Here is a 72089-nt window from a genome sequence, read left to right as displayed (position 1 = left end):
AGAGAATTTTGACAAAGAGATCTCTGCTCGTTTTCAGGATAGCATCAAGGTATTCTCTTGCAACTCAATAGCATGATATTTTCTTCTCCAAATGCAGGATCTAGACTGTTTAATAAGGGGCTCATTTACTTATTTTGTGGGTGTTCTTTTCTACGCTTCCTTAATCCTTAGGCCAATTTATAATTATAACAATCATCTATTTCACCAAAATCAACGGAAGAAGACTTGTTCTCATTTCTTACAAAATTGTCTGAATGGATGGGAATAATCATTCATTTGGTTGATTTTGTGGAAACTAATTCACCCAAGTGTCTACTTTTAAAAGTGGTTCTTTCAGGGGTAATTAGTTAACAATGAATTACTGACCACCAAAGCTATTGTCTGCTGCAGAGATTTGTCGATGATGAGATGGAAAAGGTTAAAGGATTTGCAAAGGAGTCTACAGTTCCTTTCAGAGAAAGACTAAAAATTATGGCTGGATTAGTAAATCCAGAGGACCTACAATTAAGTTCTGGTGAAAGGAAGCTTATACAAGCTTATAATGATAAGCCAGTGCTTTCACGCCCACAACATGATTTCTACAGGGTAAAGAAACATCTTTTTTTTTTTTAAATTTAAGTTTAAGTGTTTGTTGAAGCAAACTTCCATACTTAAATTAACATAAAAATCCAAATTCACAATGCAAGCAAGAGAGCATTTGTTTATAGAATAATCTTTGAGCTTAATAGTAACCAAGTTAGCCTTATCCAGGGTGCCAATTACTTTGAGATCGACCTTGACATACACCGGTTCAGCTACATTTCTAGGAAAGGACTTGAATCATTCCGGGACCGGCTAGAGCACGGTATACTTGATCTGGGTTTAACTATCCAGGTAAATTGTCTTCTTGAAAGCACTTACATTCTACTTTTGCTTTTGCCAACGAGAGTTTAGTAAGTCAAGATTAATACAAAAATAGGCAAGTACTAATATACCTTGTTAACAGGCACAAAAGCCCGAGGAACTGCCAGAGCAAGTACTGTGCTGTGTTCGGTTGAGTAAGATTGATTTTGTGAACCATGGCCAAATTCCTACAATTGTAGGATGATTACAGGTTTGCCAACAACTTCTGGCAAAAGAGAGAGATGCCATGCCATGTAAACTTATAGAACAGAGTCCCGAGAAAATATCCAACAGAGAAATGAAGAGAAATTCATTTATTGTTTATAAAAGTTACGAAAAACAAAAAGAAAATTTGCCATCGGATTCTATCAAATAATGGTTTAGAGGATTTCTTTAGCATCCTTTTTTTACCATTTACTTTTTCATTTTTCTCTTCTGCCCTATCTTCCTATGCCATTCTTTTTTTCTTTTGGGGTTGGGTTGAGTTCCCAGAAAGAAACTGAATCAGGTGGTGATTTCAGATTTGAGTCTTTTGGGGTTTTCATGGTATTCTTCCTAAGAATTAGTCAATTCCCACCTTTTAAATCTCGATTGATAATCAACGAAAGTATTATACAAGTCAACAAGCCGAAGTAAACAATAATTTAGGATATTAATAACTAAGAATGTGGCAAAACATGGTTTGTAGACAAGTCAATTTCTTGTCAGCTATAAATATTTTGTTTAATTCTTTTGAGCAATTTATTTTATAAAAATAATTTTTACGGTGCTGTAAACAAATTGATAAAATTTTTTATAATAAGATAAGATATTAGTTTAGTATCATATCGACAGCTTTAAATTAATCTAAAATAGACAGCTTTAACCTAAACTTACTAATGGTTCAAAATTTGGACCTACAACTCCATTTAATAAGATTGAATGTGAAAACATAGAATACATGTCGTTATTAACTCCATATACATGGTTTGAAATCCCATCTTGAGCACGATATTTCAAGAAAGAAGCATCATACCATATTATAAGTCCTACTCATCTAATTTAAGTGTTCTACTAGTTTTCTTTAATTTTATATAATCTAACAGCTTAATCTATTAGGAACAAAAGGAAATTGAGCAGGAAAGATGATGTAGGAAAGAAAGAGCTACAACCAATTTGTAATGGATATGTAACTATTTTCATAATCACGTTATATAAACCTAGCCAAAAATCACTTGAGAATTTGAGCTGTTTGACTTTAGGAATGAGCATGATAAAAGTATAATCCAGATATTTTGCTTATCCTCTGTAACTAAGAATATGAAAAACAGAATGAACTACCTGGTTATTAATAACGGTGACGAAAGTAGGAAAAAAATAAGCGAAGATTACCTTTATTGAACGCATATGCTTCTGAAAGGTCAAACTAAGCTTCTTCTTCTTTCTTCCATCATAGTTTGTATCATCACAATCCGAGATCAGCTCTTATATTTCTTAAACTATCTGCAAGCATGCCAAATTGATCACTATTCCAATCCCCTTTTTACTCCTTTTAACCAAGAAATGTGATTTCTTGTTCTTCTTGCAGTAGCTCTTATATTTGTTGTTCTTGCAAATTAATTTTAACAAATGAAAAGATTATGGTTGCCAAATAAAATTAGCAACTACGTAAATTTGTTGATAATTACATAACACAATGAAAAACAGATTTGAAACCAGGTTTGAAGACAATATCATCATAATCACAAAATAAAGTTGATAATGATATAATTTTACTGTGTTCCATATGCTCAATGTTATTGTATTGAATCTTTTCTTTTTTGAGACTATGGACAACAATTAAAAAGTCACCGACAAAAACATGAACATTAAAGAACACGTTTTTGTAATGATTTTTGATGCTGCAACATGTAAATTTGCTTGTAATAATTCATCAAATTTCCAAAGAATATTTATTAATTTGTATTTCAACTAATCTTATTGAAATGAATGAGCCGGTAAGCAAACCCAAATTCAATATAAAACTACTTGAACAGTTCATAAACGAATCCAACTTGATATAAGGCTCAAGAAAACAAAATAAACTTGAGGATGAAACTTGACAACAACCAAAAAGCAAAAGACAAAAAATACCAGAATATCTGAAAAAATTTACATCACTTACGAAAACATTTTCTTGAAACAATATTACTTTGTATTTCTCCATGTACAAAAAGAATGCACAACAGATAGAATTTCAACACAACGTTTTGCTGGCTAAATTAGTTTTACATACAACATCATCTCCTTCTATACCTCCATCCAAGCAAGGTTCCTTTGATCTCTCTTTTATCTTTACTTCTGTCTATCAACAATTTAGTAGATGGCCTTGATCAAAACAGCAGCCTCAAGTGTGAAAACAGAGAGATATATACCAAAAAAATGGAGATACATAGCAAAGATAACTTATACATCTGATCTAATTTTCATAAAATAATGTCATGTATATAATCATGCTCTGACCCTGATTCCAAGTTCCAGAAACTATGTTATCTGCTCTTCCTTCAGTCGTAAACGTGCTACAGGCTGTTGATTACTGTTAGTTAAGGCAAGCTTCTCACCTACTACATTCAGGGGTTTTAATTGTGATGCATTACTACTAGCTGTGTTATGGCTGCTAGATTTAGCAGTAGGTACTTCATGATTATGTTTGCCCTCATATGTTGTTATGACAGCTCTGGCGTCTGTCGAAGCTCTTTCCACATGCTTGCGAACATTGCAGCCTGGGGTTGTGCATTTATAGTAGCTCCTAGAGATCATAAACATATGAAGCATGAGTGTTTAGAAATGGCCCTTGGATCAGATATACCATAACAAGATTGTGCTGGCAATAAGGAAAACATGAAAATAACCTATAAAGATCAATGACTGACTGTTGGTGCCATAAGAATCATGAACCAACATGATTACTTCAAAAATACAAGTATAATGGCTATGGAGCTGGTAAAAGATCCTGATGTTATCTATCAGGGAATATGATCTGATTTCAAGCCCCAATAGAGCTAAAATGGCTGTGGAGCTGGTCTTTGCCAAAGGGAGAGGGCCAGGGCCGTAACATGGGGGCCTTATTTTAAAATTACTTAATCCAAGAAACAAATTAGTAATGGATGTGATGAAGTGGGGAAAGAATAAATAAACCTTCAAGTCCGTATTTAGGTAGTCCTGCCCTCTATAGTTTCATTTAATACATGTAAATTATCTTTTTCTACAATCCCATGTTTCAGTTACAGTTGAGTAGCTCATGGATCAATAGGTTGGTAGCTTATGCAACAATCTCAAAACACAAAAAAAGAAGAAGCACATATAGCCTAAAAAGATAATATCCGCATATAATTCATACTAAAACATCTAACATTTATCAGGCTCAAATGTGATTTCAGTTGCCCTTTCTGGTCAAATTTTTATAAGCTATCTACAGGATAATATTTATTAGAAAGCAATCTATCTTTGTCTTGTTTGATTTCTTTATCTCCTTTTTACCTTAAGAAAATCAGCTAGAGATTCCCAAAAGCTGGAACTAGGATAATAATCGACGAGCTTAAATTCAATTATGTAACAATATATAAAGATTACACAATCCTATAAAGTGGTAACCAAAACTGAATCACTGATAACTATAGTATACCATATCGAACTGCTATTCTAATAAACAAGGTATAAGATGCATCACCTTGGGTATGGATTGCCTTTGACAACTTTCTGGCCATACTTACGCCATTTATAGCCATCATCTAAAAGGTCGACTTCACTGGTTGTCTGCACAATGATCCGAGGCTCTGTGACAGTCCTATGTGAAGATGCTGGTTCTATAACCCTGCTCTCCATACTTCTGCATGAAAGAAGTAGATTTTGTTATAAATGGACCAGATGCAAATAAAAAGATCACTTAATATAAAGAGAGATAAATTCTCAAATGAAAATCTACCGTCTCTTTGGGTCAGGCTCATCTTCATCTTTTACATCTGTACCAGCTTCAGCATCACCCACATCCTCACTGTCACTTGTACAAGATACATGTTCAGGTGTAGGATGGGTCAATTCTTGGTCCTTTTGAGACATTGAATAAACAGATGCCCCTTCTTTTGGTTTGTTGAAATTGTCACTTTGAGATCGAGATGAAAATTCAGAATTCCCTTGATTATGGGAGCTAGAATTATCCTTTGCTCGCTTATTCGATTGAGGAGGTTGATGATTGTGCTGTCCCTTGTAGATAATTTCCGTTATTTGACCATCAAGAGAACGTTCGACCTTTTTCTTGACAGGACAACTGGGATGTGTGCATTTATAATAACTTCGAGGAAACTCACTGCCCTTCACCTGCTTCTGCCCATATTTTCGCCAGTTGTAACCATCATCAGCAGGCTTATCAATGCTGAATGAAGGAGGTTGTGGTCGGTGTTCAGGAAGAGATAAATCTGATGATTCCTTTGTTGCGAGTCTAGTATCTATAATAGAGAGTGCCATCTGTTGGTTTACATCTGTCTTGACGGTGGTAGATGGAAGATGCTCCGAAGTTGCTGCAGGCACTGATGATGAATGTTCAGCTTGAACATGCATATTGGAATTGGCTTGTGCTGCCTGGGCAGTTACCTGCATTAGGGCCTGTTGGTGGGTCATTCCAAAAGGTCCCTATGGACATTGCATAACAAAAGTTAGTGGATGTTAGGGGAGAAAATGCAAAAGAGCATACTCTCTAGGCATTTTCAAGAAAATAAAACATGAAGTAATCTAACATATAAGTGAAAAATGACAATGTAAGGATTCAAATTAATCAAAATATAAGCCGAATTAACTATATAATTTAGTAATAAAAAGGTAGTGCATAGATTTAGTTTTTTTCTTTAAAAAAAACAAAAAGAGGAAAAGATTTAGATCTAAAACTAAGAAAATGCAAGTGCGAAAATAAAGAATGAGGGGATTAAAAAAACTCAATTCCCATTTTTGGTTACAACAATCAATCATAGGATCAAGAGCATCCTGTGTCAAAAAGTTACACCTTCCCCAAATTGTGATTAATTTTTAGGAAAATAAAAGGTATTATTTTGGCCATTTGATATTCAACAGGTAGTTGTGCCTCTTCAGCAATGTTGAGAAAGTCCCCCACACAATAATGATCATTTATAAGTCATGTACAAATAAAATTGGCTTTTCAAGTTTCATTGGATATTCAAGAACCTCCTTTTGCCTTTGCTTGAAAGAAATGGTGGAACATTGGAACTTTCATTGACCAAACATAAAATGGAATTATGAAGCGGACAAAGTAAATAAAAGAGGATGACTTTTGGCAACAAAAAATTGTATACATGAAGTAAAGATTTCCTGTTTTCTGATTAAAGACCCATCTGGCATCTAATTTTCCAAAGCTTGGCATAGCATTCAAGAATAATTCATACCGGAAGCATAGCTCAAATCCTTGCAGATAATTACTAAGGTAGGAGTATTCTGACTGGAAAAGAAATGTTCTAGTATGTATTCATTTCTCATAATCCCAGCATCTGAATCATTCCATCCAAGGCATCTTGTCAACCAGATAAAAATATGGGTTGTCATAACAGCATATCTTCACTTTAAACCTTGATGTCAGTTTATGTCAAATTCCCAAACCCTAATTTTATATTGCTTTCCTTTTCTCCAACTCAATCAAAGCAAACCAATTCAGTGCTGATAGGCCAAGTCACGAAAAGATCATAACACTCAGTTTCCAGTCCTGAGTTACCAGTTTCGGTCAATAAATAGCTCTTGGATTAAAAGTTTCATTCCCTCGGAATAAGCATCATGAGAATTCACCTCTAACCAAGTTCCAGCATTTATCATAACACTCAGCATCTTAGTTTTTGATCAATGAGAATCCACTCAGCAACTTAGTTGGTTTCATATATTCTCCAACTTTTCTCAGCAATCAAAGATACAAAAGCCAATATAAACAGGAACACCGTCATGAATAAAAAATCTTAAAAGCTAAATTTTCCTTGCAAAAAGCTTATTAAAAATGAAGATTACCGGAGAAAACAAACTGAAGCCTTGAGAATCCAGAAGAGTCGCGGGGTTCAACCCCGGCGGCTCCGTGAAAATTGATGGTGGCTGCGTGATGACCAAACCGGTCGGTCTATTCTGCCTCAACCGACCCTCGAAGTCACCACTACTCCCGGCTCCATCTCCTGCACTGGCGCTGATGTTAGTTTCCCCGGAGCCCTTGTCATCCGGCGGGTGAGGAGGGAAGCCGGGCCTCTGTTGGGCAGCCGGAGACGCCATGGCTCCGGCGAGGAGCTGAGAGAAGGACTTGCAGTCATCAGAATCGGAGAAGAAGCTGGAGACCAGAGTCATGGGTCCGGGGCTGAAGCCCATGCCGAGTCCCGCACCGCTCCCTGGCCAACCACCGTTGAAGAAAACATCGGCAAAAGGGCGCGGCGGAAGGGAGATTGTTGGGCGCGGTGGAGCCCCTGGAGACGCCTTGCTTTTAGACGTCGATGATGAATGATGGTCTTGGTTGTTAGCCATTGATTTAAACTTCCAAGAACGCAGAGAAAAAGTTTATAGCCGTACTCTTCTGGATGTATATATTAGTTTTCTGATTATTGTCGCGGTGTTCTTGCCTTTTCCACTTTTTGGGTTTTCTTCGATTTTCGGTGTTATGGATCTGCAAATGTTTTTTCAGTAGAAAGTCCACGCCGCAGATACAAAAAGCTTTTTCCTTTTTATTTTTATTTATTTTTTGTCTTTATAACAGACGTTGATGAGGTCAGATGCTGCAATCTGATTGGCTGCTGGACTGAGAAATCGATAGCAATTTACCCTTTTGTCCCCGACGACTCTTGTAATGACTAGGTGCAGAGCACTGCAGTCAATGGATGGAGGTTGGGGTGGGTCGAATGACAGTTTCGTTTTTCGTTGTTTCCTCTTTAGAAATGGAAACTAAAAAGCTGTAGTGCTCGGCAGCCATTTTGCCTCGTATTGCTACGTTACGCCACCAGGATTTTGACAGGTGTCGGGATATTATTGGACAAGTATAATAATCACATTTATCACATTATACACATACCATTTCATTCTAGAATTATAATAAAAATATAACTGAATAAAATTTAAATGTTTCTGAAATATTTACAAAAAAAAAACAAAAGAAAAATCAATTTAAAACAATAAAAATTGTTTATTAGTAGTGGAAAACATGATCTCTTCCCTGCAAGCACGCTTTTCTCACGTCCGGGGATCCAAAACTCGAAACAGAAACCTTGACCCGACGAGGAGATCCAGATACTGCATATCGGGTCGGGATGAGGCAAAAGGATGGAGTTGCCTCTGACAGAAAAGGTGTAAATGGCGGCGACGTTTTGGAAAAATGAAAGAAGTATTTTTCTGTCCTGCAGTTCGTCGGGGATAGCTTCTTTGAGAGAGGAGAGAGAATGAAGAGAGGTGGAGGAGGAGAAGGTCATTGGAAGTTGGTAATTTCAACATTTTGAAGAAAAATAATTAGCCATTTGTTTTAACACTGATATTTTTATAAGATCAGTTTTAATTTGTGAATACAATTAATATGAATGTCATGTTCTTTTTTAATAATATACTAAGCTTCAGTAAGTTTTTTCTTGCCTTAAAAAATTCTGCAAATGATATTATTCATAAAAACTCAATTGCAATTTAACCAAACCAATATATAAATTATATTTGTAACACCCAAGTGTTTTTTCTTATTTTATCTTATTATTTTTATTTTTATTTATTTGAATTTTTAAGATTTTAATTTAATTTAATTTAATGAAAATAAAAATAATAATAATGATAAAATTGAGTAAAAATATTATTTAGATTTAATTAAAATTAATTTTAGAAAAAAAAGGTGAAATTTTGGATTATGGAGGTATTTTTGAAAAGAAAATCAGAAACCGGGGGTTAAAACGCAATTTAGAAAAGTTGTACCACGTCAGTAGCCACGTCAGCGGCCCGGTCAGCAGCCCCAGCCAACCAGGACACGCCGCGTGGCAAGGAAATGCTGACACGAGACGAGCCACGTGGGCGATTCGCGTGCGCGCGATCGGACGGCCTAGATCTGTTCCCGCGCGCACAGACAGCCCAGATTGCATCGCGATGGACGGCCTAGATTTAATCCCAATTAAATCGCGATCGGACGGTCAAGATTTAATCTTGATGGATGGTTGAGATTAGAAGGCAAATGGTATAAATAACCCCACCCACACCTGACCACAAAACCCTAGCCGCCAGTGCTTCGCCGGAGAAGAAGAACCAGACGCCGGAGGAGCCGGCCGCCTCCAACCCCCCGCCGCACCAGAGAGGTTTCTGATCGCCAATCGAGGTAAATTTTCTCTCCCTAGCTCGTTTTTCGATGCTGAGTCCGCCTATGGCCAAACCGGAGCCAAACCACCGGCCAAACGGTTGAAAAACCCAGCCGAAGTCCAGCGGCACCGTAGTGACCCCCCTCTGTTTTTGCCTTCGATGAGGCCCTTCCCGGTCTCTGTTCGATGCAAATTTTATACCACTGTGATCACCGTTCTTTTCTCTACTGGTTGATCGGAGCCAAACATCAAAACGCGACTCACGCCGGAGGAGCCGCCGCACCCGAAAGCACTGCCGCCGGTAAGTCTCGGTTTTTCGTGATTTTTTGGCCCACCGAGGGCCCTAGGGTTGTTTTATCGCAGGGACTAATGCAAGTGTGGCCGAATTCGATCGAAAGCAGCCGAAAACGACCAACCCAAGGCGGATCGCCGCCACAAGCAGCGACGCCGTCGTCGGAGCACGGCGGAGCCGCCATGTCGGAATTTCGATATTGCCCGAAAGGGGCCCTAGGTCTGATTTGAGATTTTTTGGGACACGTGCAGGTACCGGTAGTGCGTTTCAGTTTTTCGAAAAAAATTCAGAGAAATTAGGGACAGCCTGTAGGCGCACTGTAGAGTCGAATTCAGACCCCGAAACAAGTAAGGACTCCTCACCCTATTTTCTATCACGGTATTAAAGGTAAATAAATAATTAAATTGTACTGTGTGACTTTATAGATGTATAATTGATTAAGGTTACCAATGGAGCCTGAGTCTGATACAGTATTGGTCTGTTATTGTTTGATCTAATTTTCAGTATTAAATGCAGCATCATGTTTGATGTAATTATGTTATGATCTCGTATGCATGAATCATGGTTTCTTTTATTATGGTTTGTATTATGGTGAACCCGATACTGTGTTGTCTTGTTTGGTGTCAATTACTGGTTTACATATTGTGTATGATTGGATAATTGAGATTAAGAAAAAAGGCAAAAAGGTTATGTGAATTGATAAGTGGAAAATATGGACAGCCTGACTAGATATCCTGGGAGATGGTGGACGGACTGGGTCCGTAGGGAACCCTATCAGGAACGTGGTCTCTCATACCGGACGTGGTAAGTGTTATGTTATAAAGTCTATATGATTTCATGATGATGATAATGTTATTACTTTCATATGTTGTTTTCATGGATCTCACCGAGGTAAGTGGACAGTAAAGGTTTTTATGTTAATAAATGAGTTTGTTATAAATTATGCTCCATTGGTCATTTTTGTGTTTTCTACCCACCTTTACTTCCGTGGCGGTGAGATAGTGTGATGTTTTTACTGAGCTGGTGTAGCTCATTCCTTATTTAACAATTTCAGATCAGGAAGACGTTGTTCCCGAGCCCATTCCGCAGGAAGACGGCGAAGGGGACGCCTAAAGACTTCATAATTATATTTATAGTTCTTATTTCGAGTATCTCTTTTAGTTAGTTTGTTCCTTCATGTTTTGAGTACGTTTTGGTTATTGTGTAAGGGATGTTAATCAAAATTTTTATTACGCTTCCGCATTTGAGATTTTTAATACATACATTTCATTTAAATTTCTGGGGCCGTTACAGTTGGTATCAGAGTCGCGTTCCTCGGACCCATCCCTTACACAATAATGCTTAGAGAAATATTCACCAATAAGTCGTTACTCAACCATTCCTTATGAAATGCAGGTGCAAAGAAATGAGGAGAGGAAGACCCCCATTAAATCGAGCGGCCCGGGATAATTCACTTCTGGTGGATGTAGACAGATTATTTAAAATGATGGAAGGGTTCATAGCTGCCCAGCAAGGGCGAGAGGAGAGAAGGGAGTTACCCGACCCTCCTCCACTACAGCAGGTTGAGCCTTCGCTACAGCATGCTGATCCCGAGCCACTCCGACACGAGCTTGCTCCTCCACAGTACCACCCGGCACCACTGCCGCAGTACAACCCGGTGCCCCAGCCACGGTACTACTCGGCACCGCCACAGCACAACCCAGTGCCCCCATCATATCAGCAGGTGCCACCACAGGACCCCCCAGTCTATCCCCAGCCGGGTCCAGTCCCTCTCCCATGGGACCCCGCTCATTCCTTGATCGACCCAGACTACATAGAGAGGTACAGGATACTGAACCCCTCCATCTTTGCAGGGGGATCCTCTTTTAAAGAGGCCCAGTACTGGCTGGCGGAGACTGAGAGAGCTTTCAGGACCTTGGGAGTAGTTCCTGAGCAGAGAGCTGCCATTACTTCCTACATGCTGGTAGGGGAAGCATGACGTTGGTCGGAGCTCAAGTAGACCACCCTGCCTACACCAGTCACTTGGGAGCAGTTCTTAGCGGCCTTCCATGCGGAGTATCTCCCTGAGCACATCCAACACCTAAAGGAAACAGAGTTTGTTCAACTGGTTCAGGGAAACATGACAGTATCAGAATATGCTCATAAGTTCCTAGAGCTGGGCCGATACTCCTCAGAGACATTGACGGATGAGGGATGAAAGGCCAGGAGGTGTCAGTGGGGTCTCCGCCGGGAGATCAGGCAACACTTGTTAGTACTGGAGCTCAAGACATATTCAGCAGTCCTAGCAAAGACACAGATCGTGGAAAGAAGCTTCAACACCCATCCTCAGCCAGGAGGGAGTTCCCGACCCTCAGCTCCGTTCTGCAGGCCAGCACCTACTGCGCCTGCCCAACTAAATAAGAGGCCCAGACCAGCCATCCAGGCCCCTCCTTAGGCTCCAGGGGCAGCACGTGGGAAGATCTGTCAGCACTGCGGCAGAGATCACGGGGACCGACTCTGCTACCGCCTCAACAACACTTGTCGCATTTGTGACAGTGCCCAACATTATGTAAGAGAATGCCTGAGGAACCAGAATCAAGGAAGGCCTCCTATCCAGGGCAGAGCTTACAACCTTACCCAGCAGGATGCCCACGCTGACCCGGATGTGGTACAGGGTATGTATACTATCTGTGAACATATTGCTCATGTTTTATTTGACACTGGTGCATCGCATTCCTTTGTTTCACATGTTTTTGCTTCCAAAATTAATGTATCACCTAATAAACTTGATTCATTGTTATTTGTGTTTACTGCCGGAGGTGAAACACTACTAGGGGAAGTTATCTACAGGGCTTGTGCCATGGAGATAGCAAATAGGAAACTAAGTGTAGACCTGATAGGATTAGACATGAGAGATTTTGATGTAATCTTAGGAATGGATTAGCTAGCGGTGTATCACGCCACCATAGATTGTTTTAACAAGAAAGTTGTATTTAATCCTCCTAACGAAGAGCCATTTACAAATTAATAAAATCATTTAGTATTTATTCCTTGATGGTAAGTTTTCTTAACTTCTAGTGCCTTAATTTTGCTGTTTTCTCTAACTAGGCAAGCCAAAGAAGGAAATTTGTATTCTAGAGATTCTGGTAGTCCGAGACTTTCCAGATGTGTTTCCGGATGAACTGCCCAGTCTGCCAGTGGACAGAGAAGTCGAGTTCACTATACACCTACAGTCAGGTACCCAGCCCATTTCAGTCGCTCATTACTGCATGAGTCGCATTGAGATGGAAGAGCTGAGGAAACAAATCACTGAATTACAAGAAAGTAGTTTTATTAGACACAGTGTGTCCCATTGGGGTGCCGGAGTCACTTTTGCAAGGAAGGGATATGGAACGTTGAGACTGTGCATTGATTACAGAGGGTTGAACAAGGTTACAATAAAAAACAAGTATCCCATTCCCCGGATTGATGACCTCTTTGATCAGCTGCAGGATGCACAGGTCTTCTCTAAAATAGACCTACGATCAGGTTATCATAAGGTGAAGATAAGAACAGAAGACATTCCCAAGACGACCTTCTGAACCAGGTACGGACACTATGAGTTCCTGGTCATGTCATTTGGGCTAACTAATGCCCCGACAATCTTTATGGATCTGATGAACAGGGTCTTCAGAGAGTTCTTGGATCAATTTGTCATCGTATTCATCGATGATATCTTAGTCTACTCAAAAAGCAGAGAAGAACATGCTCACCATCTTACCCAAGTTTTGCAGGTCCTTAGAAACAAGAGGTTATATGTGAAGTTGAGTAAGTATGGATTCTGTCTTGAGCAGACCGCCTTCCTAAGACACATCATATCGAAGGAAGGGGCATCAGTGAATCCCGAAAAGGTTGAAGCGGTACTTGGTTGGGAGAAGCTAACATCAGTTAAGAAAATTTATAGCTTCCTAGGAATGACAGGTTATTGCCGCAGGTTCGTTGAAGGATTCTCCAGTCTAGCAGCTCCTTTAACCCGACTCACAAAGAAGAATGCCAAGTTTGTGTGGAATGAGGACTGCGAAAAAAGTTTTTCAGAATTAAAGAAGCGGCCGACCACTGCACCCGTACTGGCTTTACCGAGTGGATCGGGAGGATATACAGTTTATAGTGATGCCTCCTATCTAGGCCTGGGTTGTGTCCTGATGCAGCATGAAAAGATTATAGCATATGGGTCCAGACAGTTAAAGAATCATGAGAAGAACTATCCCACCCATGACTTGGAGCTTGCCGCAATCATTCACGCCTTGAAAATCTGGCGCCATTATTTGTACGGAGAGACCTTTCATATCTATACCGATCATAAGAGTTTAAAGCACATATTCACTCAGAAGGACCTCAACATGCATCAGAGAAGGTGGATGGAACTCCTTAAGGACTATGATTGTGATATCTTATACCATATGGGTAAGGGCAACGTGGTAGCAGATGCTCTCAGCAGGAAAAGTGCAGGTATCTTAGCCCATTTGATGGTTTCAGAATGCAGACCAATTGGGGCCACGCAACAGGTTCGACTTCAGGATCTGAAGAGAGTCACATGTTTGGGCCGCCTGGCAGTCCAGCCCAAGTTAATCTAGAGAATAAGGAAAGCCCAGACAGTTGACCCCACCCTGGTAGCCCGCAAGAAGGATGCAGAACAGGGAGGGAGCTCAGAATTCCGAATATCTGCCGATGGATTACTTCGTTTCCAAGACAGGGTGTGTGTCCCAGATGACAGTGAGTTAAAAAGAGACATCATGACGGAGTCCCATAGCTCGAAGTTTGCCATGCATCCAGGAAGCACCAAAATGTACCAAAGCATGCGACCCCAGTTTTGGTGGCATGGGATGAAGAGAGACATAACCGACTTTGTATCTAAATGCTTGGTATGTCAGTAGGTCAAGGCAGAGCATCAGTGCCCAGGTAGGTTACTTCAGCCTTTACCTATCCCGGAGTGGAAGTGGGAACATATCACCATAGACTTCGTATCGGGGCTATCCAAGGCATGTTCAGGACATGATGCCATATGGGTAATCGTTGACCGACTTACCAAGTCTTCCCACTTTCTAGCCATCAGGATGACCGATTCATTGGACAAGTTGGCAATGATGTATAGCCGGGAGATAGTCAGATTGCATGGGGTTTCAGTGACAGTAGTATCCGATAGGGATCCGAGGTTCACTTCTCGGTTTTGGAGTAGCTTCCAGCAAGCTATGGGAACAAAGCTGTCTCTTAGTACTGCCTTCCATCCCCAGACTGATGGACAATCAGAAAGGACAATTCGTACGCTTGAGGATATGCTCTGAGCTTGTGTCCTGGACTCTGGGGGCCATTGGGATGACCATCTACCCCTGATAGAGTTTACCTACAATAACAGCTACCAAGCAAGCATCGGCATAGCTCCATATGAGGCGTTATATGGGCGTCCGTGCAGATCACCGATTTGTTGGGAGGAAGTGGCCGATAGAAGATTATTCGGCCCGGAGTTGGTAGAGGAGACCGCGTCTAAAATAGTTAAAATCAGAAAGAATATTCAGACAGCTCAAAGTAGGCAGAAGAGTTATGCAGATACCCGGAGGAGAGACCTAGCGTTTGAGAAAGGCGACTGAGTATTTCTTAATGTCACTTCTTTCAAGAGAATTAGTAGGTTCGGTAGGAGGAAAAAATTAAACCCCCGATATATTGGACCCTTTGAAATATTAGACAGGATTGGTACTGCTGCCTACAGACTAGCACTACCTCCAGAGCTCTCTAGAGTCCACAACGTGTTCCACGTATCCATGCTACGTAAGTACAACCCGAACCCTTCTCATGTCTTGGCTCATGAATTGCTTCCACTCCAAGAGGACATGTCTTATGAAGAAGTACCAGTCGGTATCACGGACCGAAAGAGCAGAATACTCCGCAACCGGGAAACGTGTGGCAGAACCACACGCCCAGGGAGGTTACCTGGGAGCCAGAATCAGAATTTAGAGCCCAGTATCCCCATTTGTTCATCCAAGACTAAGAGGCAAATTTGGGGGACCAAATTTCTTTAAGGGGGGAGAGTTGTAATACCCAAGTGTTTTTTCTTATTTTATCTTATTATTTTTATTTTTATTTATTTGAATTTTTTAGATTTTTATTTAATTTAATTTAATTTAGTGAAAATAAAAATAATAATAATGATAAAATTGGGTAAAAATATTATTTGGATTTAATTGAAATTGATTTTGGGAAAAAGGGGTGAAAATTTAGATTCTAGGGGTGTTTTTAAAAAGAAAATCAGAAACTGGGGGTCAAAACGCAGTTTAAAAAAGTTGTGCCACGTCAGCAGCCACTTCAGCGGCCTGGTCAGCAGCCCCGGCCAACCAGGACACGCCGCGTGGCAAGGCAATGCTGACACGGGATGGGCCACGTGGGCGATTCGCGTGCGCGCGATCGGACGGCCCAGATCCATTCCCGCGCGCATGGACGGCCCAGATCAAACGTGCGCACGGACGGCCCAGATTCATGCATACGGACGACCCAGATTCAATCAGGCACGGACGGCCCAGATTGCATCGCGATGGACAATCCAGATTTAATCCCAATTAAATCACGATCGGACGGTCAAGATTTAATCTTGATGGACGATTGAGATTAAAAGGCAAAGGGTATAAATAACCCCACCCACACCTGACCACAAAACCCTAGCTGCCAGTGCCTCGCCGGAGAAGAAGAACCAGACGCCAGAGGAGCCGGCCGTCGCCACCCGCCGCCGCACCAGAGAGGTTTCCGACCGCCAATCGAGGTAAATTTTCTCTCCCTGGCTCGTTTTTCGATGCTGAGTCCGTCTATGGCCAAACCAGAGCCAAACCATCGGCCAAATGACTGGAAAACCCAGCCGAAGTCCGGCGCCGCCGCCGCGACCCCCCTCTTTTTTTTGCCTCCGATGAGGCCCTTCCCGGCCTCCGTTCGATGCAAATTTTATACCACTGTGATAACCGTTCTTTTCTCTATAGATTGATCAGAGCCAAACATCAAAACGCGACTCACGCTGGAGGAGCCGTCGCACCCGAAAGCACTGCCGCCGGTAAGTTTCGGTTTTTTATGATTTTTTGGCCCACCAATGGCCTTAGGGTTGTTTTATCACAGGGACCGATGCAAGTGTGGCTGAATTCGGCCGAAAACGGCCAACCCGAGGCGGATCACCGCCGCAAGCGGCGGTGCAGTCGCCGGAGCATGGCGGAGCCGCTGTTCCAAAATTCTGATATTGCCCGAAAGGGGCCCTAGGTCTGATTTTGGATTTTTTGGGACACGTGTAGGTACCGGTAATGCGTTTCAGTTTTTCAGAAAAAATTCAGGAAAATTAAGGACAGCCTGTAGGCGCACTGTAGAGTCGAATTCAGATCCCGAAACAAGTAAGGACCCCTCACCCTATTTCCTATCACGGTATTAAAGGTAAATAAATAATTAAACTGTACTGTGTGACTTTATATATGTATAATTGATTAAGGTTACCAATGGAGCTCGAGTCTGATACAGTGTTGGTCTGTTATTGTTTGATCTAATTTTCAGTATTAAATGCAGCATGATATTTGATGTAATTATGTTATGGTCTCGTATGTATGAATCATGGTTTCTTTTATTATGGTTTGTATTATGGTGAACCCGATACTGTATTGTCTTGTTTGGTGTCAATTACTGGTTTACATGTTGTGTATGATTGGATGATTGAGATTAAGAAAAAAGACAAAAAGGTTATGTGAATTGATAAGTGGAAAATGTGGATAGCCTGATTAGATATCCTGGGAGATGGTGGACGGACCGGGTCCGTAGGGAACCCTACCAGGAACGTGGTCTCTCATACCGGACGGGGTATGGAGACCTTATGTGTTTTGGCGCCCATACCAGACGGGGTATGGGGACGGCTCTGGAATCAGATTGTAATGTTAATGGTTCACGGGTAGCGGGGACCACCTATGGATTCCCATGGATACTAGTAGGCTGGTAAAAGAGAAAAATATGTTATTTAATGATTGAAATGCAAAGGCGTGGTAAGTGTTATGTTATAAAGTCTATATAATTTCATGATGATGATAATTTTATTGCTTTCATATGTTGTTTTCATGGATCTCACCGAGGTAAGTGGACAGTAAAGGTTTTTATGTTAATAAATGAGTTTGTTATAAATTATGCTCAATTGGTCATTTTTGTGTTTTCTACCCATCTTTACTTCCGTGGCGGTGAGATAGTGTGATGTCTTTACTAGGCTGGTGTAACTCATTCCTTATTTAACAATTTCAGATCAGGAAGACGTTGTTCCCGAGCCCGTTCTGCAGGAAGACGGCGAAGGAGATGCCTAAAGACTTCATAGTTTTATTTATAGTTCTTATTTCGAGTATCTCTTTTAGGTAGTTTGTTCCTTCATATTTTGAGTACGTTTTGGTTATTGTGTAAGGGATGTTAATCAAAAATTTTATTACGCTTCCGCATTTGAGATTTTTAATACATACATTTCATTTAAATTTCTGGGGCCGTTACAATATTAGTATATGAAAAAGGTTGAATGTGTAAGTTACTTATTTGAGTTTCAGAGTTTGTTTGGATTTATGGGTTAATGCGTTGGGGTTTTAGGGTTTGGATTTTTTTGGGTTTAATGGTTTCAAGGATTTTAGATTTTTTGGTTTAAGAGGTTTAAAGGGTGTGGGCTTTTGTGTTTGTTTGGGTTTAAAAGTCAATGGATTTGGGTCATATGACCTTTTTTTTTTCTCTGCCTCGTTTCTTTTTTCTTATGTTTTTTTTTAACCTTCTTTTTCATCTGTTTCCTAAAGTAAGAGAACAATAAGCAAATGAGTAATGTATGTAATATTATTTTTTAGAATTAGATAAAAAACTTTTTGTTTAATATCCCAATTCTATTCCACTACTTTTTTTTTTACTTCTTGATGAAAGAAAATATGAGCATGAAATTGACCCACACCAATTACTAAGCATCTTCAACATGCTTCTTTGCATTCTTAGAGGGATAGGTGGGGGTTCCTTCATGCTCGGAAGAGAAGCTTTTGCTCCCTCAGAAAGAAAAAAAGCTAGAATAAGATTTCTCAACAAAACAATATCTCACTATTCAATATTTACAAGAAATCAGTATTTCATTGTTTAATCTTCCTAGCAAGTAAATTCTATCAATAAAACAAGGAAAGAAAGCAAGAAAATACCTCAATTCCTTCTAAAAGGCACAATCTAAAACTACCATGAGAGAGAGAAACTCTGTTAGAGTTTAATGTTTACCAGCCGAATGAGAATTTCTGAGGAAAGTAAGGTACTTATACCTCAAACAACTTAGGCGCACATACAATATTCATCTACTATATCATTGTTCCTACAGGTTAAGTGAAACGGTACATATTGGATTTGAACTTCATCTAGGTTTTGGGCGCACAACCCACTTTTCTTTGGCCCAATGTCCATTAACATCTCCCCTTAAGATGGAGAAATAGATGTTCTCTACTCCTATTTTAATTATGTGTCATTTAAACAACCAATTGGATATAGCCTTTATGAAGATATCTACTAGTTGTTTGTTGTTCACATGTCTGGTTACTACACTTCCATTCTAAATTTTTTCTCTAATCATGTGAAAATCTAATTTAATGTGCTTCATTCACTCATGAAACACATGATTAATAAATATACTTATAATTATTTTGTTATCACAATGCAATATTATTGCCTCTAGATGATTGATTGCAAAATTGTCTAAAAGATACATGATCCAAGTTAACTCACAACAAATATTGGTCATAACCTTATACTTCATCTCCACTGGTGACATGAAAACGGTATGTTGTTTTTCTGACTTCCAAGACACAAATGAATTCCCAAATAGAATGTAGTAGCCTGTGATGGACCTCCTTGTGTTAGGGCATCCTGTCCAATCACTATCGGTATAAGCATTTAACTTTAAATTAGACAAACTTTAGTAAAACAAAGCTTATCATGGAGTTCTTTAAATGTACTTCAAAACTTTGTAAGTTGCATGTAAATGTTGATTCCTCAGACTCTCTACAAACTTTTTGAATTCCCTGTAGAAAGAGATTTTGCCAATGAAAAAGCTTTCAACGCTGCCCAATATCCCTTCTTAAGAACCTGCCCTTGGGAGGGGAACAATAGCTGGAAACAGCTGCTAATACCCCATATGCTGAGCCGGATTCAATGGATTTCATTTTTTATACCCGAAAGAAGCTGCCAGAAAAGTGAAGCTGAAAAAAAAAGAAGAATCCCTCTAGGTCGAGGAGTAGATGAGGTCATCAGTTCGTGGGATTGGATCCTATGGATGTCGAACTTTGCTGGTATCCAGAAACTTCTCCTTCGCGGTCTATCTCGAAGCGTCTATAGTCTCGGACCTCGCAAAGAGAGAACGTGTTTTTTCCTCTGACTTTCTCTTTCATTCGTGGAGCGAAGAAAGCGGGCTTTGCCCCAGCTACCGCTATCCTTGGGAAATCAAAAGAGCTAGCGAAGGAAAGGGGTAAAAAAGCCTTTGTAACTAATCGTGTAGGGGATTTTGGTTTATTATTAGGAATCTTAGGTCTTTATTGGATAACGGGTAGTTTTGAATTTCAGGATTTGTTCGAAATATTCAATAACTTGATTTATAATAATCAGGTTCATTTTTTATTCGTTACTTTGTGTGCTTTTCTATTATTTGCGGGGTCAAATCTTTGATGATTCCATCATACATGATTGAGTTGCGAAAACTTCTGGATAGGTATCCTACATCTGAACTGAATTCTTTCTAGTTAAAGAATCTCTTTCTAGTTGCTCTGGAACAATTAGGAGATTCTCTAGAAGAAATACGGGGTTCTGGCGGCAACATGCTATGGGGTAGTGATCCCCATAGCATTCAGACCGAATGACTCTATGAAATTACAATTGACTTAAGACTTGCACTGAATATGTCAGGTATGATTTGGAGAGTGTCGGGTACATGAGCTTGCTAATTATTTTCCAATATATTATTGGATCTTGAATTGGTTCTCCTGTATCCTTTGACAACTTGCTATTATACTTTAATGGTATTGCTGAAATTCTACCCAAGACACCTTCTTCATTCAATAAGTCAAGCGCATACTTTCTTTGGCATATGTATATTTTCTTTGGAGATCTAACATCTTTAATTAGAAAGAAGTACTTTAAAATTAATTCAAGTTAGATTTAATCTCGACAAGTCTATTACGTTTGCAAGTGAAGAGAACATTTCAAGACAGTTAAGTTATCTTAGTTAGGATAATCACAATGAGTTAACATACAACTTAATTTTTTATTCAAAAATAGGAAGATTATATTGTGTGTGAAAGATTTGTAATTGAAGTAAGAGAGGATAAGAATAAAAGATATCAGATATTGAAGATTACTAATTATATTTCTTTCCTTGTAGGTAATTTTAAAAATTAATTCAAAAGATTTTTTTATTAATTATGATTTTTAAAAAAGCTTCAAATTGAAATTTAAAAAGTCTTGAAAGGTTTTCAAAATAATCATTAAATGTATTTATTTTAATATAGTTTAGTTAGAAAAAAGAATTATTGAAACAAAAAATAGAAAGAGATGGCAACTTATTCTACCATGTTTCTTGATAATCATTAAATGTATTTCCTAACATTTTAAACAAATATATCACAAGTTATATTGCATAACCACAAATCACATTCAAAAAAACTATATGCATACTTTTTGTTTAGTAATTTTTAATATCAAAATGTATTAAATGAAAAGATCAGCTTCTCCCCTGTTAACAACAATTATAACAGTGAAGACATTTTAAAAATCAATCATTTGCTTGTATATGAAATAAATTTATTTAACAATGAGGAGTTTATAGAATCAATCTACTTATTAAACTATATTTGAATCCTTAAGTGTTTTATTTTAGAATATTTATTTTTGGAACTTTCTTTTTAAATATAATTGATTCTGTTGATTGATACTAAAACAACTGTATAAGTACTCGAGTTTAATGCACTAACTCAAAAAAAAAAAACAATTACCAATATAAAAGTTAAATTGTTGAACATAAGATATCTATTATTGTAGTGACGTCGATGACTGAGTTAACTATTATGATTTCATGAGTGTTTTAAAATATTTTACTTTGATATATTTTTTTAAATCTTAAAAAAATTAAATTGAGTTTTTAACTTTTTGTATCTATTTCATTATAAAAATAATACATTCATTGAAATTTAACACATCTTAATTGTAAAGTTTTACTAATAGATTAGTGAGTTAAATTTTTAATTTTCCTTTACTTTAATATTACTGAAAGGTCATTTATTCCGCTATATTGGAGATGGTTAGAATTTCAAAAAGCTTTTAAGGACCAATAAAAGATTCATTCCTTCCAAATAAAAGATTTCATATGTAATCCAATGCCTCTCTGTATAAAAAACTAGATACCCAGTTGCATGTCAAAAAAAAATTTCAGTGACTTTGGTAAAGCACGTTGCATGAGTTCTTACCGCACCTAAAGGTAGGTGAAGTACCCTTTAGTTATTGGAAATAGGAAATTCAAATCATAGAGGTTGTGTTTAGAACAAATAAGAAATTGGCAAAGCACACTGCTGAGTCCTTGATTACATATTTCTACTGAAGAGAGGAATTACCAACCCATAACCCATAAACAGAAATCGAGGATAGAAACCAAACAAAGGTCAAAAGCAAATTGGTTCGATGCATAGTAAAATTGGGTTTGTTCTCTTATTTCAATTTTATCTATTTCCTTTATGATTTTCCCCCCCCCCCCCATATGCTGAAAAACTTACACATATATATTTTTGTTTGATTCATGCCCTCTGCCTTCTTCATTAACTTACTTTTTGCATCACTAGTCATTTTGTCAGATTCATAAGTGTTCGACATAAGGATTTCAATTAAAATAGAAATCTACTCGAAATAAAAGAGAAGTAGCAGAATGCATAAAGAACACTGACATGCGGTTTATGATTACGCTAAATTTTGGTTTTAAAGTTTGTTTTTATTTAGAATTTGAATTATGTTTTTTAGTAGGACTCTAATTTAATTTTGTGTATAAATATCACTTCAAATCAATCAATAAATAATTTAGTTCTTTCTTCTCAAAACTCTTTAAGTTTAAGAGAAGCTAGAAAATAGAGGAGCATGCATAAACATACTCTGTTTTCTTGCCCTCTCTATCTCTAAACTCTCTCTCTTAAATTATAGCAAAAATTATGATCGGTTTTGATTTAAAATCTACAAGTGGTATAAGAGCTGTATGATCTTAAGGGATCTGTGAGAAGAAATTAACAAAACAAAATATAGAATGACAATAAACTCGACTGGCACACTAAATCCATCTCTATTTACGAGAGAAAATTATCACGTATGGGCAATAAAGATGGAGACGTACCTGCGAGCCCACAACCTGTGGAAGGTCCTGAAAGATGATGCAGAACCAACATCATTGAAAGATGATGCAACAATAAACCAACTAAAGAGGTATGAAGAAGATGTCTCTAAGAAACCTCGGGCTCTGTCTTGTTTGCATGCGACAATATCAGATTTGGTCTTCTCCATAATAATGAACTTGAGAAACCCAACGCAAGTATGGAATAAGTTGAAGGAGGAGTTTGAAGGTGATGAAAGAATCAAGATGGTGCAAATTCTGAACCTGAGAAAGCAATTTGAAACATTGAAGATGGCAGAGGCAGAAACCATAGAAGGAATATGCCTCAAAACTTCTTGATACTGTAAATAAGATCAGATTGCTTGGAGAAGACTTCAAAGATAGAAGAGTAGTTGAAAAAATATTGGTGAGTCTCCCTACTAAATTCGAGACTAAAATCTCAGCGATAGAAGAAATGTACAATCTCAGAACCCTCTCGGTTGCAGAATTATTGCGCAAGCTGCAAACATTGGAGCACAGGATAGCCTTAAGAGAAACAAACTCCATCGAAGGAGCACTAGTAGCTACATAAAACAGAAGCAAGAATCAAGCTAAAGGAAGAGGAGGAAGAAGAAATCAAGATGGTCAAATCACATGATCAACACAAAATTCAAACAAGCACAACAATAAGCAGCAAAAGGGATTACTAAACTGCAGAATATGTGCTCGCAATAACCACCTAGAATAAGACTGCTGGTATAAAAGGAAGAACCTGATCAAGTGTAATTACTGCAAGAAGGGCGGACACGTCGAAAAGGTGTGCCGATGGAAAAAAAAAGAAGGGAACACAACTGCTTCTTCTACTTAAAATCAGTCTCAACAAAAAGTAAATTATATCAAAGAGACCGAAGGAGAGGAGCAGATGTTTATGGCACTCAGCGAGCAATCAGAGAAAGCTTACACTCACTGGATAATTGACAGTGGTTGTATAAGACATATGTGTAAAAATGAAAGAATGTTTTTTGATCTTAACAAGGATACAAAACTCAATATGACTCTAGGTGATGGAAAGGCATTACGAGCAAAAGAAAAAGAAAATATCGCAGTAACCACGAACCAAGGAAAAAGGGTCATACCTGACATCTTATATGTGCATGGCCTGAGGCAAAATCTGTTAAGTGTGATCCAAATAATCAGAAGGAGATACACTGCGGTTTTTAAGGAAAATTCATGCTCCATAAAAGACTCACATGGGTATGAAATTACAAACATTCCAATGATCAACAGAAGCTTCACCTTGAAGCTATAAGGAGCTGAAGAAAAACTAATGTACGCTACTCAAAACGATACCATTTTATGGCATCGAAGATTTGGACATGTGCATCTTGAAGCCCTCAAGAATATGAACTCATTAAAATTGAGTTCAGATCTCTCTGAAATCATAGAAAAAAAACTGGATTTGCCAAATCTACTAACTTGGGAAGATGCACAGACAACCCTTCCCTTCAAAGTCTTCCTGGAGAGCAAATACAAAGCTTGAATTAATCCACACAGACATCTGTGGTCCTATGAGCACAAAGTCACTAAGCAACAACAAGTACTTCATCCTGTTTATTGATGATCACTCCAGAATGACATGGATCTACTTCCTAAAAATAAAGAATGAAGTTTTGCAAAAGTTCAAGGTTCAAAGCTGAAACAGAAGCAGAAAGTGGAATGAAACTAAAGTGTTTGAGGTCAGATAATGGTCTGGAGTACACTTCAACGAAGTTCAAGGATTTCTGTATTAAAGAAGGCATAAAACGACAGCTACCAGCCCCTTACTCTCCACAACAAAATGGAGTATCAGAAAGAAAGAACAGAACTATGGTTAAGATGGTAAGAAGCTTACTCAAGGATAAACAGCTGCCTCTACAATTTTGGTGTGAAGCCGTGAACACCTCTGTATACCTGTTCAACCGACTTCCTTCTCGGGCTATTGAGGGAAAGACCTCATATGAATGTTAGAGTGGAATGAAGCCTACTACAAGGCATCTACAGGTGTTTGGTTCCATCTGCTACTGTTATGTAGCAGAAGAGAAAAGGAAGAAGCTGGACGACAAAGTAGAAATTTGTATTTTTTTGGGTTATAGTATAGAAACAAAAAGATACGGGGTCTCCAATCTTAAGACAAAAAAAGTTATGATCAGAAGGGATATGGTAATTGAAAATAATCAAGAGTCACAAAAATCACTAAATAAAAGGATAAGAAGCTTATCTGTCATCTATGCTCAATGCAACAATAAATATAAAACACGCCTGGTAGTAAAAGGTTATGCTCAATTGTCGGGAGTGGATTTTGGGGAGACATTTGCCCTAGTAGCAAGACATGAAACGATAAGGTTTCTGCTTGCTGTGGCAACACAAAGAGGTTGACATGTCTTGCACCTTGATGTAAAATCTGCTTTTTTAAATGGTGAAATGGAAGAGGACATATTTGTCAAGCAACCGATGGGATTTGAAGTAGATGAGAAGGTTGATCATGTGTATAAATTACATAAAAGCAATGTATGGCTTGAAGCAAGCTCCCAGAGCATGGTATGGCAGAATTGATGCATACCTACTCCACTGTGGGTTTAAGAGAAGCAAGAACGAAGCAACCCTATATGTCAAACACCTAAAGAATGAAAAAATGGTCATCATCTCACTATATGTTGATGATATTCTCATCACTAGAAATGATGAACAAAGAATGCAGGAACTCAGAACACAATTGGAGCAGGAATTTAAGATGTCAAACCTTGGGAGAGCAACCTATTTTCTGGGAATAGAGATCACATAATATGAGAAAGGGATCTTTATATCACAAAAGAAGTATGCGAGGGAATCGCATAAAAAATTCAAACTTGAAAATTGGAAAGTTGTTTCTACCCTTCTCATACCACATATTAAACTGTCAATAACTGAAGAAGAAGAAATGGTGAATGAGAAAGAGTTCAGGAGTATAATTGGCAGCTTACTCTACCTAATTGCCACTCGACCAGATCTAACTTATGCAACCAGCCTGTTATCTCGGTTTATGAATTCACCAAGACAATCACATATGACAACATATCCTAAGATATGTAAGAGGAACCACTGATCTGGGAATCCATTTTCAAGCTCACACAAAAGGAGAGCTTCTACGATACGCGGACAGTGATTGGGCAAGAAGTGTGGAGGATGCTAAAAGCACATCGGGGTATGTTTTTTCACTTAGTTCTGGTGCATTTTCATAGTCGTCAAAGAAGTAAGAAATTATTGCACAGTCATCTGCGAAGCTGAATACATAGCAGCAGTAGGAGCAGTAAATCAAGCTCAATGGTTAAGGAAAATACTAGATAATTTACAGATGCTTTCCACTGAACCTATGGACCTCTACATCGACAATAAATCAGCAATCGCCATTGCAAAGAATCCAGTGTTGCATGGAAAGATTAAGCATATAAAGGTTAAGTTCCACACTATAAGGGAAGCGGAAAAAGAGAAAGAAGTAAGCCTAGTACACTGTGCAACAGAAGATCAAGTAGCAGACATTTTTACCAAGACCTTGTCGAAAGGTAAATTTGAAGAACTAAAGAAAATGTTGGGGATGACTAAAATCCTTAATGAGGAGTGTTCGACGCAAGAATTTCAGTTAAAATAGAAATCTACTCGAAATAAAAGAGAGGTGGCAGAATGCATAAAGAACACTGACATGCGGTTTAGGATTATGCTAAATTTTGGGTTTAAAGTTTGTTTTTGGTTATAATTTGAATTATGTTTTTGAGTAGAACTCTAATTTAATTTTGTGTATAAATATCACTTTAAATCAATCAATAAATAATTTAGTTCTTTCTTCTCAAAACTCTTTAAGTTTAAGAGAAGCTAGAAAACAGAGGAGCATGCATAAACATACTCTGTTTTCTTGCCCTATATCTCTCTCTAAAATTACAGCAAAAATTGTGATCGGTTTTGATTCAAAATCTAAAATAAGCTTTAGCAATCAAGTGTACTTTCCATATGGATAAATAAATAGTGGGCAACTGTTAAAAGTTCGTTTTTTAAAACAAATATTTTGGCTTGCTTTAATGAGAAACATCAGTAGGGAACCCAAAACAGGAAGATAAATTCATATTTATCTTCTTCCTTAATATCTATATGTATTCTTTGCATCAATGAAGCATTGGTGCGCCTCATTTAGCCCTAGGCATAAGAAAAGAAAGAGGCTCTGCATTCGATGCCTCTAGGTTTTTTACCCTTTTGCTCTCTTTGATATTTCCCTCCAATGAGATTTTTTGTTCTCCCTCGTTTTTTTTTTCAAGTTGCTTTAAAGTGAACCTGGTTTAGATTCATAAAAAACTTTACAGTCCAGGTCTCACCGCCACTGCAACCATTGTGAGTGGGTCCAATCTATGTAGGCATCTGTATAATCTAAGCTGAAGGCATTGCCGCTTTATTCTCTGACGTCTCCGCTATTATGGTTCGACATATGCTCAATTCCACTACCACTAGCTTGTTATTCAAACGATGTCATTTCCCTTTCTCTTCTTAAAACAATGAGTTTTTTTAATTATTATTATTATTTTCATTATTATTATTATTATTATTATTATTATTATTATTAATTTTACTTGAGTGGAGCCCACCCAAACTTATCTTTATAAAGGCGAGAAAAAGAAGTCAAGAGAAAATCAAAGAAAGATGCAGGCATACAAAAAACAGAATTCAAGAAAAATTCCAAGAAACTATAAGCACCCATAATCTTCCCGACCTCATTAGCAACAACAACAACGATGTATAAACTACATTTCGGAAATAGACATTCAATAATTAATAGATTATCCAAAGGGAACAAATGTGCATTGTCAAATAAGTGTGCCTTTGAGTTCTCTATCCTCCAAGGTGTAAATAGAGATCTAGAAAGCTTTTTTTCCTGCAACGAAATTCCAACTTTAACTCGATAATACAGAATAAAGACATTTTCGTTCAATATCATTTCTCAAGATTTTTCAGAAATATATGAATCCATTAAAGCGTACCTCATCAATCATATTGAAACGTAAATAGATTTTTTTGGTCATTTCAAGACTGTTGATAGAATTGACATATCTTTAAAACTCGAGGGTAAGCTTGGAGATTAGCTGTATAACATTGACTTCATTAACACTCTCATGGATCTTTTCGATACTTACTTAAAAATTCTAATATTATAGTTCTAGCCTACCGATTCCATTGTTGGTTGTTCAGCTCACGTGTTAAATTAAATTAAATAAAAAAAAGTGTTGGCATTTTTTGAGAACCAATATAAAAAAAAGGGGTTTCTAATTTTTTTCTCTGCACGAAATTTGAAAAAGCAAAACAATATCATAATTTTCTTGTTCTCTCTCACTCTCGTGCACACATATCAAAAAGGGAAGAAAAGTTTTATCTTTAGAAAAGAAAAAGAAAAGTAAAACAATTTTAGATTTCTTATTCTTTTTCCCTGCGTACAGGTACTGAGGAAAACATAAAAGGAAGGGTTTATTTTTGTCCATATAAATCAAAGACAAAATATGGCTGATTTTGTGCTTCTTACTTTAGATACGGGAACCGAAAAAAATATTTAATTTTGCTAATTTTTCTCTTGGTTTATGAATCAATTTTAGATTATTATTTTTTAGGTTTCTTGATGTGATCATTCAAGAGAAATTGAGTTTGTCTAGAGAAACATTGATGTATTTTCTCTGTTATTGGTGATTTCAAGTGTAAATTACTTGAGAGTATCTTATAATTGGTTATTTGATAGTGGATTTGACTCAAAAATTGGTCCATGATTTTTCTCTCTACACTAGAGAGTTTTTCATATAAATCCCATGTATCGTTATTTTTGTAATTGATTTTTTATTTATATTGATTTTGATTTACGTTATTGACTGGCTTAGAATTGTGAATTAGATCCAACAAATTAATTTTGTGATTACTTTAGTTTACACAAGTTATTAGATTTTTGGAAGACACATCGAATGGTATCAGAGCCAACTTCAATAGTTTATGAATTTATTTGTGGTCTAAGATTAATTATGAAAATTAGGACAAAAGAATTTACTGGTATAGCGATTAAATTGTCGTTTTCAAATCATTCAATTTGAAAGTCAAAGATAGAGGACATTCTTTATTGTAAGGATTTGTTTGATCATATTAAGTTAAGAACTGCTAAGCCAATAGAAAAATCAGATGATAATTGAGAGAAAATGTATAGAAAGACTATAGGAACTGACATAAAGTGAGTGGATAATAGTGTCTATCATCATATAAATAAAGAAGTGAATGCATAAATTTTATGAAATAATTTGGAAAACATGTGTGCACCCATCATCTTCCCGAGCTCATCAGCAATAAGGATGGCGACCTACAAAATAAATTTTAGAAACAGACACTCAGTGGTTAACAGATTATCCAAAGGCTATAAATGTGCATTGTCAAATAAGTGCGTTTTTTAGTTCTCTATCCTCCAAGGCGTAAGTAGAGATCTAGAGAGCTTTTTTTGCCCGCAACGAGGTCCTAATTTTAACCCGATGATACATAATAGAGATATTGTCGTTCAATATCACTTCTCAAGGTTCTTCAAGAATATATGAATCCATTAAAGTGTACCTCATCAACCATCTTGAAACGCAAATAGACTTTTTTGGGCATTTTAAGATCATTGACAAAACTCGACGGTAAGCTTGGAGATCAACAGTTTAATGTTGAGTCCATCAACACTCTCATGGATCTTCTCGATACTTACTTAAAAATTCTAATATTGTAGTTCCACTCTACCAATTCCTATTGTTGGTTGTCCAACCCACGTGTTAAATTAAATTAAATAAAAAACAAGTGTTGGAAGTTTTCGAGAACAACATAAAAGAAAGGTGTTTCCAATTTTTTTTTCTCTGCATGGAATTTGAAAAAGCAAAACAATATCATAGTTTTTTATGTTCTCTCTCACTCTTATGCACTCAAATCGAAAAGGGAAGAAAGGTTTTATCTTTAGAAAAGAAAAAGAAAAGTAAAACCGTTTCAAATTTGTTATTTTTTCCCCTACGCACAGGGACTAAGGAAAACATAAAAGGAAGGGTTTATTTTTGTCCACATAAATCAAAGATAAAATATGGCTAATTTTATGCTTATTCTTTTAGTCACGGGAACCGAAAAGAAAGTTTGGTTTTACTAATTTTCCCTTGGTTTATGAATCAATTTTAGATGATTATCTTTTAGATTTCTTGATGTGATTATTCAAGATAAATTGAGTTTATCTAGGAAAACATTGATGTATTTTCTCTATTATTGGTGATCTCAAGTGTGAATTACTGGAGAATAGTACTTAGTTCTTTCATAGTGGATTTGACTCAAAATTTGGTCCGTGATTTTTTCCTCTACACTAGAGGGTTTTCCATGTAAATCCTGTGTCTTGTTATTTTTATAATTGATTTTTTGTTTATATTGATTTCGATTTACGTTATTGATTAGCTTGGAATTATGAATTGGATATGGTGAATTAATTTTGTGACTACTTTAGTTTACACAAGTTATTAGATTTTTGGAAGACACATTGAGTGGTATCAGAGCCAGGTTCATTAGTTTATGAATTAATTTGTGGTCTCAGATTAATTGTGAGAATTAAGATAAAAGAATTTACTAGTATAATGATTAAATTGTCGTCTTCAAATTATTCAATTTGAAAGTCGAAGATAGAAGATATTCTTTATTGTAATAATTTGTTTGATCTTATTAAGTTAGGAACTGCTAAACCAATGGAAAAATCAGATGATAATTGAGAAAAAATGTATAGAAAGACTATAGGAACTAACATAAAGTGGGTGGATAATAGTGTCTATTATCATATAAATAAAGAAGTGAATGCATGGGTTTTATAAAATAAATTGAAAAATAGGTATGCACTCATCATTTTCCCGAGCTCATCAGCAACAACAATGGTGACCTACAAAATACATTTTAAAAATAGAAATTCAGTGATTAACAAATTATCTAAAGGGCAGAAATGTGCATTGTCAAATATGTGCGTCTTTGAGTTATCAATCCTCCAAGGCATAAGTAGAGATCAAGAGAGCTTTTTTGCCTGCAATGAGGTTCTAACTTTAACTCGATGATACATAATAGAGATATTGTCATTTAATATCATTTCTTAGGGCTCTTCAGGAATATATAAATCCATTAAAACGTACTTAGTTAACTATCTTGAAACTTAAATAGGCTTTTTTGAGCATTTCAAGACCGTTGACAAAATCGACGTATCTTTAAAGCTCGAGGGTAAGCTTAGAGATCAACAGTTTAACGTTGACTCCATCAACACTCTTATGGATCTTCTCAATATTTACTTTAAAATTCTAATATTGCAGTTCCAGTCTACCAATTCCTATTATTTGTTGTCCAGCCCATGTGTTAAATTAAATTAAATAAAAAAAGGAGTTGATAGTTTCTGAGAACTAACATAAAAGAAAGGTGTTTCTAGTTTTTTTTCTCTAAACGGAATTTTAAATAGCAAAAAAAAATATAATAATTTTTGTTGTTCTCTCTCACTCTCACGCGTGCAGATCGAAAAGGGAAGAAATGTTTTATCTTTAGAAAAGAAAAAGAAAAGTAAAACAGTTTCAGATTTGTTAGTCTTTTTTCCTGCACACAGATACTATGGAAAAGATAAAGGAAGGGTTTATTTTTGGCCACAGAAATCAAAGATAAAATACAACTGATTTTGTGTTTATTCTTTTAGTCATGAGAACCAAAAAGAATGTTTGATTTGGCTAATTTTTTCCTTGGTTTATGAATCAATTTTAGATGATTATTTTCTAGGTTTCTTGATGTGATCATTCAAAAAAAATTGAGTTTGTCTAGGGAAACATCGATGTATTTTCTCCACTATTAGTGATCTCAAGTGTGAATTACTTGAGAATATCTTGTAATTGATTCTTTGATAGTGGATTTAACTTAGAATTTGGTCCGTGATTTTCCCTCTACATTAGAGGGTTTTCCACATATATCGTTATTTTTGTAATTGGTTATTTGTTTCTATTTTTTTTTATTTACGTTATTGATTGGCTTGGAATTATGAATTGGATCTGGTGAATTAATTTTGTGACTACTTTAGTTTACAAAAGTAATTAGATTTTTGGAAGACACATTGAGTGATATCAGAGCCAGGTTCATTATTTTACGAATTTATTTATGGTCTCGAATTAATTATGAGAATTAGGACAAAAGAATTTACCAGTGTAACGATTAAATTGTCATCTTTAAATCATTTGATTTAGAAGTTAAAGATAGAAGACATTCTCTATTTTAAGGATTTATTTGAACCTATTAAGTTAGAAACTGCTAAGCCAATGGAAAAATCAGATAATAATTGAGAAAAAATGTATACAACTATAGGAACTAACATAAAATGGGTGGATAATAGTGTCTATGATCATATAAATAAAGAAGTGAATATATAGGTTTTATGAAATAAATTAGAAAATAGGTGTGCACCCATCATCTTCCCGAGCTCATCAGCAACAACAATGGCGACCTACAAAATACATTTTAGAAATAGACACTCAGTGGTTAATAGATTATCCAAAAGGCAGAAATATGCATTATCAAATAAGTGCATCTTTGAGTTCTTTATCCTCCAAGGCATAAGTAGAGATCCAAAGAGCTTTTTTGCTCGCAATGAGATCCTAATTTAACCTGATTCTACAGAATAGAGATATTGTCATTCAATATCAATTCTCTCAAGGCTCTTTAGGAATATATGAATCCATTAAAGCGTACCTCATCAGCCATCTTGAAATGCAAATAGTCTTTTTTGGGTATTTCAAGACCGTTGACAGAATTGACGTATATTTAAAGCTTGAGGGTAAGCTTAGAGATCAATAGTTTAACATTGACTCCATTAACACTCTCATGGATCTTTTTAATACTTACTTAAAAATTCTATTATTGCAATTCCAGTCTACCAATTCATATTGTTGGTTGTCCAGCCCACGTGTTAAATTAAATTAAATAAAAAAAGGGTGTTGGAAGTTTTCGAGAACAACATAAAAGAAAGGGGTTTCCAGTTTTTTTTCTTTGCACAGAAGTCGAAAAGCAAAAAATATGATAATGTTTTCTCTTCTCTCTCACTCTTATGCACGTAAATCGAAAAGGGAAGAAAAGTTTTATCTTTAGAAAAGAAAAAGAAAAATAAAATAGTTTCAAATTTATTATTCTTTTCCTTTGCGCACAGGTACTGAGGAAAACATAAAAGTAAGGGTTTATTTTTGTCCACATAAATCAAACACAAAATATGGCTAATTTTGTGCTTATTGTTTTAGTCATAGGAACCGAAAAGAATGTTTAATTTTGCTAATTTTTCCCTTGGTTTATGAACCAATTTTAGATGATTATTTCTAGGTTTCTTGATATGATTATTCAAGAGAAATTAAGTTTGTCTAGGAAAAAATTGATGTATTCTCTTCATTATTGGTGATCTCAAGTGTGAATTACTTGAGAATATCTTGTAATTAGTTTTTTAATGGTGGATTGGACTCAAAATTTGGCATGTGATTTTTTCCTCTACACTAGAAGATTTTTTTTTATGTAAATCCTGTATCTCATTATTTTTGTAATTGGTTCTTCGTTTATATTGATTTTGATTTACGTTGTTGATTGGCTTGGAATTGTGAATTGGATCTATTGAATTAATTTTTTGACTACTTTAGTTTACATAAGTTATTAGATTTTTTGAAGACATATCGAGTGGCATCAAAGTCATGTTCATTAGTTTACAAATTTATTTGTGGTCTTGGATTAATTGTGAAAATTAAGATGAAAGAACTTACTGGTATAGAAATTAAATTTTCGTCTTCAAATCATTGAACTTGGAAGTCTAAGATAGAAAATATTTTTTATTATAAGGATTTATTTGATCTTATTAAGTTATAAACTACTAAACTAATGAAAAAATTAGACAATAATTGAGATAAAATGTATAGAAAGACTATAGGAACTAACATAAATTGGATAGATAATGGTGTCATCATCATATAAATAAAGAAGTGAATGCACATGTTTTATGAAATAAATTGAAAAATAGGTATGCACCCATCATCTTCCCGAGCTCATCAGAAACAACAATGGCGACCTATAAAATACATTTTAGAAACAGACAGTTAGTGGTTAATAGTTTATCCAAAGGGCAGAAATGTGCATTGTCAAATAAGTGCGTCTTTGAGTTCTCTATCCTCCAAGGCATAAGTAGAGATCCAAAGAGCTTTTTTGCCCACAACGAGGTTCTAAATTTAACATGATGATACAAACCAAAGACATTGTCCTTCAATATTATTTCTCAAGGTTTTTCAGGAATACATGAATCCATTAAAGCGTACTTGTCAACCATCTTGAAACGCAAATAAACTTTTTCGGGCATTTCAAAATTGTTGACAGAATCGATATATCCTTAAAACTCGAGGGTAAGCTTGGAGATCAATAATTTAACATTGACTCCATCAACACTCTCATGGATCTTTTCGATAGTTATTTAAAAATTCTAATATTGCAGTTCCAGTTTACCAATTCTTATTGTTGGTTGTCCAGCCAAAGTGTTAAATTAAATTAAATAAAAAAAATTTATTAGTGGTTTTTGAAAACCAACATAAACGAAACGTTTTTCCATTTTTTCTTCTCTTCATGGTATTTGAAAAAGCAAAAGAAAATCATAATTTATGTTTTGTTCTCTCTTACTCTAACACATGCAAATCAAAAAGGGAATAAAGGTTTTATCTTAAAAAAAAGAAAGAAAAGTAAAAAAATTTTAGATTTGTTTTTCTTTTCTCTTGCACACGGGTACCAAGAAAAACAAAAAAGGAATGGCTTGTTTTTGTACGCAGAAATCAAGACAGAATATGGCTTATTCTGTGCTTCTTCTTTCAGTCATGGGAATTGATAAGAATGTTTGATGTTGGGAACTTTTCTTTTGGTTTATGAATCAATTTTTGATTATTATTCTCTAGGTTTGTTGATGTGATCTTTTAAGAAAAATTGAGTTTGTCTAGGAAAACATTGATGTACTTTCCCCATTATTGATGATCTCAAGTGTAAATTACTTGATAAATGTCTTGTACTTGCTTATTTGATAGAGGATTTAACTTAGAATTTGGCCAGTAATTTTTTAATTTACACTGGAGGATTTTCCACATAAATTCCATGTCTCATTATTTTTATGATTGGTTTTTTATTTACATTGATTTTGATTTATGTAATTGATTGGTCTGGAATTGTAAATTGGATCCAAATGAATTAATTTTGTGACTACTTAGTTTACATAAGTAATTAGATTTTTGGAAGACACATCGCCTGGTATTAGAGCCAGGTTCATTAGTTTGTAAATTAATTTTTGGTATAGGATTAATTGTGTGAATTAGAATGGAAGAACTTACTAGTACAATAATTAAATTATCATCTTCAAATTATTCAATTTAGAAGTCGAAGACAGATGATTTTCTTTATTGTAAGGATTTATATGATCTTATTAAGTTAGGAATTGCTAAATTAATTAGAAAATCAGATGATGATTGGGAGAAAATGCATTGAAAGACTATAGGAACTATCTAAAAGCAGTCTATACTCATATAAACAAATAAGTGAATACACAAGTTTTATGGAATAAATTGGAACACATGTATGCACCCATCATTTCCCGAGCTCATCAGCAACAATAATGGCTATTTAAACTGCATTTCAGAAACGAACACTCAATAGTTAATAGATTATCCAAATGGCAGAAATGTGCATTGGCAAATAAATGCGTCCTTGAGTTCTCTATACTCATAGGCGTAAGTAGAGATCCATAGAGCTTTTTTGCACGTAATAATGTCATAATTTTAACCCAAAAATATAGAATAAAGATATTGTCGTTAAATATTGTCGTTAAATATCATTTCTCAAGATTTTTCAGAAATATATGAATCTATTAAATTGTACATCATCAACCATTTTGAAATACTACTTGATTCTTATGGGCATTTCAAGACCGTCAACAGTGTCGTCATTTTTTTAAAACTCGAGAATCAACTTGGAGATCACCAGTTCAACATTGACTCCATCAACACTCTCATGGATCTTTTTTATACTTATTTAAAAATTCTAATCTTGCAGTTCTAGTATACAGATTCATTATGTTGGTTGTCTAGCCCACGTGACAAATTAAATTAAAAAAAAAGTTGTTGGTAGTTTTCGGGAACCAACATAAAAGAATGCAATTTCTAGTTTTTCTTTTCTGCACAGAAATAAAAAAAGCAAAATAGCATCACAATTTTTTTTCTCTCTCATTCTCACGCACGCAGACTGAGAGGGAGAGAAGGATTTTATATTCAGAAAAGAAGGGTTTTATATTCAGAAAAGAAAAATAAAAATAAAACAGTTTCAGATTTGTTATTCTATTTCTCTGTGCACGAGTATCGAGAAAAACAGGAAAGGAAGGGCTTGTTTTTATGCACATAAATAAAAGACACAATAGGGCTGATTTTACGATTCTTCTTTCAGTCATGGTAACTGAGAAAAATGTTTGATTTTAGTAGTTTTTCTCTTGGTTTATGAATCAATTTTGAATGATTATTCTCTAGGTTGTTTCTTGATGTGATTCTTTAAGAATAATTGAGTTTGTCTAGAAAAATATTGATGTTTTTTTTTCTATTATTGGTGATTTCAAGTGTGAATAACTTGAGGATATCATGTACTTAGTTATTTGATAGTGGATTTGACTCAAAATTTACCCCGTAATTTTTCTCTATGCACTGGCGGGTTTTCGACATAAATCTCATGTCTCATTACTATTGTGATTGGTCCTTTGTTTACATTATTGATTGGCTATGAATTATAAATTGGATTTAGTGAATTAATTTTATGATTATTTTAACTTACACAAGTTATTAGACTTTTGGAAGACACATCAAGTGGTATCAGAGGTAGATTCATTGGTTTGTGGATTGATTTGTGGTCTAAGATTAATTGTGTGAATTAAGATAGAAGCATTTACTGGTACAACGACTAAATTATCGTATTCAAATAATTCGATTTGGAAGCCAAAGATTGAGGACATTCTTTATTGTAAGGATATGTATAATTCTATTAAGTTAAGAACTTTTAAGCCAATAGGAAAATCATATGATAATTGAGAGAAAATGCATTGAAAGACAATAGGAACTATCCGAAAGTAGTCTACCATCATATAAATAAATAAATGAATACACAAGTTTTATGGAATAAATTGGAAAACATGTATACACCCATCATCTTCCTGAACTCATCAACAACAACAATAGCTATGTATAAACTACATTTTATAAACGAACACTCAATTGTTAATAGATTATCCAAATGGCATAAATGTGTGTTGGCCAATAAGTGCATCCTTGAGTTCTCTATCCTCATAGGTGTAAACAGAGATCCAAAGAGCTTTTTTGCCCGCAACAAGGTCATAACTTTAACCCAGAAATATAGAATAGAGACAATATTGTTCAACATCATTTCTCAATGTTCTTTAAAAATATATGAATCCATAAAATCGTACCTCATCAACCATTTTGAAATCCAAATAGACTCTTTGGGCATTTCAAGACCGCCGACAGCGTCGACATTTCTTTAAAACTCGAGGATTAACTTGGAGATCACCAATTCAACATTGACTCAATCAATACTCTCATGGATCTTTTTTATACTTATTTAAAAATTCTAAACTTGTAGTTTCAGTCTATGGATTCATAACGTTGATTGTCTAGTTCACGTAACAAATTAAATTAAAAAAAAAGTGTCGGCAGTTTTTGGTAACTAATATAAAAGAAAGCAGTTTCCAATTTTTCTTCTTTACAAAAAAATTGAAAAAGAAAAATAGTATCATAATTTTTTTTTGTTCTATCTCACTCTCACGGACGCAGACAGAGAAGGGGAGAATTTTATATTCAAAAAATAAAAATAAAAGTAAAACAATTTCAAGTTTGCTATTCTTTTTCTCTATACATGGGTACCGAAGAAAGTAGAAAGGGAAGGGCTTATTTTTGTCCATAAAAATAAAGACATAATAAGGCTAATTTTATGTTTCTTCTTTTAGTCATGATAACCTGGAAGAATGTTTGATTTTAGTAATTTTTTTTTTGTTTATGAATCAAATTTGGATAATTATTCTCTAGATTTCTTGATGTGACCAGTCAAGATAAATTGAGTTTATATAGGGAAATATTGATATACTTTTTCTATTATTGGTGATCTCAAGTGTAAATTACTAGAGGATATCATGTACTTGGTTCTTTGATAGTGCATTTGACTCAGAATTTACCCTGTGATTTTTCTTTTTACACATGAGGGTTTTCTACGTACATCTTATGTCTCGTTATTATTGTAATTGGTTCTTTGTTTACATTGATTTTGATTTATGTTGTTGATTGGCTATGAATTATGAATTGGGTCTAGTGAATTAATTTTGTGACTACTTTACCTTGCACAAGTGATTAAATTTTTGAAAGACACATCAAGTTGTATCAAAGGCAGGTTCATTGGTTTGTGGATTGATTTGTGCTATGGGATTAATTATGTGCATTAGGACGGAAGAATTTACTGGTACAACGATTAAATTATCATATTCATATAATTCAATTTGGAAGTTAAAGATGGAGGACCTTCCTTATTGTAAAAATTTATATGATTCTATTAAGTTAGGAACTGCTAAGCTAATGAGAAAATCATATGATGATTGGGAGAAAATGAACTGAAAGATTTCAGAAACTATCCGAAAGTGGGTGGATAATAGTGTTTATCATCATATAAATAAAGAAGTGAATGCATAAGTTTTATGGAATAAAGTGAAAAATATGTATGCACCCATCATCTTCCTGAGCTCATCAGCAACAATAATGGCGACATACAAATTGCATTTTGAAAATAGATACTCAATGGTTAACAGATTATCTTAATGGTAGAAATGTGCATTGGTAAATAAGTACGTCTTTGAATTCTCTATCCTTGAAGGCGTAAGCAGAGATCCAAAAAGCTTCTTTACTCGTAACGAGGTCCTAACTTTAACCCAGTTATACATAATAGAAACATTATCGTTCAACATCATTTCTCAATATTCTTCATAAATATATGAATCCATTAAAGCCTACATCATCTACCATCTTGAAATGCAAATAGACTCTTGTGCGCATTTCAAGACCGCTGACAATGTTGGCATTTATTTAAAACTTGAGGGTAAGCTTGGAGATCAATAGTTCAACGTTGACTCCATCAACACTCTCATAGATCTTTTCGATACTTGTTTAAAAATTTAAATCTTGCAGTTCCAGTCTACAATTCATACTATTAGTTGTCGAGCCCATGTGGTAAATTAAATTAAATAAAAAAAAGGTGTTGGTAATTTTTGAGAACCAACATAATAAAAAAGGGCTTTAAGTTTTTCTTCTCTCCACGAAATTCAAAAAAGCAAAACAACATCATAATTTTTTTGGGTCTCTTTCTCACGCACGCAGACTGAGAATAGAAGAAATGTTTTATCTTTAGAAAGAAAAAGAAAAGTAAAACAATTTTAGATTTGTTATTCTTTTTCCTTCTGCATGGGTACCGAGAAAATCAAAAAATGAATGGCTTATTTTTGTGCACAGACATCAAAGACAAAATATGGCTGATTTTGTGCTTTTTCTTTTAGTCACGAGAACTGAAAAGAACATTTGACTTTGGTAATTTTTCTTTTGGTTTATGAATCAAATTTTGATGATTATTCTCCAAGTTTCTTGATGTGATCATTGAAAAGAAATTGAGTTTGTCTAGGAAAACATCAATGTACATTCTCAACTATTGATGATCTCAAATATGAATTACTTGATGATATCTTGTACTTGGTTCTTTGATAGTGGATTTGATTCAGAATTTGTCCTATGATTTTTTTGTTTACACTAGAGAGTTTTTCACGTAAATCTTATATCTTATTAATTTTATAATTGGTTATTTATTTATATTGATTTTGATTTGTGTTATTAATTGGCTTGAAATTGTGAAGTGGATCTAATAAATTAATTTAATGACTACTTTAGTTTATACAAGTGATTATATTTTTTAAAGACATATCAAGTGGTACCAGATCCAGGTTTATTGGTTTGTGGATTGATTTGTGGTATGGGATTATTGTGTGAATTAGTATGGAAGAATTTACATATATAACGATTAAATTGTCGTCTTTAAATCATTCAATTTGGAAGTTGAAGATAGAGGACCTTCTTTATTATAAGGATTTATATAATTCTATTAACTTAAGAACTACTAAGCCAATGGAAAAATCATATAATGATTGAGAGAAAATTCATAGAAAGATTTCAAGAAATATCCGAAAGTTGGTGGATAATAGTATCTATCATCATACCAATAAAGAAGTGAATGCACAAGTTTTATGGAATAAATTGAAAAACATGTATGCACCCATCAGAGCTCATCAGCCAGAACAATGACAACGTATAAACTATAGTTCGAAAACAAACATTTAATGATTAATAGATTATATGAAGAACAGACATGTGTATTGGCAAATAAGTGCATCTTTGAGTTCTCTATCCTCGAAGGTGTAAGGAGAGATCGAGAGAGCTTCTTTATTTGCAATAAGTTTTTAACTTTAACCCGACGATACATAGATATTATCGTTCAACATCATTTCTTAAGATTTTCAGAAATATATGAGTCCATTAAAGCGTATTCCATCAACCATCTTGAAATGCAAATAGACTCTTATGGGCATTTCAAGACCATTGATGGCGTCGACATTTCTTTAAAACTTGAAGGTAAGCTTGAAGATCAACAGTTTAACGTTGACTCTATCAACTCTCTCATGGATCTTTTCGATACTTATTTGAAAATTCTAATCTTACAGTTCCAGTCTACGAATTTATAATGTTGGTTGTCCCGCCCACGTGACAAATTAAATTAAATAAAAGAAAGGTGTTGGCATTTTTTGAGAACTAACATAAAATAAAAGAGTTTTCAATTTTTTTACTCTGCACAAAATTTGAAAAAGTTAAAAAACATCATAATTTTTTTGTTCTCTCTTAATCACGGATTCAGATCGAGAAGGGCAGAAAGGTTTTATCTTTAGACAAGAAAAATAAAGGTAAAATAGTTTCAAAATTATTATTCGTTTTCCTGTGCACATGTACCAAAGAAAAAAGAAAATGAAGGGCTTGTTTTTGTGCACAGAAATCAAGGACAAAATAGAGCTGATTTTGTGCTTCTTCTTTCAATCACAGGAATCAAGAATAATGTTTGATTTTTGTAATCTTTCTTTCGGTTTATGAGAAATTGAGTTTATTTAGAAAAACATGGATATACTTTCTTCATTATTGGTGATTTCAAGTGTGAATTACTTGAGAATATTTTATACTTGGTTTTTTAATAGTGAATTTGGTTCGTAGTTTGGTCGCTAGTTTTTTTCTCTACACTAGAAGGTTTTTTTTATATAAATTTATGTCTCGTTATTTTTGTGATTAATTTTTTTTTATTTACATTGATTTTGATTTACATTATTGATTGGTTTGAAATTGTGGATTGAATTCGGCGAATTAATTCTGTGATTACTTTAATTTACACAAATTATTAGATGTTTTGAAGATACATCAAGTACGAAAACATAGTCGTGATGTCAACAAGTAGCTTAATTATTAAATACTACAACTTTTTTTGTGGTGGGAATTGAATCCTACCAGCTTGTACGCCAGGAAGTATAATAATCACATTTATTACATTATACAAATATAATTTCATTTTAAAATAATATAAAAATATAATTGAATAAAATTTAACTAAATGTTAAATATTTACAAAAAATATATATATATATATATATGTCAATTTAAAAAAATAAAAATTGTTTAGTAGTAGTGGAAAACATGATCTCTTCCTTGCAAGTACGCTTCTATCCAAAACTGGAAACAGAAACCTTGAAGGAGGAAATCCAGATATTGCATATCGGGTTGGGACGAGGCAAAAGGATGGAGCTGCCTCCAACGAAAAAGTGCAAATGGTAAGGTCATTGGTAATTTCAAAATTTTGGAAACAAAAATTAACAATGATATTTTACTTTTTGAATACAATTAATATGAAGTCATCCTCTCTTTAAATATATATATATATATATATATAATAAACTTCAGCAATTCTTTTTGCTTGCCTTCAAAAATTCTGTTACATAATGTTATTCATAAAAACTAAAATGCAAGTTTAGCTAAACCAATATATAAAATGTATCAGTAAATGAAAAAGTTGGAATGTGTAAGCTACATATTTGGGTTTCAGAGTTTGTTTGGATTTTTATGGGTTAATGGGTTTGGGTGGTTTTTAATGGTTTCAAGGATTTTAGATTTCTGGGTTTAAGAGGTTTAAAGGGTGTGGGCTTTTGGGGTTTAAATCTTTGGGTTTAAGGGTTAACAAAGTTGTGTTTGTTTTGGGTTTAAAGGTCAATGGGTTTGAGTCATACGCCCAGAAGAGAAGCTAAAAAGCAGAATTCAGATTTCTTCAAGTGTCATTCAATAATAAATCTATTAAACGATTAAAACTTTACATCATCAATCTAATTATTAAACCAAATTTGAAACTGAAGAAAATAATTGAATCACTTAAACTGGTTGTTTGAGCAACTGGAGTAAGCAATGTCTAACTACAATGAAATTCATTTTTTCTAATATTTTTAATTTATACTGTTGCATTTACTATATATTTTGATGCTTGATTTCTCATCATAAACCGTTAAAATTCATATATATTTTGAGTTTTCATACTTGTTGGAATGTCAGATTTTTTATTCAAATTGTTAATAATGTCATTAAGTTAATCAAAAAGGATGTTACAGAGCATAAATATATATGTTATTATTTCAGATTGTTAAACTTTAAATGTTAGTACAAACATTTTATTTTCTCATATGTTACTTAGTTCTTATCTAAAACACATGATTTATTTTATTGTTGCAAACTAAAATGGTACTTAGAATTTTTTAAAAAGAAATTTTGTTATTGCAAGAATCATTAAAAATCTAGAATGTCAAATCATATGTTTAAGTCCTCTAAAATTTCATTCATACAAAATTACATACTTTAATATTTGTTAATCAAATTTAGATTAGAAAACACCATACTTAGTAAGGATAATATGATTAATTCTTTGTTTGATACGAGGAGAGACAAAAACTAAAAAAAACTAAGAGGTCATCATGTACATCTTGTGTCAAAAGATGCTCATGATATCGTTAGTGAGTAGCTGTTGGAGATCATTCGACACTTCAACGTGAGAATGAAGGCTCACCGTTAGAGAGAAGTCAACATTCACCAACTAGTTAGTACATTTATTTGCTTTGCAATAGACATGTTGGATCTGAACCTGCCAATTCTACAGTAGCAAGTGCTTGATCACACGAATGTAGACGACATGTACGTTAGTACTATAATTCTCTTTAAAGAGTAACTACACTGTCAGAGTATATTCATTTCTACAATGATACTATGGAACCCGACATTTCAAGCGAGTTGAAGATCATCGAAGGCTCCCCAAAGTTCAGCATGAAGAACAGAGCATCTACTAATTTTCCTAATGAAGCTTCTCAGACAAGAACTATTCTCATCTCTAATAGGTCTGCCACAACAGGAAAGGTTAGTTGTAGCACGATAAGCACCATCAGTGTTCACTTTCAACCAACCCCTAGGTAGTTTCTGTCAAACAATAAGTTCTTCATATATGTGCGTCATACTTGAAAGAAAATAAAGATGCATATTATTAGGTATAAAAGTATAATCAGTCATGAGAGACACATCTTTAGCTAGCTCACTGATACTGCTCTCACTCTCTTGAAAAACAAATTTATTTTTATGGTTCCATAAACTCCTGCAAATAGAGCCAAAGATCACTCTCCAATCTTGAAATGTCTTACACTATGACTAATTATTTTTGAGGTTCAGCACTAACCACTCATCTACAGCAATACTGAAGAAAGTTGATTGGGCTTCGGTGGGGATGATCTTTAACCCCAGTAGCTTGGCCACGCTATAATTACGGAGGACATGATTAACATCCTGAATATAACCGCCACACCTACTGCATTTCACTGTAGAGGACATGTGACGTTGGTACCTCTCCCAATTCATCAAAAGTTTCCCCTTAGCAACCAACTAAAGGAATCATTGGGCAGGTGCAGCTGTTGAGCACCTGCCCAATGCCAAATATCTCTCCAGTTCCTATCCTCTGGGTGCCAATGATTGCTCTCCAGGAGGATGTAAGCCAAGCTAACCAAGAACTAGCAGAGCTCGTCTTACCCCAATAGTAGGAGTCTGGAATATTATTATCTTTAGAAGTTGGTACCACTGCCATCTGAAGCAACGTACCTATCAGCAACACCTGGTGTATGTAGGGCCTTCAAATCCCATTGGCCAGATGACACCATGTGACTAGTCCCTAACACATCTATGGAGATCCTGTTCCTCAATAGGCGCGAAAGCTAAAAGCTTAAGCAAGCCCAAGTCACCTAACTAGAAGTCCTCCCAAAACTTAATATTTCTCTTTAATTTACGAAGGATGAGCAACCGTTCAAGCAGAACTCTCTATGTTAGGAATCTCCTTAGTGATATTCGAGAGAGTGAAATAGAGAATTTATTTGTTAAGGTGACGAATAATTTCTACTGTGATAATGATTCTTATTGGAGATCACTATGGGTTGTGTTTCTTGCACTCAATATTGATACTATGTTAATATTTTTTTCGTAATATCAACCAATCTGAACATCACAATAAAATCATATGTTTTTCTAATGAAAAGTTGGCATTTTTGTTGTTTTTTTTCCTGGTTACGACCCTTTATTTTTCTGGTTCTTTGTGTCTGTTAATCTAAATTTGAAACTAAGTTGTCAAAAACTTAACTCATGAGAGAAGAGAATGAGAGTTAGTTAGCGAGAGACAAAGAGAATGAGAGGAGAGGGAATGAGGGAAGAGGAAAAAGGGAAGTAAAGAGAATGAGGGTGATAAAGGAAATTCTTAAGTTTTTCTCATATACCATTATGGGTTACATTCTAACTATGTATATATAGTCGATAATAATGCCAAGCCTGGTGGCAATTACAATATTTCTACCCTAGTGGATTGTTAATTACCCAGCACTTCTACTGCTCGATTAGTGTCATGCAACAAAAAAGACATAATAGAAAAATAAGGTAATATGATTAATTCCATTGATTGATACTCATTATAAAATGAGGTTAATGCACTAACTCACAAAATTTACCAATATAAAAGTTTAATTATTGAACACATAATATCTATTATAATAGTGATGTTGATGAATGAGGTTACTATTATAACATCATGGGTGTTTAAAAATATATTATCTTAATTTTTTTTGAGTCTTAAAAAGATTAGTTCGAGTTCTTTTTTCTTTATGTTTATTATAATTAGAAAAATATAATTTTCATAAAATTTTTGTTTTGCACAAGAATGCAATAGGTTTAAGAGACTTAATCTACCTTCACAAGATATATTTATCAATATATTAATGAGTAAATTTTTTGTTTTTCTGAATCAAGTTTTACAAGCTGTTTTACTTTATATTACTGAAAATTCAACTTTATTATGTTACATTTGGGACGGTTAGAGTTCAAAAAGCTTTTGAAGTACCAAAAGAAAAATCATTCCTTCCAATAAAAGATTTCATATGTAATCCAATGCCTCTATGCATAAAAAACAAATTTCGGTGACTTTGGTAAAGCACGCTGCGGGATTTCTTCCCGCACCTGAAGGTTGGCGAAGTACCTTTTAGCTATTGGAAGTGGGAAATTCAAATCACAGAGGTTGTGTTTGGAACAAATCAGAAATTGGCAAAGCACACTGCCAGAGTACGTACTTACAGATTTGAACCGAAGAGAGGAATTACCAACCCAGAACCTATAAGCAGAAATGGAGGATAGAAACCAAACAAAGACCGAAAGCAGATCGGTTCGATGCATAGTAAAACTGGGTTTGTTCTCCTATTTCAATTTTATCTATTTCCTTTATGATTTTTCCCCCCACATGTCGAAAAACTTACGCATATATATTTTTGTTTGATTCATGCCCTCTGCCTTCTTCATTAATTTACTTTTTGCATCACTGGTCATTTTGTCAGACTCATAAGCTTTAGCAATCAAGTGTACTTGCCATATGGATAAATAAACAGTGGGCAACTGTTAAAAGTTCGATTTGTTTTAAACGAAGATTCTGAGCTTGCTTTAATGAGAAAGTATATATAGGAATGCAATATGAGCACGTAGATCCTGATTAGAGAAGGTTTAGTATTTATAGTTGCAAGAGATGCAACAGTCTATGTTTGCAACTTAGTCAAAAGTGGACTTTATGACAGTGTGTGGGCTAATGACTTAAGATATTTATGAAATGGGAAATAGAAAAGATTGATTTTTTTTTTCTTATGTAGTTTATTGTCATTAACAATGGCCTGCTACATATACCAGGGGGTGCAGCTATTACATGCAAGAATGAACTAGAGAAGATAAATGAGGAAAATCTTGAGACTGTATCATCACAGCTAAGGCAGACTATGATTGAGGGTTCTTGTTCTGGAAAAATTCTTTGCATGGACTGGAGTAAGAGACTGGGAAGTCAGGAAATTTCTTGTAATGCAGATGACTTTGGCGATAAGCAATTTGTGAAGTCTAGCAAATTTGTTATTGTTCATGGTGCAGGTTAGTGAGATAGCTTGGCTTGCTTGTAAGACCTTTCTTTCAGATTGCAGATTCATAAATTTAAACATTACATGAATGATAATAAAAAGAAGGCTTCAAAGAAAAGTGTGGCTGTATGATCTCTAGTCTGTAATACTTAATGAGAAGTTGAGGGATGAGCTTATTTTTACTTGGAACTATGGTTTAGGATTTTAGGGTTGAAGTGTCATACGGTTTCAGGTAAGAAAAGATATGGGATGGTATTGTTCACATTCTAGTAGTTGGTGTTAGGTTCTTTTGGGCACTTTCAGGCTAGCAAGTCCGGAGTTCACAAAGGAGGGTTGGACCAAGCTCTTGTCAAGGCGGGTTTTGTTGCTACACGCATTTCTGTAAGATTTTCTACCACAAACGTTTTTTTTTGGGTTATTTTTCCTTCAAATGTTGTTGTCATTATGCATTATTAGTAGCACAAATCATGCCAAGTCTGATAAAAATTGGATATGTGTAGTTAATGGGACAAGAATCTAAACCAGCAATTTATGGGAACCCTTGTTATATGTAAAATATTTGATAGATACATTTAAACTCTCCAAATAAATTATTTAATCACAGATGTGTTCTATGTTATGCCTATGCAATTAAATTCTGTAAGCGTTAATACTTCGGGAAGAATAAAAGAAAAACTATATGCTTCTTGTTTACTATATTCTCGGAAATGAAGTTGCATTTGACCTGGTATAGTCTGTGGCAGTTATCCTACGTTACTAGACCTTAATGTTATGTAATTGATCCTTCATCTCTGATAATAGGAGGATTCAATCATTTATCATCTTTGTTGCTTTTGTTTATTTATTTGCATATTGTTTTTCAGGTTACAACCCTCAATCTTGAAATTGTTAGGTCACTAGCCAGAGGTACAGATCTACTTATTGTGATGTAACTGTTACGAGAACATTCTGTTGATGAGTATAATGATGTTTGCAAATGTCTACTTGGCAAGCCATGTTTTCTCTTGTTTTCTTCTTTGGCTACTGGATCTCCAGCAGTGGAGCACCTCAATGTACAAAGTTCTATGCTTTCATGCAGGCGGTATTCCTTCTATTGGACTATCTCCATTTTCGTGCGGATGGTCAACCTCTAAAAGAAATGTTAGATCGATCATTGAAGATCACATTTTATATCATATTTATCAAATTATCATAAGTAGGGAGACTTGCTCGTTTTCCTGTGTTTTATCTTACCATAATCTTGGACTTTCATACTTCTTCAGGTAGCCTCAGCTGACTTATCAGTGGTGGATAAAACAATAGATTCAGGTTTCGTGCCCGTAAGTCTGAATCCTCAGAAGATGATTTCTTGCTCGGGATTCCATCTCCCAATTTAAACCTATATGCATCTCATAAGCATGGAGAAACGGGGAGCTAAATATCTTGAAGTATCTGTCCTTGTGGCTAATATGAGTCTAGTTCTATAATTGTAGCATTTTGGTCACAAGCTCAAACCATTAGTCTAAACTTTTTGAACCAAACAACTATTTCTCAAACATTCAAGTTTGAATTATTGGTTAACTGAGTTACTTGAGCTCTTGTATTCACAATTGCATGAGAGTTTTAGGGCTTCAAAATCGCTTATGTTTTGTAAGTGACATTAGGCATCACAATCCCTCCACTCAAATTTAATGTCTTTATCAAGATCACATATCATAATTGTAAATCATAACCAAAGGTTCACAATGTCCTAGGTCGTAACAACACGAATATCCCTAAGCACTATATATTCAGCAACTTTTCAAGCCCAAATACTTATACTAAAAAACTTGAAGTTTAAGTTATTAGTTATGAGTTACTTGAACTCTTATGTCAAGTTCAATAATTACATGTAGTTCTAATGGGAAATTGGGTATCTCAATATCCGATAACTTCGAATTCAACATGGTAAGCCTTTTGTAGTATGTAATCTTGATGAGAATGTTAAGGTTAATTTAGGAATAGAAGGATCTAAATTGCAGAGGGGGAACTTAGAGTTAGGTTAAGGCAACAAAACCCTTCTCGAATCTTCAAATAGATGTATTAATGTCATTTGTTCCAGGTCTCTATTGGGGATACCTACAGAATAAACTGTTTAGCTGTTTAGATAAAGCTTCTCATCACTCATCAAGACAATTTCGGCAAGTACACCTGCTTTTGTGTCTCCCATGGTTTGAGGAAATTGATGAGATTCTGTTATCTCATCTTCCATGTATTCCATATAATTCTAACCCCACATAAACCTATGGATGTCCCATATAAGTATACTGTACATATGTGGAATATATATATATGTATATATTTTATGTTCTAGATTCAACACACAAATAAATTTTACTTGTAACAGAGTGGGATATGTCGAGACATAATAGGTTTCCTGGGAATTTGCATTATATAACATTCTTCATTACATTTTTAGGTTCTCCATGGAGATGCAGTACTTGATGACTTACAGGTTTGGTCTCTTAGAGTACAGGTAGTTGGAGGTTTTGTTATTTACTATTGAAGTTGGAACTAATGTCCTTTAAATTGCTTACCAATCAGGGCTGCACCATATTGAGTGGAGATGTGATAATTCGTCATCTTGCAGCTCACCTGAAGCCTGAATATGTTGTTTTTCTTGTATCCTTCGATCAGGAAATAAGTTCTTTTATCATCTTTCACAGTGGTATGATAGTTTTATTCTGTTCATTTTCGGGCAATTATATCCAAGGAGTTCCCACATGGGAAAAGTTTTATTAAGCGAGTAGTTAGTTCCTTATAATTGTCTTTCTATGTATGTCATTCTAGCCAAACAACCGCTGTACTTTGTTAAAAGTTTTTGGAAGAGCAGATTATCGAAGTATAAAACTTTAAACATGTTGAGTTGATTTCCCAAATGTCGGGTCATGCTCATTTTGAATCTTTTCTGCGATTGGTTTGCCACTCACTGCTTGATTTGAATATTTATTTTGTCTATGTTATCCACTTAATTTTGTTTAAAGACAGATGTTTTCGGTGTGTATGACCGTCCACCATCCGATCCTAATGCAGTACTCTTAAGAGAGATTGGTAAGGTCCCAAGTTATTGTCTGTTTTCGTGCATACAGGATCATGCTTGAAGCTTGGATGATTATTATCGAAAATAGACTACACAAACTTGTCATTGTTGCAGTTGTTAGTGCTGATGGAGATTGGACTGTTGTGAAACCGACTCTTCATTGTACGAATAAGCAAGGTTGGTAAAAGATACTTTAATCTTAATATGATGTTTGACATAGTTAGGAGTTTCTGAAAACCATTGTAGGATTCTTATCGAGGACATTGTGACAACATAACGCACTTAGTACATCAGTTCAATGATCAATAGTTTTAGTCATGTTCTGATATCTTTGACTGTTTCAAAAATTCTTAAAACAGTTGAAATTAGCGTGTCAGCACATGATACTACTGGAGGAATGGTGACGAAAATTTCGGAAGCAGCAATGATTGCGAAGCTTGGAATTGACGTGTACATAGTGAAGGTAATATTATTTGGCCGTAGGTATAAAAAAATATAATTAAGTATCCAATATGAATTAACGTGATGCTTGACTAATAGTATTAATGTATGTTAACAGACTGATGGTATTAATATGTATTACCAGTTCGAGATTAAATTAAATTTTTTTTTAAAGTATAAAAATTAAAAATTGTTAAAGATAATATAAATACTAATTTAAATATTTTTAAAAAATAGATTCACAAATATAATATTCTGGCCAATAATTTTATGAATGAAATTCATATAAAAATTTTATGTTTGTTTGGAATATTAAGTATGGTTGAGATGTTTATGATTTTTACAGGCGGCAACAAGCCACTCGTTGAGGGCCTTAAGTGGAGAATTGAGGAGGAATATTCCTGAAGACTGGCTTGGTACAATTATCCGATTTTCAAGATAACATATAAATGATTTCGCATCCATTTCTTTATTACTTCCCATCAACAATTTTGTATTATTAGATTTGGTGCCGACTTCCATTTTTGCTTGTAATTTGGTAATCCTGACAGCAGGCAACGCAAAACCTGTCTGCTCTTGATACAAACTATGTCAGTATATACTAACAGTCTGGTAATTTATCCCTTTAAAATTCAAACTACCATTTTTCTTTGATGAAAACTTTTTGATTTTCTAACAAAATCAGTCACAGTAGAGAAAGTTGAATAGAGGTTAATTGAGTGACTGTGATGGTATGTGATTGCCAGGCAACCTGTGAAATGTTATTATCTGACTTGTGATACTTATAAAATAATAACAAAATAATTAATAAAATATAATCTTAATTCATTTCCATAGTCAGTCGTTAATTGATAAAATTATAACTGATTCATTGGTGAGTATTTCCCAAGCTTTTCAAATCTTTTCCCTTTTTTCTTTTCATCCTTCCATCTTTCCTTAAGGAATTAACTCGCTTCAATACATCAAACCTAAACTTCTATTTGTTCATTAATGATCAGACTATCATACCATTTGCCTATGAAAGATCGAATCTCATATATCAACCAAGTGGTAGATCCATTAAGGCTTGACTACACGACTCCAATTTGTCCCCAACTCTTTCTATCAAATTAACTTCGACACCATTTATGTACGGAATCCATCAAATAGTAATCTATGTACGCAGTATACAGGAAGTGTTGAATTTCATCTTATATGACCACCTAAGTAATATAATGTGAGTTCTGATAAATACTAAGCTAAATGACGCAACAAACACAAGGCATATACAGTAATACAAGCCGAAACTACCAAGGGAAAACATAATACAGAACAATTCCACCCATCCTGACACCGAGACACTGCCAATCATGATGCACAAGCAGATCAAGACCCATTTAACAGCCCTACATCTTGTTCAATTCATATTCAATCTCTACCTCACCCACTTGAGATAAATGTTATTCATGTTCTTATACTTAATTGTGTAAGTGTGATTATAATTAAACAGCCACATTTCTGTGTTCGTTTCTAATTTCTCATTTATTGCTCAACCCTTAATAGTTTCCGTTGGAATGGACAATTTATAAGAGCAGGAACGATTGAATCTACCCTCAAGCCCTTGAATTATGGACACATAAACAGCAGGTAATTATAAAGAAAAAAACAAGTGTATCAAAGTTAATGCCACAACATTTGATAGATCCAGAGGCTACCCCCTTAGCCCATTCACTGCTAACCAATGTTTCAAAAGGGTAAACAAATAAAGAAAATAAATAAAAACGGATCCCAAAAACTGTAAAGGTAATTTAAGGTTTGAGACAGGTGCTAGGAAGCGTATATACAGTCAGGTGAATATAACCCTTCCACACCAACAACCAAGGTATGGTTCATGTAGTAAATTGTAAAGGAAATAAAAAAGATCCTTTAACCTCCAATAAGCAAACTAGCAGAAAACCTCACCAAATTAAAAACTAATATCTGCCTGCCTCGTTTCAGGCTTCAAGGCCCTTAAACAAAAGGACAATCTATTTGGGTCCGATATCCTTCAGGGCGCAGATCTGCTCCTCTCCCATTGATGACATGACGCTCACAACCAGATCTTTTCCCTCAGCAAATCCATCCTTGATCTGCATAAACATCCAGGAGATTACGTGATACTAAAACCAAACCCCCCAAAACAGGTAACCTGTATTTAAGTGCCAAAGGATTGGGTGCAAAAACACAATAATAAGGATGTGACTTTTGAAAAATATCATATCAATCACCGACTACTAACAGAAATAATAAAGGGTTGTAAATCAGTCCAAAACCAAATCAAAATAAATTGGGTTCAGTTTGGTTTGAATTGACCAAACTTAAGAGAATGTTGACTCTTCTAATTCTTTTCTATTTGTTTTTTTTCTTTTTCAAAGAAAAAAAACTGTCCTAATGTTTACCACCAAAATTTAATTCAAGTAACAACCAAACTAGTAGAAACCAAAACACAGAAATACAAATCCATATAATATTCAAAATCAAACTCAAAAGCATACACTATTTTTCAAAATTATAAATTTAATTACCTATTTTATAATTTTTCTATATATTTTTAGATATTTTATGATTTTTATGAAATATGCACTAGAGTTCTAAAAATCCTTGAACATTCCTCAGTTTTTTGTCAAAACAAATTTTTTACAATGAAAACTGGAAAGTGTAGAGAGAAGTGAACTTTCTTATTTGCATAATCAAACCTGAAACTAAAAACCGAACTGAACCAAATTAACCCAACTTCATACAATTAGGCTTGGTTTTCAGTTAACTGAACCAAATCTAGACCTCTATACTAAAAGCTCATGATTAGATGGAAGAAAATCATTACAAGACTGAGCAAGTGGCGAGATGATTGCGAAAAGACTATTAACAAAAAATTAGGCTGACAATATATCAGATTATATGCACCTCACTCACAATGTTAAAGAATCAAAATTGTAACTCAATCTATTATGCTGCTTATTAAAAGCTCATGATTAGATGGAAGAAAATCATTGCAAGACTGCATCTGACAACTAACCAGTTTCAAACAGAAACAAACAAAAATGATCCTTGCACGCTAACAACACTTCACCAATCACAGCAAACTAGGCAACACACTGGCATGGAAGTGAAAAGAACTAACCTGTGTGAGAAGATTCTCATCAGTTGGAAGCCTCAGGTCATCCTTAGTGTTTCCATTCTCAGTCAGCAGGCTCACCTGAAATTCAACAGATTATTATATGTAGCCTGCCTTCGGTCAAGAAAGGCAATCAAACAGGGGCATATAATTCATACAAATCCGTCCTCAGAGATATCAATCAGCTGGTAGTCAGTACGAGTCACATGAGGAACCTGTAATATAATGAGAAACAAGAATTGTGTTACTGTCATGCAACAAGTACGTATATTCATGGGAACATATTAAATTCTATAATTTGAATGTTCCCAGAAGAGAATATATGCACATACATCACAGTTGTGGGAAGAGGGAACAATATCTTCAAGCTTCTTGCCCGTGAAGATGTCAATTCCAACAAAATGACATTTAGCATGACCATGCTTTCCAGTCTTAGAAGTGGAAACCTCAACAACCTGCATGCAGAGAATGAATTAATCAGATTTGGTACAAAGAAAAGGCAACTAAGGTGACGACATAAAATGAAAGAACAAAACTAGAAAGAAACTTTAAACCCAAAGGGAAAGCTCAATTAGGAAGGTAGAGTGACCATACATGTCTGTGAACAGATCAGCAGTTAACAAAACAGGATAAACCTATTTGACAAGAAGGAACTTTTTAAGCAAACATAGCATAAAAAAGAACAAATCAATATGAATTTCACAAACACACAACTGCCCCTGCTTAAATGTTTGCCTCAGGACCTATCGCCCTGCATCTAGTATTTGCAACAAGCTAAATATAGCAGTTGTTATACGAAAATCCCCTCCACGAGCACACTAATGCTAGACATCAGCAGCTATTGTCAATTGCAAACATTATTCTACTAATTAAATTTTGGTCTGGTGCGGAATAAGAGACTGCGTAGACCATCATAATCTAATAATCCACTAGAACGCCACAAGTTTGGCGTCAGTAACAAACAAGATAGGATTTAAGAGTCTGGCGGATAATTAAAGACTAGTGGACGCCTTTAGCAACATCTATTAAAATTAAAATATGCAAAATAAAAAGCCCCCAAAATCTATAGGAATGCATGCCGATTAAAACCACAAAAAACACTGAACTAGCAAACATCAAGGGGTTGCAGCCAACCACTATTGCAAACTATGTTCCAGAAAGATGAAAAAAAATCAAGCAACAGAGTTAACTCGAAATAAGCTGGTAGTAGAACTGCAAAACACGGTCAACACCCATGAAATCGCACGTGGAAAATACTCCAGGATACGGAAAAACAAAAGAAAAAACAATCAGCAAACGAGAATAAAGCCAGAGATTGAACACGAAGCAAATAAAGCCCCATATAGAAATGACAAAATAATAGAAATGAAAACGCCACATACAACGACGCACAAAAACAGATCTGCACGAAAACCCTGAACGAAAGATCAAAAACAATATTAAAGCACCGGAATCGGAGGAAACCTTGCATGGACGGGATTTGATAACAATGTAACCGTTCTTGCGGATGGTACCAGCCTGCTGAGGGTAGGTTTTTGAAGCTCCAGCGTCGGCTTTTGACTCGAAGTGGTGCTCCTCGTCAGACATGACTACAGTCCGCAGAGAGAGAGAGAGCTTCAGATAAGAGAATTCACGGAGAGAAAATGGGAGAAGAGAAAAGGGGAATAAAAGGGTTATGGAAGCCTTAAGTATATATGTTGGGGAACTAGGGTTTTGTTGAATTGTGACGTAAGATGAGGCTGCTGATTCATTGCGTACAAACAACGCGGTTTGATAAACACATTCGCATGTGCGTAGAAATCAAATCATTTTTTTTACATAATTTTTTTTTACTAATTTTCATTATTAAATTAAAAAATAAATTATACTTCAGAAAATTGAAAAATAAAATATTTTATTTTATTTTATTTTTTAATACGAAATCTAATATTAACCAATATAATCAGAAATTCATATAATTTTATTGAAAATATTAAAAGAATTTGATTATATGAAAAATTTTCTTATTTAACTATCTATTATAAAAACTAAAATTACTGGATAACGGATGATTGTCATAAAAATAATAATTAAAACTATTGTGAACTGTATCAAACAAATTTTAATAGAAATGGTAGGTTTAAACCAATCAAATTTTGTTCATACAAAGTATAGTACAGATAATATAATCGTCGCTCATGAAATTATTCATACTATGAAGAGGAAGATTAGAATGAAGAAAATGATTGATTGTTAAAATTGACTTAGAAAAACTATATGATAAACTGAATTTGGAGTTTTTTAAAGGAGATTTTAGTCCTTATTAAAATTTCAAATGAGATTGCCGGTCTTGGTAATCATGAATTGCATTTTTTTCAGTGTTTATGCAGGTTTGTTGGAACGAGGAGCTCTCTCATGAGTTCAAACTAACTAGAGGGTGAGGCAATGTGACCCTATATCCTCTTATATCTTTGTTCTATGTATATAATAACTTTTTTATGAAATTGTTGCAACTATCGAAAAAGGATATTGGAAACCTAATGAACTAAATAAACATGGGCCAAACATTTCTCATTTGCTTTTCGCGGATGACATCTTACAGTTTGCAGAAACTTCCTCTAGTTAAGTATTGATAATGAGATGAATGTTTGCTAAAATTTTAATAGCTTTGGGTAGATGGTGAATTTACTGAAAATAAAATTTCATTTTTCTAAAAAAGTCTCCCATATAATCAGCAGAAAATTGAGTTGAGATTTTGGTGTGCATATAAGTTCTGATCTTGGAATTTACCTTGGGATGCCATTATTACATAAACAAGTAACTAGGGAGACTTATTGCAAGATTTTAGAGAATGTACAATATAAGTTTGACAGCTGGACTACCAAACACTTGGTTTTGAGAAGGAGAATAACTCTAGTTAAGCATGTTATTGCCTTCATGCCCATGTATGCCATGTAAACGACCCCCTTTTGCTTTCAGTTTGTTCTACAATATTGAACAAAAATACAAGAATTTCATTTGGGGAAGGGACAACACAGAAAAAAGTATCAGTTTAATTAAGTAGAAATCTCTTTGCCAACCTTTTGACAGAGGGTGATAGACCTTTATAATATGAGAAGAGTTAATGATATGTTTTATATGAATTTGAATTGGGAACTCATTTATAATAGAAAGAGTTTTTGGGGTTCAAATTTTAAGAACCTGTATAGTTGATAGATCATTAATGTGCGGTATAATAATTTAATGATTTTTTTTTATTTGAATAACTTACAAATAGATGTTATAATTATTTGAGTAGTTTGTAGTAGTGGATTATTTCTCTATTTTTTTTAGATTTTTCAAACAACTGATTTTGTGGTTTTTAACGGTTGAAAATTTTTCTTCCCGTTTTACCCTGATAATTATTTGTTAATTCTTGTTTTACCTTTAACCAAAATTTGTTTTTCTTATACCTAACCCTGTTATTCTTTCTTTGTCGCCGCTTGCTTCTCCTCTTCTCCTCTGCTTCTGCTTCCGTATTCTGCTCCTACTTCTGCTTCTTCTTGTTGCGAAAAGCTGTTTTTGCTTCTATTTGCTTATCCTCCTACCCTTATTCTGCTTATGTTTGTTGCGCGAGTCACCACTGGTGTTAACTTACTTCACTAAACACAACAATAATCAAGGTATGTACTGATTAATTTTTTTTTTTTTTTAACGAAAATGGCTTTATAATTATTTTAAAATGTGTCTACTTGATCAATGAAGCATGATTTTGTACCCAGTTTGTTACCTAGCCTATTCAGTCTTTTGCTTAAAAATCCGTATTGAGACTTTTTGCTGGGAACGGAGTGCATGTATTTGAGAGAGGAAATGATTAAAGTAGTTTCAGAATGTCGACCATTAAAGCAGTTTTCCAACTAGTTTATAGCCATTTCTCCCTCACTCTCCTCTCTCTCTCTCTTTCTCTGCTCATATTGTTCCAATCTGAATCAACTTTGCCTCTTCTATTTGAGAGGGGAAATGATATTTCTCCTGTTAGCTTGGTATTCCATGTCACTATTGGATATTGTGGATGTTGGGAATTTTTTGTGAGGATTTACACATTTTAGTATTTCACGATATTCACATCTCAAAAAAATATGAAAGGTGTAACAAATGCTCAGTAAAGTGGAAACAAAGATGCTGATATGTGTGCATGCATGTGTATAATGAATCAGTATGCATAAAAAATTAAAGAGTTATACAGAAGGGAGAAAGTTACTCCCTTGATATATAGTTCATAAACTTGACCAGAAAAGAAAAGGAAAAAAAAAAGAAATAAGAAGAGCAGAGAAGCAGTAATGAGATGATTTAAAATTAGGGGTGGAAGTGGCGGTTGTTGCTGCTGGAATCCTCATTTTCTCTATCAACCACATCTTTAACCAATTTAGGTGTTTAGCTCTACAATTTAGGTGTATTTAGCTCTACAATAAGAAGCCGGATGCAGAAATTTGACCAGTATATCTAAGTTTGATTGGTTCATCACTTCCAAAATCAATTCATCACTTCCACTATCACTTCCAGCCCCACTCTCAAGTGGTTGAAACCAGTTCTCAAGCTTTAGCAAATACACTCTTTATGCTTTCAAGATTCATTTTGTCAGATCTCCAATTTGAACTCGTCACATATCAAGGCTAGTTGCTTTTAGAAATAGAAAACAAAAAAAAAAAACAATAAGTTTTGTAATAAGTTGTGGAACTCGTTGTGCAGGAGTGAGGGCTAATTGGCACACAAAGTCTGTAAATCTTTAGTGCTTGTTTGTGAGTTTATATTTCATTGCTCAGGAGGAGTTAGAACTAGTTGACACACAAAATTAAGGAATTTTCAGAAATTGTTGCTCAAGATAGTGAAGGTTAGTTGTTTAACAAAAGTTGCGAATGTTTAGAATTCATTGTTTAACAGGGTGAAAGTCAGTTGCCACATAAAATTTGAGAACTTCCAGAGCTAGTTGCTCAAGGTACGAGGGTTAGTTATCTTGTAAAAGTTAAGAACCCTTTAACTTCATTCGACTAAGAGTTGATCTCATAGACGTTTTGATTTATTCAAACCTTGGTTCAAGCTCACTACAAGGGGTGGTTTGTCTAATTCATCAAGTTCCAAATTTTTAGTTTTTGTTTTAGCTTTTCATTTAATTTAGTTTACTTGTAAGGTCAGCAAAACAACATCAACAAGTAGCAAAACAAGAAAAAGGCCCCAAAGATTAAACAGTTAACTGAAGATTATATGTTAGAAGCCCATTCCAATATTTTCTTATTTAAACTTTAAAGCTAAAACAAAAGTGTACATGTAAAGTAGAAAATGAGAGTAGAACTCTAAGGAACAAAATTTGTAACCCCAAAAACAAGTAAAATGGAAAAAAAGGAAAACTAGATTAAGAAACCCAACTGCCAGCAAGCCAAAAAGAACATAAACAGGAAAAAAAAGACCTGTTAAAGAGACAGAGATCGACAGAATGTCAGTTCTTCTTTTCCTCTACTGTTTTCTTCTTAGCTGTTGCTTGTGAATACAGGAAAGTTCCAAATATGGCAATAGCTAATCCAAGTGCATTCAAAGGCCTAGCAAGGTTCCTAAAAACTAAAACAGTTGATACAATCACCACCACCCTCTTAATAGTGTTCCCAACTGAAAATGTTAAAGGACTAATTTCATCAAGCGCCTGGTAAGATTATTGGTTATATAGATGGTAAAATATCCCAGACAGCAGCACCCATAAATAAAAAGTGGATGATTTTTCTACTGATTTAATTACTTTATGATACCCCTAAATCCATTGTGACCCTTCAACAAAAACTGCAACTGAAAACAGGTTAAGCAATGAGATTATACTGATCCAATCATACAAGTTCAATCCATTAACTTCCTTGAAATTCTGCAAACTCCTCTTGGAATAAATGTTCCTTAAAACAAACCCCACATTACTAATCAATGCACCCCACAAGCCTTAAAAATTGAAGGACACTTCAGTAATTGCAGCTAGAGAGCAACGTAGGAGTGAGAGAGAGACATATTAAAAAATTATGCGTACATATATATTTAATAAACAAAGATTATTGGGGGTAGTAGGTAGCGGTGGAATGTAATGGAAGATCCTTGGCAATCTCCATTGAAAAAATTTGTTCCTTGTTTAATACTTGTGAAACATGGATTGGTTAGTAGCATTACTTTCTTTTTTGTGTTATTTTTATGGCTATACTTTTCTCCTAATTTCATGCCACCCAATCATTCACTAAACTCTCTCATACTCTGCAACACTTCACCTCATCAAGATGTCATATAAATATAAGAGTCTGCAGCCTTTTTAATGACAGAGAGAGATCCTACATTTATTTATTCTCTCCATTTCACGCGTGGCAAGCAACTTTCATTGCTTTTTGCATGGAATGAAAAATTTGAAAAAATTTTATTTGGAAAAATTTAGCCATAGGCATAAATTTATTCTCTCATAATTTTGCCATATGTATAAATTTTACTTGAAAAAATTTGATTCACTACTAATTAAAGAATTTAGAATATGATTTGCTTTAACTGTTAAAAGTAAATAAGCCTCTTACTCTTGTTTTCTGTTAAAACTTATTCTTATTTTATGTTTTCTCATAAGGTAAGAAAAATGGATCTTACAAAACATGTAGCTATTTTAGTGGGGTATTTTGTCATGCTTGTTGCGATTTATATTCATAAAAGGAGAAAGCTTCAACTTACTAAGGAATTACGACTAGAGAGAGAGAAAGTTCGAGATAAGCTGATGAAAAACTTGGTCTCAAGTGAGTTTTGTCGATATATCATCAGGATAAGAGCTCAAACCTTTATGAATTTATGTCGTTTGCTAGTTATAAATGGAACAAGTTGCCAAGACCCTTTACCTATTAGGACACAATGAGAGAAATCGAGTTCCATCTTGGTATTTTTGACAATCCAGCAAGATGACAAGTCACAATTTTCATACTGTGCTATAATGTATAGTACAAATAGTAGATAAATTTCTTATTCAGTCATATGGATTACAAGTGCATTCGGAAATAACCAACAATCTTAGATTCTTTCCATATTTTAAGATAAATATATAAGTTATTTAATTTATAATTTTTCATAACTTCTAAGTTTGATTACTTTTTTTTAAATAAGTATAAGTTTAACTAATTAGAGAATAATTAATTTCAGGATTGTGTTGGTGCAATTAATGGAACGCATATACGTGTGAAAGTGTATAAAAGTGATGCCCTAAGGTTTCGTGGGAGAAAAGATTACCCCACAAAAAATTTATTACAGCTTGTACATTCGATTTGGAATTCTCATACGTTCTAGTCGGGTGGGAGGGGACCGTATCAGATTCAAGAATATTAAAGGATGCATTAAACAGACTTAGGGATCCTTTAGTTATTCCCGAAGATAATTAAAATATATTGAATTTGAATGTATAATGTACAAGTCCAAAGAAAAAGTTATAACTCAAATTATTTATTATTTATAGGTAAATTCTAACTTGAGAATGCTGGTTTCACGTTGCGGGTTGGAATAATTACTTCATATAGGGGAGAACGGTACCATTTGAGTGAATATTCAAGAAATCCAGCACGCAATGTACGTGAGCTATTTAATCTTCGTCATGTTTTATGTAATGCAATTGAACGTGCTTTTGGAGTTCTTAAGAAATGTTTTCCAATTATTCTAAGCTCTACTGAACCTCATTATCGTATCAAGCCTCTTAATCGCATTATATTTGCTTGTTGCATTTTGCACAACTACTTACAGGTAAAGAAGCCAAATGATGAACTTTTAGTAGAGGTTGATGAAGTTCAGCACGTTTATCATGATGAACCAAGTCAATCTAACGTTAGGGATAATATTGAAGAAACAAGGAGGGGGGAAGCTGTAACGGCCCCGGAATTTTAAAATGAATTGTATATTAAAAATATCAAATGCGGAAGCGAAGTCAAAAATTGGATTAACATCCCTTACACTAAAACCCAAAAACGTACTTACAAAATATAAAAGATCAACTACCTAAAGGAGAAACTTGAAAGTAAAAGCTACGAATATGACTATGGGGTCTTTAGGTGTCCCATTCGTCGTCCTCCTGCGGAACCGGCTCGGGAACAATGTCTTCCTGATCTGAAATGATTAAATAAGGAATGAGCTACACTACCCCAGTAAAGACATCACGATATCTCACCGTCACGGAGATAAAGGTGGGTAGAAAACACAAAAAGACCAATGGAGCATAATTTACAACAAATCCTTTTATCAATAATAAAATCTTTATCATTCACTTATCTCGGTGAAATTCATAAAACAATATACGAAAACAATAACATCATCATTATCATGAAATCATATATAAACTGTATAACATAATACTTATCAAGCCTTTCGTAATTCAATCGTTACACAATATATTTTCTTCATTTACCAGCCCACTAGTATCCATGGGGATCCATAGGAGTCCCGCTACCCGTTAACCCTTAACACTTGAAATTATATTCCAGGGCCGTCCCCATACCCCGTCTGGTATGGGCGCCAAAACTATAAACCTCATTAGCCCGTCCGGTATGAGGGTGAAACGGGCCGTCCCCATACCCCGTCCGGTATAGGCGTCAAAACACATAAGATCTCCATACCCCGTCCGGTATGGGAGACCACAATCCCGGTAGGGTTCCCTACGGACCCGGTCCGTCCACCATCTCCCAGGATATCTAGTCAGGCTGACCACATTATGCAATTACCCATTTACATAATCTATCATTGTCTTTTCCCTCAGTCAGCATCATCAATCCACATACAAACAAGCAAAACAGTAATTTATGCCAAACAGACAACATACAGCATAAATATCCAGTCATTCAATTCATAATCAATAAAACAGTACAATATGCACACGAAACTATAAAATGAAAACATCAAACCTCATACTGCATTTAAAACTGTAAAACATGTCAAATAACAGTTAACCGACAAACAAACTAGACTCGGGCTCCATTAGCGACCCTAAGTAATTTCACACATTCGTTGATTCATGAAATACCGTTTTATCATTTATTAAACTTTAAAACTGTGATAGGAAATAGGGTGAGGGGTCCTTACTTGTTTCGGGGTCCGAACACGGTTTCACAGTGCGCCTGCAGGCTGTCCCTAATTTTCCCTGAATTTTTCCCGGGGAACTGAAACGCACTACTGGTACCTGCACGTGTTCCAAAAAATTCCAAATTAGGCCCAGGGTCCCTTTCGGCCAATATCGCAATTCCGGCACGGCGGTTCCGCCGTGCTCCGGCGACGGTGCCGCCGCTTGCGGTCGTTTCCGGCCGAATTCGGCCACACTCGCATTGGTTCCTGCGATAAAACAACCCTACGGCCCTCGGGGGGCCGAAAATTTACGGAAAACCGAAGCTTACCGGCGGCGGTGCTCTCGGGTGCGGTGGCTCTCCGGTGAAGTTCGTGTTTTGGTGATTCGGTTTCGATCAACCTGTAGAGAAAAGAATGGCGATCACGGTGGTATAAAAATTGCATTAAACGGAGGCCGGGAAGGGCCTCATCGGAGGAAAAAATCGAGGAGGGGCGCGGCGGCGCCGCTGGGCTTCGGCCGTGTTTTCCGGCCGTTTGGCCGGGATTTTGGTTCCGATTTGGCCACAGGAGAAATCAGCGTGGAAAAACGAGTTGGGGGTATGAAATTTACCTCGATCGGCAGTCGGAAATCCCTCCAGTGCGGCGGCAGGTGGCGGCGGTCGGCTTCTGGTTCGTCTTCTTCGGCGAGGGCAAGCGGCTAGGGTTTTTTGGTCTGGTGTGGGGGTCTTATTTATACCCTTTTGCCTTTTGATCTCAGCTGTCTATTTTGATTTAATCTGGGCCATCCGTTTTTGATTGAATCTGGGCCGTCTGTGCGATTGCATCTGTGTCGTCCGATCGCACGTTTGATCTGAGTCGTCCGATCGCGCATACGCAGATCGCCAACGTGGCCCGTCCCGGATTGACGTGGTCTTGCCACGTGGCAGGTCCCGGTTGGCCGGGACTGCTGACTGGGTCTGCTGACGTGGCTGCTGACGTGCCCCCCCCCCCCCTTTTTTTTTTTTTTTTCTTTTTCTTCTTCAATTTTCCGGGCGCTACAACTCTCCCCCTTTAAAGAAATTTGGTCCCCAAATTTGCCTCGCTACTCTTGATCGAATAGATGGGGATATTGAGCCCTAAATTCTGATTCCAGTTCCCAAGTAGCCTCCCTGGGCGTGTGGTTCTGCCACACGACTTTTACAAATGATATTTCCCGGTTGCGGAGTATTCTGCTCTCTCGGTCCGTGATACCGACCGGTACTTCTTCATAAGACAAGTCATCTTGGAGTGGAAGCGGTTCATGAGCCAAGACATGAGAAGGGTCCGGATTGTACTTACGTAGCATAGATACGTGAAACACATTATGAACCCGGGAGAGCTCAGGAGGCAGTGCAAGTCTGTAGGCAGTGGTACCAATCTTGTCTAAGATTTCAAAGGGTCCAATATATCTGGGGTTTAATTTTTCCCTCCTGCCGAACCTACTAATTCCCTTGAAGGGGGTGACTTTAAGAAACACCCGGTCGCCTTTCTCAAAGGCCAGGTCTCTCCTCCGAGTATCAGCATAACTCTTCTGCCTACTCTGAGCTGTCTGGATGTTCTTCTTGATCTTGACTATCTTGGACGTGGTTTCTTCTACCAAATCCGGGCCAAACAATTTTCTATCGCCCACTTCCTCCCAACAAATCGGTGACCTGCACGGACGCCCGTATAGCGCCTCGTATGGGGCCATGCCGATGCTTGCTTGGTAACTGTTGTTGTAAGCAAACTCTATCAGGGGTAGGTGGTCGTCCCAATTGCCCCCGGAGTCAAGGACACAAGCTCGGAGCATATCCTCCAGCGTACGAATTGTCCTCTCTGATTGTCCATCGGTTTGGGGGTGGAAGGCAGTACTAAGAGACAGCTTTGTTCCCATAGCTTGCTGGAAACTATTCCAAAACCGAGAAGTGAATCTGGGATCCCTGTCGGATACCACTGTTACTGGAACTCCATGCAGTCTGACTACCTCCTGGATATACATTCTTGCCAACTTGTCCAAAGGATCAGTCATTCTGATGGCCAGGAAGTGGGAAGACTTAGTGAGTCGGTCAACAATTACCCATATAGCATCATGTCCCGATCGTGCCTTGGGTAGTCCCGATACGAAGTCCATGGTGATGTGTTCCCACTTCCACTCTGGAATCGGTAAAGGCTGAAGTAACCCGCCCGGGCGTTGATGTTCTGCTTTGACCTGTTGATATACCAAGCACTTAGATACAAAGTCGGCTATATCTCTCTTCATCCCATTCCACCAGAACCGAGGTCGCATAGTTTGGTACATTTTCGTACTTCCTGGATGCATGGCGAACCTTGAACTATGGGACTCTGTCATGATGTCTCTTTTTAACTCACTGTCGTCTGAGATACACACTCTGTCCTTGAAACGAATCAATCCGTCGGCAGAGATCTGAAATTCTGAGCTCACTCCCTGTTCTGTATCCTTCTTGTGGGTTACTAGGGCGGGGTCGACTGACTGGGCTTCCTTTATTCTTTGGATTAACTCGGGTTGGACTGCTAGGTGGCCCAAACATGTGACTCTCTTCAGATCTCGCAGGCGAACCTGCTGTGTAGCCCCAATGGACCTACATTCTGAAACCATCAGATGGGCTAGGGTGCCTGCACTTTTCCTGTTGAAGGCATCGGCCACTACGTTGCCCTTACCTGGATGGTATAGGATGTCACAATCATAGTCCTTGAGGAGTTCCATCCACCTTCTCTGACGCATGTTGAGATCCTTCTGAGTGAAGATGTGCTTCAAACTCTTATGATCGGTGTAGATCTGAAAGGTCTCTCCATACAAATAATGGCGCCAGGTTTTCAAGGCGTGTATGATTGCGGCAAGCTCCAAGTCATGGGTAAGATAGTTCTTCTCATGATTCTTTAGCTGTCTAGACCCATATGCTATAACATTTCCATGCTGCATTAGGACACAACCCAGGCCCAGATAGGAGGCATCATTATAAACTGTGTACCCTCCTGATCCACTCAGTAGAGCCAGCACTGGTGCGGTAGTCAGTCGCTTCTTCAACTCTAAAAAACTCTTTTCGCAGTTCTCGTTCCATTCAAACTTTGCATTCTTCTTTGTGAGTCGAGTTAGAGGAGCTGCTAGACTAGAGAACCCTTCGACAAACCGGCGGTAATAACCTGCCATTCCTAGGAAACTGCGAATTTCCTTAACTGTTGTCAGCCTTTCCCAACCAAGTACCGCTTCAACCTTTTCGGGGTTCACCGACACCCCTTCCTTCGATATAACATGTCCTAGGAAGGCGGTTTGCTCGAGCCAAAATCCACACTTGCTCAACTTCGCATACAACTTCTTTTCCCTGAGTACCTGTAGGACTTGGGCAAGATGATGAGCATGTTCTTCCCTACTTTTTGAGTAGACTAAGATATCATCGATGAACACGATGACAAATTGATCCAAGAATTCTCTGAAGATCCTGTTCATTAGATCCATAAAGATGGTCGGAGCGTTGGTTAGCCCAAACGGCATAACCAGGAACTCAGTGTCCGTACCTGGTTCGGAATGCCGTCTTGGGGATGTCTTCTGCTATCACTTTTACCTGATGGTAACCTGATCGTAGATCTATTTTAGAAAAGACCTGTGCACCATGCAACTAATCGAAAAGGTCATCAATCCGGGGAAGAGGGTACTTGTTCTTAATTGTTACCTTGTTTATCCTTCTGTAATCAATGCACAGTCTCAACATTCCATCCCCTTTCTTTGCAAAAGTAACCCCGGCACCCCATGGGGAAATGCTGTGTCTAATGAAGCCACTGTTTTATAGCTCAGTGATCTGTTTCCTTAGTTCTTCCATCTTGATGCGGCTCATTCGGTAAGGAGCTACCGAGATGGGCTGGGTTCCTGGCTGTAAGTCTATGGTGAACTCGACCTTTCTGTCCCCTGGTAGACCAGGCAGTTCATCCGGAAATACGTCTGGAAAGTCTCGGACTACTGGAATCTCTTGGATACAAACTTCTTTCTTGGGTTTACCTAGTTAGAGAAAATACAAGATTAAGGCACTGGGAATTAAGAAAAAAAAAGGATTTGCCATTAGGGGAGATCAGTACCGAATAATTTTATTAACTTGTAAAAGGCTCCTCGTTGGGAGGATTAAATACAATCTTTTTGTTAAAGCAGTCTATGGTGGCGTGATACGCCGCTAGCCAATCCATTCCTAGGATTACATCAAAATTCCCTGTGTCTAACCCTATCAGGTCTACCCTCAATTTCCTATCTGCTATCTCCACGGCACATGCCCTGTAGACAACCTCTCCTAGCAATGTCTCCCCCCCAGCGGTAGATACAAGCAATGATGAATCAAGTCTATCAGGTGATACACAAATTTTGGAAGCAAGAACATGTGAAATAAAAGAATGTGATGCACCAGTATCAAACAAAACATGAGCAATGTGGCCAGAGATAGTATACATACCATGTACCACGTCCGGGTCTGCGTTGGCATCCTTCTGGGTAAGGTTGTAAACTCTGCCCTGGATTGGAGGCCTCCCTTGATTCTGGTTCCTAGGGCACTCCCTTGCATAGTGCTGGGTACTGCCGCATATGCGACAGGTGTTGTTGAGGCGGTAGTAGGGTCGATCCCCATGATCCCTGCCGCAGTACTGGCAGATCTTCCCACGTGCTGCCCCCGTAGCCTGAGGAGGGGCATGGACGGCGGGTCTGGGCCTCTTACTGGGTTGGACAGGCATGGTAGGTGCTGGCCTGCGGAGCGGGGTTGAGGGTCGGGAACTTCCCGCTAGCTGAGGGCGGGTGTCGAAGCTCCTTTCTATGATCTGCGCCTTTGCCAGGACTGCCGAATATGTCTCGAGCTCCATCACCAGTAAGTGCTGTCTGATCTCCGGGCGGAGACCCCACTGGAATTTCCTGGCCTTTCGGCCCTCATCCAACAATGTCTCCGGGGCATGTCGGCCCAGCTCCAGGAACTTACGGGCATACTCCGACACTGTCATATTTCCCTGGACCAATTGAGCAAATTCCATTTCCTTTAGATGTTGGATGTGTTTAGGGAGATACTCCGCATGGAAAGCCGCTAGGAACTGCTCCCAAGTAACTGGTGTAGGCAGGGTGGCCCGCTTGAGCTCCCACCAGCGTACTGCTTCCCCTACCAGCATGTAGGAGGCAATGGCAGCCCTCTGCTCAGGAACTACTCCCAGGGTCTCGAAAGCTCTCTCAGTCTCTGCCAGCCAGTATTGGGCCTCTTCGAAAGAGGATCCCCCTGAAAAAGTAGAAGGGTTCAGTCTTCTGTACCTCTCTATGAAGCCGGGATCGATCAAAGAAGGAGCGGGGTCCCGAGGTAGAGGGATTGGGGTCGGCTGAGGGTGAACTGGGGGACCCTGTGGTGGCGCCTGTTGATGTGGTGGGGGCACTGGAATGTGCTGTGGCGGCACCTGTTGGTACTGTGGCTGTGGTACCAGGTTGTACCGTGGCTGTGGTGCCGGGTGGTACTGTGGAGGAACAGGCTCCTGCCGGGGTGGCTCGGGATCAGCCTGCTGTAGCGGGGGCTCAACCTGCGCTAGCGGAGGAGGTCCCGGTAACTCCCTTCTCTCCTCTTACCTTCGCTGGGCAGCTACGAGAGCCTCCACCATCTCGAATAGTCCATCTAAATCTTTCCGAAGTGAATTATCTGGGGCCGCTCGGTTTAGTGGGGGCCTTCCTCTCCTCATTCCCGTGTACCTGTATTCACAAGGAATGATTGAGTAACGATATATCGGTGAGTATTTCTCTAAGGCACTATTGTGTAAGGGATGGGTCCGAGGAAATGCGGCTCTGATACCAACTGTAACGACCCCGGAATTTTAAAATGAATTGTATATTAAAAATATCAAATGCGGAAGCGAAGTCAAAAATTGGATTAACATCCCTTACACTAAAACCCAAAAACGTGCTTACAAAATATAAAAGATCAACTACCTAAAGGAGAAACTTGAAAGTAAAAGCTACGAATATGACTATGGAGTCTTTAGGTGTCCCCTTCGTCGTCCTCCTGCGGAACCGGCTCGGGAACAATGTCTTCCTGATCTGAAATGATTAAATAAGGAATGAGCTATACTACCCCAGTAAAGACATCACGATATCTCACCGTCACGGAGATAAAGGTGGGTAGAAAACACAAAAAGACCAATGGAGCATAATTTACAACAAATCCTTTTATCAATAATAAAATCTTTACCATTCACTTACCTCGGTGAAATTCATAAAACAATATACGAAAGCAATAACATCATCATCATCATGAAATCATATATAAACTGTATAACATAATACTTATCAAGCCTTTCGTAATTCAATCGTTACACAATATATTTTCTTCATTTACCAGCCCACTAGTATCCATGGGGATCCATAGGGGTCCCGCTACCCGTTAACCCTTAACACTTGAAATCATATTCCAGGGCCGTCCCCATACCCCGTCCGGTATGGGCGCCAAAACTATAAACCTCATTAGCCCGTCCGGTATGAGGGTGAAACGGGCCGTCCCCATACCCCATCCGGTATAGGCGCCAAAACACATAAGATCTCCATACCCCGTCCGGTATGGGAGACCACAATCCCGGTAGGGTTCCCTACGGACCCGGTCCGTCCACAATCTCCCAGGATATCTAGTCAGGCTGACCACATTATGGAATTACCCATTTACATAATCTATCATTGTCTTTTCCCTCAGTCAGCATCATCAATCCACATACAAACAAGCAAAACAGTAATTTATGCCAAACAGACAACATACAGCATCAATATCCCAGTCATTCAATCCATAATCAATAAAAGAGTACAATATGCACACGAAACTATAAAATGAAAACATCAAACCTCATACTGCATTTAAAACTGTAAAACATGCCAAATAACAGTTAACCGACAAACACACTAGATTCGGGCTCCATTAGCGACCCTAAGCAATTTCACACATTCGTTGATTCATGAAATACCGTTTTATCATTTATTGAACTTTAAAACCGTGATAGGAAATAGGGTGAGGGGTCCTTACTTGTTTCGGGGTCCGAACACGGCTTCACAGTGCGCCTACAGGCTGTCCCTAATTTTCCCTGAATTTTTTTCGGAGAACTGAAACGCACTACTGGTACCTGCACGTGTTCCAAAAAATTCCAAATTAGGCCCAGGGTCCCTTTCGGCCAATATTGCAATTCCGGCACGGCGGCGGTTCGCCTCGGGTTGGCCGTTTTCGGCCGTTTCCGGCTGAATTCGGCCACACTCGCATTGGTTCCTGCGATAAAACAACCCTACGGCCCTCGGAGGGGCGAAAATTTACGGAAAACCAAAGCTTACCGGCGGCGGTGCTCTCGGGTGCGGCGGCTCTCCGGTGAAGTTCGTGTTTTGGTGATTCGGCTCCGATCAACCTGTAGAGAAAAGAATGGCGATCACGGTGGTATAAAAATTGCATTAAACGGAGGCCGGGAAGGGCCTCATCGGAGGCAAAAACCGAGGAGGGGCGCAGCGGCGCCGCTGGGCTTCGGCCGTGTTTTCCGGCCGTTTGGCCAGGATTTTGGCTCCGATTTGGCCACCGAGAAAATTAGCGTGGAAAAACGAGTCGGGGGTATGAAATTTACCTCGATCGGCAGTCGAAAATCCCTCCGGTGCGGCGGCGGGTGGCGGCAGTCGGCTTCTGGTTCGTCTTCTTCGGCGAGGGCAGGCGGCTAGGGTTTTGTGGTCTGGTGTGGGGGTCTTATTTATACCCTTTTGTCTTTTGATCTCAGCCGTCTATTTTGATTTAATCTGGGCCATCCGTTTTTGATTGAATCTGGGCCGTCCGATCGCACGTTTGATATGGGTCGTCCGATTGCGCATACGCGGATCGCCAACGTGGCCCGTCCCGGATCGACGTGGTCTTGCCACGTGGCAGGTCCCGGTTGGCCGGGACTGTTGACTGGGTCTGCTGACGTGCCCCCCCCCCCCCCCCCCCCCCCCGCCCTTTTTTTTTTTTTTTTTTTTTTTTCTTTTTCTTCTTCAATTTCCCGAGCGCTACAGAAGCTATTAGAGATCATATAGCAGCTGATGTATGGGCTGCTTATAATGCTTGATTACATTTTGAACTAATGTGTTATTTATGATATTTGTATGGTTTATGATTTGTGAGATATTTTAAAGTTTTAATTAAATAATATAATTTAGAATTTGTATAGTATATGATTATATCTGTTGGTTATATCTATTTATATTGAATGATATATGACTTTATGATTATGTAATTATATATGTTGGTGTTATATGGTATATGATTATATCTGTTAGTGTTGTGCTATGTGTTTTAGAAAATGGCAAGGAGGAATAGATCTGCAGATGGAGGGAGCAACATTATTCATTGGACAGATGCTATGGATGATGTATTAGTAAATGCCTTTTACGATCAGCATGTGTTGGGTCGTAGATTTAGCGGAACATTCACCACATAAGCTATTTATTGCATTGTGGATCAAGTGAGGAATGCATATCCAAACATGGCCATTGATAAAGAGCGGATTCATAATTACATCAAAAATTTGAAAAGACAATTCTCCAAATGGTATGACATTTTCAAACACAGATTGAGTTATTTTCCTTAGAATCCAACAATTGAAAGATTTAAAGCATAAGAGGAGATGTGGCAGTAATTACTAGAGGTAAATCACCTAATTTATCACATGTTTGTATTATTTTATGTGGTTTAAATATTACTATATTATTTCATCTAAGGCTTAATCAAAAGTAGCAGAACTGAAGAACAAACGTGTGCGGAGTTACAACAAAATGTTGAAAATGTTTGGAAGGGATAGAGCTAATGGAACTAGTTATGAGACAACATTTTCCACTCAAGGACAAAGGAAGAGGAGTGCAATGAATATACAATGAGTACCGAGGAGGTTGACCATCAACTTACCCAAAATTTAGGTGGCAATTTCAATTTTGAGAGCATGAACCTGGTGAATGATGCTCCAACGCCCGAAGCTTCTACTTCACAACCCCAACAAGAATCACAATCTTCCTACAGACGGAAGAAATCGAAATGTTTACCTACTATCCCAGAGGAAGATTATATGGCTAAGCAACTTAGAGTGGTTGCAAAAGCAATCAAGAAAATTGCATCGAACGCACAAGTTTGTGTTCCAAGAAACCAACTGTATGAAGAGATTACTTGTTTGGGTCTCGATCCATATGTAGAAACAGAAGCTTATTTGCTTTTTATGAGGGATTCAACCTTGGCTGCTACTTTTGTAGAATGTCCTCCTGCTGTTGCTAAGTATAGTCTGGACTTCAAAACTTTGTGAACAATATTGGAAAATAAATGTTTAGTATAAAACTATTTTTTTGTTATTTACTATTTAATTTATGTTGAATTTGTAGTTGGAGTGATTTAACGGGTATTGTATTTTCAAAGTTCTTAAATTTATGTGACTATACATTTCTTCTTATATATATATTTTTAAAAATTGATTGCATACATATTTAAAAAAAGGATCATTGAAATTAGTAAAGTGATTGAATGTCCGCACTTATTTAATTATTTAAAAATCAGTAAATTTAAAAATTATACTTAATAAAAATTATTTATTTAATTTATTTATGTTATAGAAATGATAAAAATAACTATTATGTAATAGATAATTTGTTAGATATATTTTTTTAATTTATAATAATAAATAAAAAAAATTTAGTTTTAAATTAATTTTTTATAATAAGTATAAAAGATTTAAATAATTTTATAAATTAAATGATTTAATTATAAGTTAAATGAGTTTTTATTAGATTTTTTGCTTAAATAACTTAACTACAAGTTAAATAAGTTTTTGTTGAAAT

General features: G+C 36.3%; 4 protein-coding genes, 1 long non-coding RNA gene and 1 pseudogene across 9 annotated transcripts in view; 3 read left to right on the top strand and 3 right to left on the bottom strand.

Moving 5' to 3' along the window:
* LOC110823924 (beta-hexosaminidase (DUF1336)) overlaps positions 1-1270 on the top strand; it is a 5196-nt gene extending 3926 nt beyond the window's left edge. For all 5 annotated transcript variants that reach the window (XM_022054425.2, XM_022054424.2, XM_088213221.1 and 2 more), the window contains 4 exons: positions 1-49; positions 391-585; positions 751-873; positions 986-1270. The exon at positions 1-49 is cut by the window's left edge and continues 80 nt beyond it. In XM_022054425.2, the coding sequence (XP_021910117.1) occupies positions 1-49; positions 391-585; positions 751-873; positions 986-1087 (469 nt within the window). In that variant the 3' untranslated portion in view covers positions 1088-1270. The remainder of the gene's footprint in view (positions 50-390; positions 586-750; positions 874-985) is intronic.
* Positions 1271-3017: 1747 nt separating this feature from the next.
* Positions 3018-7716, bottom strand: LOC110824098 (putative WRKY transcription factor 4). The gene is made up of 4 exons (XM_022054634.2): positions 6901-7716; positions 4826-5529; positions 4571-4729; positions 3018-3649 (listed from the first exon to the last, which is right to left on the bottom strand). Exons 1-4 carry the CDS (start codon positions 7396-7398, stop codon positions 3385-3387), a joined length of 1626 nt encoding a protein of 541 aa, XP_021910326.1. The 5' UTR covers positions 7399-7716; the 3' UTR covers positions 3018-3384.
* Positions 7717-45480: 37764 nt separating this feature from the next.
* Positions 45481-50713, top strand: LOC110824151 (Amino acid kinase family protein). The gene is made up of 12 exons (XM_088213220.1): positions 45481-45866; positions 46357-46587; positions 46858-46955; positions 47438-47480; positions 47653-47714; positions 47837-47893; positions 49012-49047; positions 49137-49214; positions 49577-49643; positions 49747-49809; positions 49992-50095; positions 50420-50713. The coding sequence occupies exons 1-12, from the start codon at positions 45806-45808 to the stop codon at positions 50513-50515; spliced, it is 996 nt and encodes a 331-aa protein (XP_088069346.1). The 5' UTR covers positions 45481-45805; the 3' UTR covers positions 50516-50713.
* A 1013-nt stretch (positions 50714-51726) lies between these two features.
* LOC110824070 (eukaryotic translation initiation factor 5A-2) lies at positions 51727-54890 on the bottom strand. Its single transcript, XM_022054596.2, has 5 exons — positions 54671-54890; positions 53539-53661; positions 53365-53421; positions 53213-53287; positions 51727-52181 (listed from the first exon to the last, which is right to left on the bottom strand). The coding sequence occupies exons 1-5, from the start codon at positions 54791-54793 to the stop codon at positions 52080-52082; spliced, it is 480 nt and encodes a 159-aa protein (XP_021910288.1). The 5' UTR covers positions 54794-54890; the 3' UTR covers positions 51727-52079.
* Positions 54891-56564: 1674 nt separating this feature from the next.
* On the top strand, positions 56565-71606 carry LOC148268744 (uncharacterized). Its single transcript, XR_015816945.1, has 2 exons — positions 56565-56847; positions 70568-71606. It is a non-coding gene; the product is annotated as an uncharacterized LOC148268744 (long non-coding RNA).
* LOC110823973 (xylulose 5-phosphate/phosphate translocator, chloroplastic-like) lies at positions 57780-59180 on the bottom strand (annotated as a pseudogene).
* Positions 71607-72089: the final 483 nt, after the last annotated feature.

The sequence above is a fragment of the Carica papaya genome, chromosome 2, assembly GCF_054855325.1.
Source record: "Carica papaya isolate Zhongbai chromosome 2, ASM5485532v1, whole genome shotgun sequence".
NCBI lineage: Eukaryota > Viridiplantae > Streptophyta > Magnoliopsida > Brassicales > Caricaceae > Carica > Carica papaya.
This window is presented reverse-complemented; position numbering and strand designations above follow the sequence as displayed.

Bases quoted from the DNA above. Each gene is read 5' to 3' on its own strand.
- LOC110824151 (XM_088213220.1), top strand. From the start codon at position 45,806: ATGGAGGATAGAAACCAAACAAAGACCGAAAGCAGATCGGTTCGATGC. The intron at 47,481-47,652 runs GTACAGATCTAC...GCTTTCATGCAG, and splicing joins TGTTAGGTCACTAGCCAGAG to GCGGTATTCCTTCTATTGGA. The intron at 47,715-47,836 runs GTTAGATCGATC...ATACTTCTTCAG, and splicing joins GGTCAACCTCTAAAAGAAAT to GTAGCCTCAGCTGACTTATC.
- LOC110824098 (XM_022054634.2), bottom strand. From the start codon at position 7,398: ATGGCTAACAACCAAGACCATCATTCATCATCGACGTCTAAAAGCAAG. The intron at 4,730-4,825 runs GTAGATTTTCAT...TCTTTCATGCAG, and splicing joins GAGCCTGACCCAAAGAGACG to AAGTATGGAGAGCAGGGTTA. The intron at 3,650-4,570 runs GTGATGCATCTT...TATGATCTCTAG, and splicing joins AAAGGCAATCCATACCCAAG to GAGCTACTATAAATGCACAA.
- LOC110824070 (XM_022054596.2), bottom strand. From the start codon at position 54,793: ATGTCTGACGAGGAGCACCACTTCGAGTCAAAAGCCGACGCTGGAGCT. The intron at 53,662-54,670 runs GTTTCCTCCGAT...CTCTGCATGCAG, and splicing joins TCAAATCCCGTCCATGCAAG to GTTGTTGAGGTTTCCACTTC. The intron at 53,288-53,364 runs GTATGAATTATA...GTTGAATTTCAG, and splicing joins ATATCTCTGAGGACGGATTT to GTGAGCCTGCTGACTGAGAA.